Raw genomic sequence first — 68,851 nt, 5'->3', positions numbered from 1 at the left:
CATAGGTACACTGAACTGACACCGACATTTTAGCCGCGCTCTGCATTAGATGGTTTTACGGGTGGGCTGGCCATTCAGTCTCAATATCAGTGAGATCTGGGGATCTACGCAACTCTGAACTAACGCGACCTGACCAGCAGAATATCCTGCACCACCGGATTTTTAGTAAATGAAAATAAAAATCGCAGTGGACGGGCAAATTTTGGCGCTGGATATTTAAAAAGATACAAAATAAACCGGTGATCTCTGGGGGGGGGGGGGATTGTGCATATATCACATAAATTTGATTTCAGCCAATAAATGAGAAATTTCCAAAAATGTAGAGTAAGCTAAAGTTTTTGTCGCCAGTTATGTACAATATAGGCTCGTCATTCTTGAGGTCGTTCACAGAGGCCAGTCTTCTCGACACAACAGGTAGATTTTCCTCCTACATTTTTTCTGTGGTGGCAGAAAACTAACAGAAAAGGTCTACCACAAGGTGGCGCCCCTGGCTTTTCTGTTTCATGCATCCGTCTGTATTCGAGTTTGCTGAGAGAATTATATGTATGAATTGTATTAAATATTACTGCCCAATTTTTTCCCCTTGCTACACTGTCCCGTGCTATGACTTTGTTTCCCCTGAATTTTGCGAGTTTGTCAACCGTTGTGGCCACTAAAACTTTGTTTTTATGCCATAATTATAAATCTTATAAATGTTGCATTACTTAATTTTAGAATAAGAGAGTTATTCAATAATATTTCAGGTTCATTGCAAAATACATGCATGTATATCCTACAATTCATATGAAAAATGTATTTCAGTTACATGTTAGCTATTTATGAAATATTGTTAAAACTTCAAAACATACATGTTAAATGGGTAAAAGAATATCCACATTATTAGGTGACCATTTTTCACATTCACTGTCAGTCAGTGTTGATATTAGGTTTGAGGGGGAAATTTAATAATATAACTCTTAATAACTTTATGACATTATTCTTTAAAATATGTTAATTGAGCATCTGTCATCTTTAAAGCCTCAATCATTCCTATCCAGTCTGACATGACTGATCGGATAGCCAATGAAATATTAATAGGTATGCAGACACAATATACATACCCAGTTGAATACCATTGAAGATCTGACATTCATCTGCAGAGCTAAAAGAATAGCTGAATATTTTGACAAACAAAAACAACATTTTCCTCTCCATCATTCGTAACCTACAAATGCATTCTAAGAACACATTCAGCTATTTATTATTGGCCAGCATTATTTTTTAATCAAATTATCAGATATGATCTATTATGTTGATCAATATTTCTTACAGTTACTTTTTGTTTGTCTTAAATGCCATCAAGTACCAAAATGAACATATTTTAAGTTCTACATTGAAAAAAGCTTGACTTTGTTTTATGCACTTTGTTTTTATGTAGTATATTTGTGACACACCTTTTTTTCGCAATGGTGAAAAAAGTATGATTAAACAGGGCACTATTGCAGCCTTACATTGGTTCACAACCTTATTCTTACTGTATTTACTGTTAGCACCCTGAACCCAGAGTGCATTAGGACAAGGAGTACCATTCAAAGTTTACTTTAAAATATTCTGTTCGATAGCATGGCTGGTGCTGCAATTTCTGCTTTGTAATAACAGTCAAATAGCATTTTCATTTAAAAAAATCTATTTGTAAACAAATTTCAGCAAGGCAAATTTCAAAAAAGCACTGAACAGAAAGTGATATTTTTTGAACAGTTTCCAAGTCAACTATTAGTCCTCACTGTGGAATTGGGAAAATGGCTGCGGTTGCTTTTAAAACAAGAGGCAGCAGGTTCCACTAATGTTGAAGTATCTGATGTACTTTTCATATTGTAAACAATCAAACTGTACATACAAGCAATTTAAATGAGAATAAACTATGAATTTTAAACATTACCATGAATAGCGGGCCGTTTGTAAATTAAAATAAAGAAATACTCAGTTTAGCCTATAAAAAGGTTAACAGGAGCTTTGCTTCAGTTAAATGGATGTGTAATACTGAATTATATTATAATAATATTGTGAACAGTAAATGCATGGTAAAATATCATGACATACCATATAACAAAATATAATATAATAAATATATAATAAACAATAATTATATAATTCCTCCATGTAGTCCACCAGAGCACAGTTGTCACTGCCTTTACTGGAACCAAATGCATATCATATAATTACTGTACGCCTGTGACATTAAGCAGAACCGTGATGTAGACTAATGGCTGGTGTTTGGTAAAAGAGCTACAGTATGATGACTGGAACAGAGGGAAGGACTGAGATACTGGAAAGGAGCAGCCACCGGCCGGACCTGGCACGGGGAGGCTTTCCGAGCGTAGACTACACACACGGCCCTGGCAGTTATTAATTTAATCAATATCATAAAAGCATATGCGCTCGCTATAATCACTGCCCACTGAAACATTCATCAGCGCGAGCACCAGTAAAGCTGATATTGACCTCTGAGTATGGACTCCTGCGGTATCGGGGAGTACATTACAGCGGGTTTGCTTCCACGGGCCTTTTTAATCTGTGCTGCTTCACGTCTAGATCATCTGTGCACTCCTGACTATGACCTCACAACTTATTGCTACGAAGGCTAAGCGCTGATCCCAATGCCACATGCTACTGTCTACCATAAAGTCTGCTGTGAATACTGCCCGCGAAAGCATGGACTCCTACTTTATGGACATTCATAAAGTAGGCAGATACAAACATCACCCTAACACATAAAGACATTGAATTAAACACGCAAAAAAACATTGCCTTGAGACCATCTCTACATCCTCTGAAACAAATTGTATTCCAGTGCATGTTGATCATAGCATGTCATAAACTGTGCATTGCATTCGGAAGGCTCGATGCAGATAGCTCAATAATAAGCAACCTTATTGCTATATACTCCTAAGGAAGCAGAGCATTTTGCTACAAGTGCATGCGGATATGGGGAGGTTATGGGGGAAAAGAAGATGAATGAATAGATAGGAATATACTCAGACATGCCATTCAGTCTGCTTAGTCTCTAATGGACCATCATATTATGGCCACTTGTGTTGTGAATTACAATAAGTGTGCTTTTGGTCAAGTGCAATAATGGAAATTGTTCAGATGGTATATATATATAAATTACCTTAAATCTTCATAACGTGTTTGTAGACCTTTTGCTTGTTCATTGTTAGCACACCTATATCACACACTTAAAATGGCGTACACTCAAAACATTATAAACTGTTCAAAGGCACCAGTACATGGTGTTCTGATTGCACTTTGAATATGCTCTATTACATTTTACGACCCAAGTCCATGATGAGCTTTTTCACCTGCTGCTCAGAAAGAAGGGTCTGCAGCATCGCTAAGATCCCGTAAACGGAATGTCAGCCAGAATTTAAATCATGGGGCCGGTCAAACTAATTCTGGACCTGGACACTTTTCTCTAGTGATTCTGGAAAGTTCTTAAACAAGTCGAATGTCAGCTGAAAGGTCACAATGAAAGGTTAGGTGAATCCTTTGTTTTCAGATTTGAATAATTCGGTTTTTTTTAGCACCTCTACGCCACAGGTGTACAGCATTATGACTTCACAGAAAGGTGTGGTTGCTCTGATTGCAATGAAGTGTCAAATAATAAAAAGCTAATTAGATGTTGCATTTACTAGAGATCCTATTAATGTAGAAAAGTCTGTTGAATAAATAAATAGCATATAACCAACGTCAGCATCAAACGGTCACAGATGAAAGAAAATCTCTCTGATATTAATAATTGATAGTGCTGCCATTGAAGCAAACAATGTTTGTTCCTGAAAAACAGGCAGGGTGGTCTATAAGATCCATAGGCAACCAATTAATTTCCTGCTAATACGTACAGAAATACATCATAGCTGCAATCCCACAGTAAAATCATAAAAAAGAGAGAAAGCGATAGAGAGAGAGAGAGAGTGAAAGAGAGAGACAGAAGCACAAGGAGTCATAATCTGCAGTTAATTATTTACATAGGGTATATAATATGGCATAAATATGGCAGTATGTGTGTATGTTGTTTTCCTTTATGTTGTATATGTGTAGAATATGTGTATATTATGTAACAGGATGTAGAGCTTTATTTTCATTACTGTTGTTGTTATCGGAAACATTTCCTTTGGTGCCAATAAAGCACCTTGAAGTTGAAATAGAAAAAAAATGAAAATAGAAAGAGCATGCGAGAGAGAGAGAGGGAGAGCGTGAGTGAGAGAGAGACAGAGAAAGAGAGAAAGAGAGAGAGAGGAAGAGAGAGAGAGATTGATTTAAGAATTTAAGAGTGTCAATCATAAACATCTAAAACCGATGACTTACAATCCCAGTTTCCACAACCGAGAATCATTTCATCATAACAGCAACATAATGTGAGCTGCAATAAATAAAATAAAAAATAAATAAACACAACATCTTTGTACTCTGGTAAGAATCATGCTGTGACCCTAGACGACCAGGTGGGCTTCTCTGAAGACACATCGGCAACCACCCGGCCCGGTCGATTCTGACTCAAAAACACAGGAGAGGAGAATCCACCCCTTTTTCACCCAAGACGCTACACAGCGACTTGCACAAGCCCTTGTGATCTCTCGTCTGGACCACTGTAATGCCTTACTGGCTGGCTAACCGAGCTGTGTTCTCAGGTCACTGCAGCCGAAATTCACACACGGCATGGCACTTTTGAACACCCTGCCCTAGCTTCTGGTGTGGAGCGGGCATTCAGTTCATCCTGGCACATCTCTCACACTGGCACATGTCAAGCTGCAAACATTACCGCCCCTCCCAGCCTTCAGATAATGATCACAGCCTCCACTCAAACGGCCAGACCACGCGGCTCAGTGTGCTTCCGCCAGTGGGCCGGCCCATCCCTCCTCAGGGCCCCGGCTCCTCCCCGCCCCTCATTCCCTAATGCTGGAATGAGCTTCCCCAATCCGTGAGTAAGGCCAGTTCTCAGGTTGTCTTCTGCAAAGGTATCACCTTCCCCAATCAGTGAGTAAGGCACATTCACTGGTTGCCTTCTGCAAAGGTATCACCTTCCCCAATCAGTGAGTAAGGAATGTCCACTGGTTACATTCTGCAAACGTATCACCTTCCCCAATCAGTGAGTAAGGAATGTCCACTGGTTGCCTTCTGCAAATGTATCACCTTCCCCAATCCGTAAGTAAGGCATCTTCACTGGTTACATTCCGCAAAAATATCACCTTCTCCTATCACTGAGTAAGGCTGCAAACGTCTCAAAACTCACCTTTTCAAATTACACCTCAAAGTTTATACAAACAAAAACCATTTTAAAAATGAGCATAAACTTAGGCTGGAAGCCCCTGCTAAATGACTAAACTGCAAACCACAATGAGCACAGTGTCTTAAAAGTTTGATTCATTTTTACTAATCACAACACATATTTTCACTCTATGCACCCCAATTGATAGACATGCCAGCCAAAGGGAGAAAAAAAAACATTTCTTAGCTCTATTATGTTTATGTATTTGTGTTTGAAAAAATGTTTGATTCATCCAGGCAAGGCAGATTCCAGTGTAGGGGAAGAGCCCATAATCTAATAAAATTGATGTACACAGGAAATCACTGCGCTGTTAAAACCAGAAAAAAACGAACCAAATTCTCCAATCAGGGACATTAAATGTGACAGAGTAGCTGTTTGTCTCATTATTATTATTATATTATTCCTTTACATTAATGAATGCTGTGCCATAATGCTGGAAAAAATGCATCCTCTAATATCACTTTACAAAGAAATTAAATTACCTTAAATGCACCGTGTGCAGATTATTTGGTTGTGAATAAGTGGATATCACTCAGGCTATTCTATGCCATTAAAAATATTTTAAATAGATATAGCAGTTAAGCTACGGCTGACACTATTCAAGATCATTGGACCCTTTACCGTTCTGACCTGTAATAACACTATTGGGCAGTGTGGGGCAAATGTGTAGTCTCAGTGCTGTTACATGACAAATGTTCGATGCAAAAAATGTTTTGTGATGACCAGACTTCAATGAGTCGGTTGCCTATTTCAAAAGGGATTCTGACTTTCAAAATCATTTTAATTATCACATTGCTAATGCATTTATATTTTTAAAGGATTCTTTATTTAGAATATTATACTTTGAGTCGCTAAAGAATGGTTATAGGTAATCACCTTGGTAACATGCACAGTTATTGTGATAGTGTGTCAATAATTATTCTTATTTCTGCTGTAATAAAAACAGGCCAGTGTGTTTAGGCCTACATCTAGTCAGTTCCACTTAAATACAGTCAGCTACTGTTAATGTCAGCAACAGATATCTTCTGGCTGGACGTGAGGATCAATTCACTAATTCCCTCTACATGAAACAGACTCAAGACAACAGCACTCCACCAAAACTTACTAATCAACCAAATTATAACACCAGCACAATGACAATACACGTTGGGATGCACACACAAGCAAACACACACACACACACACACACACACACACACACACACAGACGCATACACACATTATGAATAAGATATAGTTATACATGAAATACACCGAGTACACACTCAGACTACAAATGAAAACAAAGCAAACTGGCATGCTGGGTAAAAATAAATAAAATAGTGTGGCAGCCTATCTAACCACAGTGGAAAAAAAAACAAATACAGAAAAACCCTAGCATGACAGAGACAGACTGACCGTCACCAGAACTGGCTGATCAGAGAGGGCAGGGTCAATTTCAGGAGTGTGCGACTGAGCTGAACTTTTCCCACAACATGACAAATATCCCTACACAAGAAAAAACACATTTTCTAAAATCACTTCCTTAATCCCCATTCACCATAGATTTACTGGGAAAACCTCCCATTCGCCTTTGGGAGGTGAAGCGCGGTGTCATACAGTGGGTTTACATGATGTTTGAAAAAGTCGATCTATTGTTTTAGTCCGGCTAAAACTGGACTTTCAAAAATCATGTAAACACCTTAGTCCGACTGAAATCGTACAAAGTCAATTTTTTCAAAGTCGGACACTAACATACCTAGATAATGCGGTTGGGGGTCGATTTACTACGGCATATATATGCTTCAATAGGCCAAAAATTGGCCTAGGCGTTCTGCGCATGTTTCGTAATTTACATAGCAACTATACGCTCACTGTGGCCAAGCGGAATCGATAGCATTTCAGAAAATATATAACTTCAAAAGATTTAATTCAATCTTCTACTGGGACTTTTGCTGTTTATTGAGGGTGTGACAGAAAATTTCGGTGCTGCTGACCATAATCGAATGCTTTTCACATTTACCATTCGATTGAGCAAGTACCATTCAAAGTACATTTTTATGGGTTAGTACTGTCCGATTGTGCTTGACCTTGTATGGCGATCAATAAAGGCTAACAGCACAGTACCACTTAATTATTGTCACTTCTATCACCATTGTAATGAATTAAAAAAAGGCGACAAACGACCTTTTCTGTGAGAAATGCATTGTCGAGCTCACGTGCATACACTGCTGGCGACATTCTAAAGCTTCATTTTGCCCTCCCTAGTATCATGGCAAAAAAAACACATTTCTGGATGGACAAGGAGACCAACTTCATGCTATCGCAACTAAAGGAGTTAAATATCCTAAAATACATGGATGGAAGAAAAACGCGGAATGGCGAACTATCCAAAAAAGTTGCAACAAAATTGGAGGAAGCAGGATTTATAAGAAGCCTTCGTCAGACACACCTCGGTCAATAAATCGATTCTTTCCAAGTCATGTATATTGGGACAACGACAATAATCCAATTAAATCTCATCTTTGGCCAAATCAAGCTATTAATATAGATCGATTTCAACTGTGCATGTAAATGCACTGACAGTGGCAGCAATGTGCCCTGGGACAGGGATATATTTTTGTATATTTTGTGTCAGTACTGTACATTATCCGTCAAATTTGCTTTGGAAATATCTACTGGTTTGTAGGTTCAAATCAGTTTTGCATTTTGAATTGGATGGAAATTGAGAGGGAAGCCACAACTACATGCGAGAGAGGAAGGGAGAGAGAGAGAGGGGGAGGGTGAGAAAGTCAGAGGGAAGGAGAGTACCATTTAGTACTTAGTACCGTTTAACCGGCATTAATTCTCCTTTCAGAAGATGGAGCATTTATCGCTGAGTGCTCGTTTGATTTGAGGGTGTACATGAGAAATGGACACTCTAAGTGAAGCTGTGCTGGCTCTGTGGTGGTGATAATGCTTATTGCGGCCCAGCTGAAACAAGAGCGGAAGAGTCATAAAAAGGGGTAACTGGAAAGGAGACACACTCTGTGCCTAATGCTTTTGCAATTATGTTGGGACGGTCCCTGGGGACGGGAGCCCGGACAATTAGCCATGTTCCCTCACCGAAGGAATTGTGCTGTTTGCAATGGCCATGAGGCATGTTTAACGGACAACGGACAGCAGAAGATTCCCAGGGCCTCCCGCACTCTCTAAGATTAGCATAATATGCATAGCATGCACAGATACCTGAACTGATTCAATTTCCCAAACAACAGTAGAATATTACATCACATTTTATCATTTATTTCAGTCACTGGATTTTTTGGGGGTCCCAAGCACCGAAAGTGCAAGGATGCAGATTTAAAATTTTAAACGGGCAGGAGACACGCAACGTGCGGTGTCGTGAAGCGGCTGTCAGAAGACACGTCTGGGCCTGGAGAACAAATTTGTCTCAAGGCCCTCTAACTTGGGCCACGACGGGTTTTCCGCAATTTTCAATTTTCTCAAAAACCTACTTTTGCAAGCTGGTTATTTTTTATTCCGTTCTCTTTAGTACACACTGCAGTAGTTGTGTTTGGTTATGTGAAAATAAAGTTGTTGTTTTTTTTGAAGAGAGAATAAATAAGAACGGGTTTTAATGCTTCAACGAAGACAATTCGATTTTATAAAGTCCTCCCCTTGAAGACAACACTGGGTGAGAATATCAAAAATCGTGGCACTGATGGATGCTGCATTGGTTTTCCTGCATCTCATCCATAATCACTGCAACGGCTTGTGCATATTTTATGTCAGCAAGTAGGTTTGACACATTCTTGGTACGTTTCATTAATTCATTAGTTCACTGATAATTTCATGTGCGCTGTATTTCCCACTAGCAATGAATAAATTCAGATCTGGATTTGAGCAATACCCTCAGCTGGCTAAAATTGCTATCATGGTCAGCCCGTGACCCCTTTCTGATAGCCCCTGCTGAACGTGGAACTGAAGGCCCCACAACACCTCTGTCATGTTCTCCCATCTCTGCGCATGATCAGAGGCTTCTTGCTTCAAGAGCATTGTGTGTACTGGAGTCTGGTGGAGTTAAGCCATGTACTTCTGTTGACACTCCTTATGAAAACTTGGACTGTTCGTGTCTATCCAGGATGACAGGCTATTTCTTCCAGTAGTTAAACCCAGTTTTAATGATGTTGATTAGTGTTCATGTCAATATTCATGGGGATTAATTATCGAAAGCCTTTGCCTTCTTTGGCATTATTGGAACCGTCTACATAGCTATCTCTAACATGAAGAATTCCACAGCATGTGTGTAGTCTATACTGTAGGTTTGCTATGTGCTTCGGAGCTCGCGTACGATTGGTTATTGGCCCACCCACTTCTTCAGTGCCCACCCATATACTGATTAGTGGCTATGCCGCTAGGTTACAGACAACATCACTGTAAAATGTGTGAACAAAGTATAAACCCAGTCACTCGTGTGATTGTATTTCAGTGGTAGTCAAATGAACAACCAAAATCAGATGGTAGACAGGTTAACAGTGGAGGTAAATATCCAGGAGACCAAAGTGCCTCCCTGTGAAAAGCCAACCGTTCTGAAAGACTCTCAGGCTTGTTGCAAAGACAGCTTGTGTGTTGAGATTGTTCAAGTGTCTCAATTAATTGAAAAGCCTTTTGCAGCTTGTTGTCAGGGCTCACAAAAGGATAGGACCCAGGCGCAGAGACCAACGTGGAGGCGAAGGAAATTAAAATAAATCTTCATGGAAGCTTTTCATCAGCCAAAAAGCAAAATAACAAACAAGGCAATGGAAGTAAGATGCCAGTAACTAGACATGGGGGAACTAGTGGCTAGGATAACCATGCAGGAGAACATGAAGAACAAGCCCCAAACTGCACAAAACCAGGAACTTAAATACACAGTGAAACACATGCAGACAATTACTGAGGATGAGCAGACGTTCAGAATGTGAGAAAACAATAATCCAATTACAACAGCAATTACCCGGCACAAGACGTGAGACGCAGGAAATGCACAGAACGCGAGTGGGAACTAAATCCCGGATGCTTGCGTCGACCGGCAATCGGGAAGTGGAGCTGTGACACTTGTGAACAAAATTACAAACTGTGTAAAGACACAGCACCGTGAAAAAGTATTTTCCCCTTCCCTATTTCCTCTATTACTGCATATTTCTTACACTGAATGGTTTCAGATCTTTAGACAAAATGTAATATTGGACAAAGGGAACCGGAGTAAAACACAAAACTCATTTTGAATTATTACTTCATTTATTTATTGAAACATTATCAAAACACCCGTATCACCCATGTGAAAAAGCAGTTGACCCCTTAATTTTAATAGCTGGCTGTGCTACCTTTAGCAGCAATAACTGAAACCAAATGCTTCCAATAATTTAATATCAGTATTTCACATTGCTGTGGTGGAGTTTTAGCCGCACTCTTCTCTGCAGAATTGCTGTAATTCAGACAAATTGGTAGGTTTTCGAGCATGAACTGCTCGTTTCAGGTACTTCCAAAACATCTCTGTTGGGTTCAAGTCAGGACTTTGACTAGGACGCTAGCAATTCAGACATGGACTTTCTTAGGTGTTTTGGATCATTGTCTTGCTGCATAACCCAATTCCACTTCAGCTTCAGCCCATGGACAAATGACCGGACATTCTCCTTAAGAATTTTGTGGTACAGAGCAGAATTCCTGGCTCCTTCAATAAGGGCAATTCGATGAAGTCCCAAGACAGAAAAGCATCCCCACACCATCACACTACCACCACCATGTTTGATTGTTGGTATGATGTTCTTAATGTGAAATGATGTATTTGCTTTACACCAGACATAATGGGACCCATGTTGTCCAAGAATTCCTCTTTTGACTCATCTGTCCATAGAACATATCCTAAAAGGCTTGGGGATCATCCAGATGCTTTTTTGCAAATGTGATGAGCATTGATGTTTCTCTTTGTTAGCAGTGGTTCCTGCCTTGCTACTGTCCCATGAATCCCATTTTTGCCCTGTCTCTTTCTTTTTGTAGTCATGAACACTGACCCTAGCTGAGGCTAGAGAGGTCTGTTGTTCTTTGGATGTTCTTCTGGGATCTTTTGTGACTTCCTGGATGAGTTTTTGCTGTGCCTTTGGAGAAATCTTTGCAGGCCGGCCACTCCTGGCAAGATTATCCACTGTTCCAAGTGTACCTCATGTGGAGATAATGGCTTTCACAGTGGCTGGGTGGAGGCCCAGAGCTAGAATTTTCTTTGACCATGGCATAGTGTGCTTGTAGAACCTTTGTGGTGACAACTTCACTCTGTTGGTAAGGTTCAATATGAGTGAGGTCTAGATTCAACAAGACTGGCTGCAGTCAAGCCTGGCTGAGTTCAATCAGCTAAATTTAACAATAAATTCAATTTGGTTAATTGGTTGATTAAGTTATTAAGGAGGGAATTACTTTTTCACTTGATTGATGTTGGTGTTTGATAACTTTCTTAATTAAATAAAATAAATACTGGTCTAAAGAAATATGTTTTGTGTGTACTCAGTTTCTCTTTGTCTAATATTATATTTTGTCTAAAGATCTGAAACCATTCAGTGTAACAAATATGCAATAATAGTGGAAATCATAAAAGTGGCAAGTGCATTTTCATGTCACTGTCCAAGCATACGTAGATAAAACAAAAGGAAGATAATTGGTGAACATTAGGCATGGGAGCGGTCCAAGTCAACAACTGCCTTGTGACATTCTGCATCAAATGAAATGATGTAGCATACACCACCATATTGTAAACAGATTGCTTTCTTTCCATCAAGCAGAGCTTCTACCAAACTTTACGCAGAATCACTGAGCCCATAGGGATGATCAGAAATGCAGTACTTCATCATCTACCGGGTCAAACATTTGGCTGAAATCAAGAAGCTAATTTGCCCTCATCAGTGGATGCAATTCAGTGATTAGACAGCTTTCAGCTCTTGTTGCAGTTAAATGTTCTTGGCACTGTTCATTCCGCGGGATTGTCATCAAATCAATTTTTCTCCGCGTATTCCCAGATGTAGTCATTTATGTTGCCTTCCAATACCAAACTAAATGATGACAGTCGACTGACTCCAGACAGTAAGTGCTCGTTGCGGTCTTCAGGGATTGTATACATTGTGTTTGTTTTTGTTAATTGCCCCGGGCTAAGTAATTACTAATATGTCTTTAAGGGGATGCAATACAAGGTGACACTGGGTGAATGATTGTCTTGTCAGGTTATTCTCAGGTTCCCTGGAGAATAAAAATATGAAATAAATAAAATATAATATATCATTATTTTCTAATAACATTTTATTATTTCTTGATGATCTTAATTAAACTTTAAACTTAATTTTCTGGCATTACGTTTACTAAGTTGGTCCAGCCAATAAGCTCCAAAAACTTGATCAGTAATAAAGAGAAGTATAGCGACTCCTTTGGAAGAAGCTGCATTTACAGAAAAGACAAAAAACAAAGACGTAGACTTTGAGTTCAGCCAATAATTCCACATGCAAATTTCATCTGCAGCAAAATTGAGAACCTGTATAATTTCAAAGCTAAGTGGCATGCCCACACCCCAATTTTTCATGATGTCTCCATGGAAACAGGAGGGAGGGAAGGAAACTATGAGAGGGATGAGTGGGAGGAGAGAGGGAGCGGCATCCTGCAAGCACATCCGTCATGAAGGATAACGACACTGATGTCACGAAGACAACTGGCGATTTTGTGTTTGTTTTGCCTGTGCCTTTTCTCTGTACTTTTTCCAGTGACTCTAACATCAACCCAAAAGAAAATCTGACCAAAATATAAAAACATACAGTGCACACACACACACACACACACACACGCGCACACACACACACACACACAAAAACAGTAACTTACATAATTTATTCTAATTTGCAGTTTGAAAAAAAATACAATGTATCGGCAGGGCCTTTCCCGAGGGTGCGCTAGGACAGGGATCACAGCACATTTAGGAAGTGCTCATAAGGAAATGCTTTCACTCAGTAGCCATCACCACTCTGCAGCAGTTACCACAAATGGAACGTGCCAGAACATTTAATTGCTCTCATTACGCAATCAATTATTCAGCAAGTCAAATCCGCTATACGGCATACAGGGTAATAATATGAACAAAGATAGAAATACAGTAATATTAACAAAGATAGACATACTTGGGGGGGAGGGGGGGGGGTAGCACACACATGTATGGTATATATCATGGAAGCTCCCATAACAAAATTAAATTTAAAAAAGGAAAGAAAATACATAGCCTAGGACGAAGGACAGATTGCAACAACCAATCACAGTAGACAAGTGCAGAAGTCAAGTTAATTTAGAACGGACCATGGTACTGTCCCTACCTGTAGTTAAAAATAATAGGCTGGTGTATATAGCCAACTCTCAAACCTCAATAACAAAAAATATGTGGTTCACACTTAAATATTCCTTTTTTGATTTTTGTCTGCTTTCTTATTTTAGAACAGGGTAAAAAATGAAGCCTTCTTCGGTGTGCTTCAAAAAGGAAAAAGGAAGTGCATGCCACATATTTTCGTCATTGGAGTTCTCAGGACCTCCTGGTGCTACCTTCCCCAAACATTAAATCAGATGCATTTTATGTCTATATAGTCTTTCTCTATTCCCATGCATTTGGCCATGGCTATGGTATGGTCGGCAAAGTGCATGTCTGTTGGAGACCGAGGGTCATTTCCACAGATGGCATGTTTATATTCAGAAGTATGAATTTTCAGAGCCCTTCTAGTCCGGCAGACATACGAAAGATCACGAAGATATCTTAGCACATAGACGACATGAAATGTAGGAAAGATAAGTCTTCAGCGCCTTTGTATTATTTAACCAGATGGGTAGAAGAAGTAGTCCACACTTGACATACTAAAACTATGCACACAGGACTGCTGCCTGACTTATCATGCCTTGCTGGATTAGAACATGCATATGTATCAAGCTAACTAACATTTCTCCACTTGTGCCCTCTCTTATGGGTAACCTGACAAGATTGTAAAAACAAAACCTGTAGCAGACATCAACAGTCAGCCATTTGTAACATTTACATATTTCAATGTAATGTACTTGAATACAAAGACATTATTTTGGTTTTAACAATTTTATTGAATATTACCCATTACCCATTATGCAAATCTATGCTATTTAAATAGTGTCGACCAATACAGAAATAATAGCAACACTGAACATACATCATGGCAAACAAAACTTCAAATGTGGTCAATGGTGTTTTAATAATTACAGAAAATACATATGAAGGACATATTAGACAATCCCCATGGTACAACAAACTGGTATTCTTTTTTGGTTGGGGGCGTGGGGGTGCGGGTTAAAAATCCTGCATGCAATACACCTATCCTGTACAATCGTAAAAATGTTACGTATTGAATACTTACACATGTAAATTAAATGTTGTGTTAGTGTGTGTATGGTAGTTGTGTGTATGTGTACTGTTATGTGTGTGTACGTGCGTGATGTGTGTGTGTGTACGTGTGATGTGGTTTGTGTGTGTGTGTGTGTGTGTGTGTACGTGTGTGCGTGTGGGTTTATGTGTGTGTGTGTGTGTGTGTGACACGTGTGTGCGTGTGGGTTTGTGTGTGTGCGTGTGCGTGCGTGTGTGTGTACACGTGTGTGTGTACGTGTGTGCGTGTGGGTTTATGTTTGTGTGTGTGTGTGTGTGTGTGTACGTGTGTGCATGTGGGTTTATGTGTGTGTGTGTGTGTGTGTGTACGTGTGGGTTTATGTGTGTGTGTGTGTGTGTGTGTACGTGTGTGCGTGTGGGTTTATGTGTGTGTGTGTGTGTGCGTGTGGGTTTATGTGTGTGTGTGTGTGTGTGTGTGTGTGTGTCTGTGTGTACGTGTGTACGTGTGGGTTTATGTGTGTGTGTGTGTGTGTGTGTGTACGTGTGTACGTGTGTGTGTGTGAAATTAGCAATCCTCATTTGCTGTTGTGCATCACACAACATTTAGAAAATAAAAGAACTGAAAAATATATTTGATTAGGTCCTCGACAAATATGAAAATGAAAAATACAGGAAGGCATCAAGGAATATCAAATATCAACTGAATAGGATGAACTGAATCATACCTCCACTATCTGTGTATTTATATTAGAATGAAGTTAACGGTCAACTGGCCACAGTTTGAAACAAAACATTGGCTTCCAGGCCTCACCCTGATCTTTAATGGAAATTACCCACTGAAAAAACTGCAGTGGATCCTCAGACACCAATGTGCCTGTGATCCCACATTTACAGTATTGCCCTTACAAAAATAAAAATAAAAAATAAAATTAGCATACTGAATTTCAATATGAATAAAGAACTCAACAGAAATATAACCACTAAACATCTTGCAGGTTCGGCAGGATGCTTTGTTCATCACGTTCACAAAGAAGACAAGAACTTTGCCTTCAAGAAAACAAATTCTGTTGAAGAAGGGGTGTAATAAGAAGAAAATAAAGACTTCCCAGTGATGCAATAAAGTTACTAAATTTGTGAAAAAAAAAAAAAAAATTAATTATATATTAATTATATATATATATATAACAATAATTTAAAAAAATTAAAAGCATTGGGTAACTGACACATTATAACTCGGTGGATCTAAAGGAATGAGGGTGGAGGCAAAAGATACATGCATCAGCGAAAGGCCCCACGAGATGCACATGATAAACAATATTACCATTTTTGATACACTACAAGAGCTGATACATATTTGACACAGCAATACTATGTCAAGGATGTTTGCTTTATCAGACATACCCCAGAGTGAAAACAACATTTTTAGGTTTAATCTTTATGAGTAAATTCAATCAAATGCTCTCTCTCTCTCTCTCTATATATATATATATATATATACACACACACACACACACACAAACTCACTCAAATGCATGTATATATATATATATAAATAAAGATAGAAAGAGAATGTGTTTTGTATGGAGAAACTGCTGGTTGCTCTGAAACAATCATGTGTGTATGATTGTGTGATTGTGTGTAACCTGTACAGATACTGATGATAAATGGGCTAGCACCTCAAATGCTGAGCGCTACTCTGAAATACTCAAGAGGATAAAGCAAACTCCCCCATATGACAGTTTGGTCCTTTTGGTCCTTCATGCAAGACTATGGGTGTGCATGCTTCCATGCAAAAAAACAACAAAAAACAAAAAACAAAAACAAAATAAATCTTTGAAGAAAAAGTCTTAGAAGTTTACAAAACACATTTTCAATGTTTTGTTGGTGCAATCATAGAAATTCCGGTAACAATAACCTTTAAAGAACTTACTAGAAACCCATGCCATGTATTCTCTCAAGGTTCGGTGGAAGCTCAGAAACTAGCCACTTCTCATACAGGACTCTTCTAAGATCCATTCTAGATAGATAGCACATTAATGGCAGCTAGCACAATTCCTATATCTCTTCGGAAAATGGCAATTTATCCAACGTTAATATCCGATGTAAATAGAATGAGCTACCTTGCACGGATGGTTTGCAACAGTTATGGTGTACAACTGAGGTTGACGTGGTGGGGTTTCACCCAGAACTGAATGTCTGCACATTTCAGAACTGGCTGGCTACTAGAAGCAGTATATGACCTCTGACCCTTCATCCCCCCATTTAACAGAAAAAACCTTGTCTGTCATAATATACATACAATGATTTATGACCTTAAAATAATTGTAAAATGTTCTGTAACCAAGGTAATAATTATTATAGCCATTGCAATGCAAGACAATAACAGTATTCTTACAGATGAACTAGCTGTAAAAGGAGTAACAGTATTCTTTCGCGTTTCCGATTTCATTAAAACCTAAGAAAACGTTTCGGTGTCTGATGGCACAGCCTTAGTAGGCATAGGCCTTAAATTTAGACACAAGTAAGTACTATCAGCCTGGCATAGATATGCAGATCAACAGTCAACGTCGCACAAACACGCCACCCTGGAAGGCTGCTAACAATTAACCACAAACCGTGAATGAAAACCCAGATCTTCTCACTCAGTCATCCTCCATGCTCTCATCCTCCCATACGTCTTTGCCCTTGTCCTCTTTCTCCGTGTTGTCTTCCTCCTCGTAGCTGCCTTTGTCCAGGTTGATGACGCTGTCGTACGACGGGGGACAGACGGTGGGCGCGGCCGCCGCGGCGGGGCGCCTGAAGCGGTGGCGCCTGTAGGCCCTCTGTATGACCGAGGCGGACAGCTCCTCCTGCTTGCGGCGGAGGGTGGTGGTGATGGGCTCGTAGGACACCTTGGAGGGGTTGGACGCCATGAAGCGCTCCTCCATCTGTCCGCGGAGGGCGTCCATCTCGCCGTCCTCCCCGAGGACGCGCTTGGTGAAGGCGAACAGGATGTCCAGGCAGTGGATGCGATCGCCGCTGACCATGGGCAGGTCCATGGCCATCAGCTGAACCGTGTTGGGTTTGGGTATGCGCAGCGGGGACGCCAGGGAGTCCGAGAAATCCGACAGCTTGTCGTACCCGATGAACTGAGAGGCCTGCGGGTCGAACCTCTCCCACACCTCGTAGAACATCTCGAAGTCGTCCTCGCTCAGCGGCTCGGCGCTCTCCTCCGTGGCTACACTGAAGTTCTCCAGGATGACGGCGATGTACATGTTGACCACGATCAGAAAGCTTATAATGATGTAGCTCACAAAGAAGGCGATCCCCACGGTGGCGTTTCCGCAGTTCCCCTTGTATTTGCTCCCGGCGTGTACAAATTTACTGTCGCAATCGGGCTCGCGCTTGTTGAGAATGGGGGCCAACAAACCGTCCCAACCTGCCGAAGTAGTAATCTGGAACAGGCAGAGGATGCTGTTACCAAATGTTTCAAAGTTGAACATGTCATCAATTCCATCCTCCTTCTTCACGTAGGCAAAGTTAGACATGCCAAAAATGGCGTAGATAAACATGACTAAAAAAAGCAATAGACCGATATTGAACAGAGCAGGAAGTGACATCATCAAGGCAAACAAAAGTGTCCGGATTCCCTTGGCGCCCTTTATGAGACGTAGGACGCGTCCGATTCTGGCTAGTCGAATGACTCTGAATAAAGTCGGTGAGAAAAAATACTGTTCAATCACTTCTGAAAGAAACATGCCTGAAAAGAAATTAAGGTAATTAGACACTTGGTAATGCGATTTTATATTTCCATGTATTACACATTTATTTTAAAAATGAACAACATTTGTCTCATCATTTCAGCTGATAAATAAAAATGGAAAAAATGCAGTGCGTGTTGAAATACATGCCCCATGCCCCTGGTTTCTTACCGATTATTGACACAATGACCACAACAAAGTCAAATACATTCCAACCAATGGTGAAGAAATACTGGCGAAGAGAAAACATCTTCAGCACACACTCTGTCGTGAAAAGGACGATGAAAACTACATTAATCTTGTAAAGAACGTTCTTCATCTCCTTAGTCTGCTCGTCTACTTCGACCATCATGGTGATCATGTTGAGTATTATAAGAGCCATAATACAAATGTCGAAGGCTTGCTTTGTAATGAGGTCAAAGACAAATCCTTGTAACTTGTTCTGGAAGGGAGATAAAAAACCATAAACAAACACACCATGACTAATGGAGATTAAAATTCGAACTATAAAAAGACATTTTTAATCACTTTAATGATTTAACTGGCCATTATGAATACGATCTTGTCATGTTAATCGACATGACATATGACAGGATTACATACTGCAGGCCTTGGGATAGGCTTTTGAGGTTTTTTTGATCCAAGCTTCTTCATCGCATTGTAATATTTCTTCTGCTCCTCGGTCATAAAGATATCCTGACCTCCAAAGTAAAGAAGGGGAACAAAATAGATATAAACAAGGGTTTACTATAACTACTTTGATTTTGATACTGCAGTGCTGAATGGACTGTGAGAATGAGGTTCAATAAGGAGTGAATTTCAGTGCTGTCACAAACACACACACAGAAAAGGACTCCTTCCAAACTGTCATGGAGGTTGAACTGTGGACCCTGTCTAGTGTATCCCAATACATCAATTTAAAATTTGGCTGATATGAAATTATTTCAATTCCCCTGTTTGGATGAAGACAATTGCCTTCCCATGAACAACGCACAGAAAAAATTTCAAAACAATCATCCATTAATATCCACTGATATTTCTACTGAAGGAGAGGGGTGGTTTCTTCCTCATAGGAACACAGTCCATTTCCAGCTGATTCAGTGTGGCAGTGCTGGAGAATATCATACTATTTACATTATCCTTACAGAGACTGGCCTGAAACAGCCTCAACACTGGAGCTGGAAGACCATCCTTATGCTAAGCTACGTACGTTCAGTTTGCACCACTGATCTGCAAAAATCTAGTGCTCAAAACGTCATTACAAATCATCAGTATGCCACAAACGTTTGGCATTTTGTACAAACATTCCTCTGTTCCTACTAGAGCTGAGAGTGCTGTTGCAGTGAGAGTACTGTTTTTGTAACCAGGAAGTCATGGTTCCAAGTCTGGCCAAGGGCTATGTATTGCAATGTAAATGTTTTCCCAAGCAATGGCACAAACACCCCAGATTTCTTCATTTCCAACAAGCAAAATCAAATACTTATCTTTCTCTTCTGTTGATTGAAGTTGTCAATGATAACACCGATAAAAAGATTTAGAGTAAAGAAGGCTCCAAATATGATGAATACGACAAAGTAGATGTACATGTTCCGGCTAACTTCGTACTGAGGTTGTTCATGGCGCTAAAATGCATCAAGAAAATACAAGCAATTACATGATGTGCAAGCATAAACACATTTTAAAACATAATAATAAAACTAGAATTTTCCCTTAAAGAGCCACACTTCACTCATCACATTATAAAGACCTGATCTCACAGACAGACAGTTTTCCATCTCTGTTGGTGATTTTGTGTCACCCTCTGTGCAAATTAATTGAGGGGTCCCTCAAGGGTCAATTCTGGGGCCAATATTATTTTCCATTTGTACGTTTCTTCTTGGCCATATCATATGAAATCAGACTGAAAGTGCATTGCACGTCTGCAATGCTTACCTTACGGGAGTCCACAGCTGAATACATGATTGGCATCCAGCCTTTGAAAGTTGCCTAGAAGCAGAGGAGAGAAATATTAATTTGTTGTTCTCCCCAACGTGTGCATCGCTTGCCTTTGGAGGTTTCTCTAGATATTTTACATTCATTAAGCAGGATAAATCAAACAAAAAAAACGTGCTTAAGTGAATGAAATAATCTCAATTGTAGTTAGCAAGCGAGGAATGATCACTAATGACTGACACTTAAGTTTGCTTGGAACCATGGTGGGTTTTCCATGGTGTGGATTAGTTCCTCTCCAGAATCCACTTCAGATTGTTGCATAATTGATTAGAATCACTGCAAATCGCTAGTCTTTGTTAAGTGAACATAAATAATGAACTAGCGCATGCTATCATGCTTATATCACGGTAACATTTTGTTTCCTAGATCTTTTTCAGTGTGGAATCAATGGGTATAAAGATTTGCCAGTTCAAACTGATGCACCGATCCAAATGTATAAAATGCAGCTGCATTTATTCCAAAATCCCACACGGTCCAAATTAAACGGGAAACTGGTAAAAAATTGATATGGCTGTCGAAAAAAGCGAAATATCTGTCAAAACAACATGAACCCTGCTCTCTTTAGTGTGGCACTGTGTTCCGTTGTGTCATTCTTTAGTGCGAATAGTGTTATACCTTGTTTATAAAAAATAATGTCATTAAATGACCCCGCTAGCAACAAGAGGGAGAGTGTAAACAAACACCACGTTTAGCGCATAATGTAATAACGTTTTGTGTGTAATGCACAGCACAGGTGGCCAATCCTGGTCCCGGATAGCCATTCGGTTGAATATCGTTTCGCTTGTAATGTAATCAATTGTTACATTATACGCAAAAAGTTATTGCATTATGCGCTCAACGTTTTCATTACATTATACGCAGATTTGTTATATAATGAGTTTTTGTAGCATTTTTAATCTCATTTGTTACGTTCCCCGACTCTATCTGCGGGGTGTCTATCGCGCGGTTCTCTCCCCCCGTCTTGTCTGTTCTGTATGTAGGCAGGTGGAGGCTGGGGAACCGTTAGCACGATTTGGATGCACCCGGGCCCGGTGTGCCCCGGTGCGGAAGCTTCAACCGGTCTGTCCCACCCGGCACGGCATTCCTTTTCTTTTCTTTTTTTTTTTGTGCATTCGTTTTGTTATGTACCTTACATCGCTTCTGCTCACATTCACACTCACTTTCCTGATTTACTGACATACACACCTCACAGTTTGCATTATGTACTTATCTGTTGCTTATTTCTTTAATAATATCTCCTTGATATTTGAACCCTTTGTTGCCGAGGTCTCCCTTTTTGTTCCAATCACTGAACCAGGTTATAACACGTCATACGCAGTTATTGCATTACGAGCTGCTACAAATGCACGTTGCAACTTCTACAGTTAGGAAAAACATTGGCTTTTAAAATTCTTTTTAGCTTTGACTTAACTGTAAGATGAACATTTTCACTTTGATTTCATGATCTAGAATTTTAAAATAATTCTACAGACAACATAGGCCAACCATGTTAAATTGAACACATGAAACTGAATTGTATCATGTCTCAACTGAACTGAACCAGAGTTGCATCAGATTGAATTGTTGAATGTAAATGGTAAATGGACTGCATTATATAGCGCTTTTATCCAAAGCGCTTTACAATTGATGCCTCTCAATCACCAGAGCAGTTAGGGGTTAGGTGTCTTGCTCAGGGACACTTCGACATGCCCAGGGTGGGAATCGAACCGGCAACCCTCCGACTGCCAGACAACCGCTCTTACCTCCTGAGCTATGTCGTCCTATGTGTAAGTGTATCTTTCCTGCATCATGTCGTAGACCATGTATCGAGATGTGGCTCCAATCTTCTGAGATGCAGAGATTCACACCTCTAATGGATCTGCACATGTTTCTCATGTTTACATGGGTATTCTTATGTGGTACATTTATATGAGCTTGCATTGAGAAGTGGCACAGTCTGCTGTTATTTTGAAATGCAATCCTCAGCTGGTTCTTGCTGAAAGCTCTGACAATAATTCAAAGCCTAGTTCACCCAGTTGTGAAGTCAAAATGTAGGTGGAGGAAGACAAGCACTTTACTCTAAGATGGTTTGCAGCTTACATTATTTAAATGATCTATTTGCCCCATGTTTCTACACACAAATCTTCCCCAGAGGAGAGCCATAAGACTGTACTCTCACCACGGTGCTCAAATAAAATAACTGGCAATAGGGTGCCTATGCGCATGCGATGCTTGACCACCTAATAAAAATCCAAATCATGTTTGGAGGAACTTTCTCAGAAATTCAAGAAAACTATCCCTTTGCTATATTCTAAGAAAGAACGATCAATGGCAAAAATTTATGTGAGCGCATGTCAGTTACTGGAAACCACTGACCACACTGATACATTTTTCTTCTGATAGCTCCATTTAGTAAAATCCAAATTGCTTGCTAGGCTATTACGGAACATCAACCAAAGGATATTACGCATCAATTTAAAAGCAGTTAGTTTGAATCAATTATACAGTGAATTCCATAATGTTTGGGACAAAGACTTTCTTTATTTGGCTCTGTACTCAACAATTTTGGATTCGTAATAAATGCACATGTGCTTAAAATACATTTTAAATTCCCAGCTTTTATTAAAGGGTATTTCTTTAATATTACTGCACTTTTTAAGCATAGTCCCCCCATTTCAGGTCACCATAATGTTTGAGAAAAATGGCTTTGCAGGTTTCTGGTTAGTTAGGCTTGTTAAATTGATTCCTTAGTGCGGGTATAAGAGAGCTTTCAGTATCTGTTATTGGTGTTTGTAAACATGAGGACCAGAGCTGTGCTAATGCAAGTCAAGGAAGCCATTTTGAGGCAGAGACATAAGAAAAACAGAGACATAGGCCAAACATTAGGTTTGTCAAAATCAACTGTTTGGAACATCATTATGAAAGAAAAGAGCGCGGGTGAGCTTAGCAATCACAAAGGGCCCGATAGGCTAAGGAAGTTGATGACTGAACAATTCTCACCATACCAAATTGTATAAAATACCCTTTAATAAAAGCTGAAACTATGCACTTTAACCACATGTGAATTGTTTGATTACAATTCTGAAATTGCGAAGGGCCAAATCAAGAAAAAATGCCTTTGTTTCAAACATTATGGTGCTCATTGTTAATGCAGAAACTTGAACTGCTGTGAAAGACAACTTTCAGCAAAATGATCTACACATCCACAGAAACTGAATTTCAAAGAGAACAGTCTCAGAACTAGACCCACGTGGAATTAAAATTGAATCTGGACTGCGAAAATGTTGGAAATACATGAGAAACATCAAGGCTGTTAAACTCTGAACTACAATCTCCAGTACGCAGTGTGAATAGGTTAGAGGCCATGACTCACCACTTGCAATAAAGCCAGGTATCCTGCTCCAACATTGTCAAAGTTGATCTTATCATTCCTCCATCGAGCATCAGCTTTCATCTTTATCAGTGTTTCACACTGAGTCTTGTTGCTCACTGCTGTTATTGGGAAGTCTTCGCCTGTGGTGGTGTTGATACAGTGGTAGTACTTCCCAGCTAAGAGGTTGACACCCATGATGCTGAATATTAGCCAGAATATGAGGCACACCAGGAGCACGTTCATGATGGAGGGAATTGCTCCAACAAGAGCGTTGACAACAACCTGCGTGAAAATATACAACAACACACACATCTGGTAATGAAAGGAACTCTGTCATGCTAAAATTGTTTCTTTCAACATTTTCATTGGTTATGATATATTGTAGTAGTCAAATTCAGGAAACACGGCAATGTCATTGTACTGTAATGTGTTGTATAATTCACAATATTCCCTCAATATTATAACACGGACATTCATCATTTATTATCTTAATACATCATGTATAGGGGTATTATTGTCTCAAACTGATCCAAAAAAATAAATGTAGCAGATCTACAAACAAATGCAGCAGATACACAAATAAAGGCAACTGATCCACAAATAAATGTAGTGGATCCACATATAAATTCAGTGGATCTGCAAATAAATGTAACTGATCCATGAATAAATGTGACTGATCCACAAATAAATGTAGCTGATTCATAAATAAAAGCAGCTTGTTCACATTTGCGCATTGCCTGAGGCTTGCATTTATTTGTGGATTTTTGAGACAATCCTCGCGTCACAATAAGCAAAAAAAAAATCCACAAATGCGTTTTTTTTTCTCAGTCTAGTCCAGCCAATCAGATTTTAAGATCACCTAATTAGCTAATGCAGAGGGGCTTGTAGTGTCCCAGGGGTGACCTTTAAACATTTAAGATGTCCTTCCACTAATTCCCACATTGTTAAAACAGTATCATATCTGAACAAAGAGAGATTCCAGCTTTAGATTTACATAATTATCCGTTGGATATTGAAAGCGAAATTCCCCACTGAAAATTTGAACAGATTTATTGTGTCGCCACCACAACTGCTCTGCCCCATATAAAATTTGTCGGCAAAGTTATCGCGTTACTTTCACATCATATTGGACATTTACATGACCATTCAATGAAATTTGGAGTGCACAATTGACGGGCATGCTTAACGTAAAAAGGAGATTGGCCAAATTTCACATCAATCAAGTGTACCTGTCTGTTAGGCAGAAGCCGTAGAGAGGAGGGATGAAAATGGGAAGATTTATCATTTTAACTGGTGCATTGTTAAACATTATGTGGATCGTGATCGACATATTGTGCACCCCTGCTTTTAGGAAACAGACCCTGAGGAAGTGACATTGGGCTCAGGGTCTTAATTATGTTGAACTAGCTGCAGCACACAGATGCAATGCAGAGCCAGGACAAACTGTAGGCCTTCTGCAACGTCTGTAAGCTCGAAGGTCACCCCTGGGAAACTGCAAGCCCCTCTGCATTAGCTAATGCAAGTCATCAGCCGGGGTACACACAGTGAGAATGGGTTTGAGTAGCAATTCTGTTACTCTTAGTCTATCCCCAGTGTAAACAAACAGCAGAAGTGGGCCAGGGAGACACAGAAGTGCATTTGAATGGAAACTGTATGCATATATAAAAGGGTATTTTTTGAAACCATTCAGCTTGGGGGCTATGCGAAATTTATAAAGCCTTTATTTGCCTTCATATTCATGACAAAAGGGATCATGGCACTGCTGCAACAAGTGCTATCACCTCTTATATAAAATGGATCGTTCTGGTCACCAAAGCTGATTGGTTAATCTTTGTAGCTATGGTGATATTTCTTATATAGCATGGCTAAGTAGAATAGGTGTCATGCATTATTTCAATATCTTCTCAAAGACGTTGAAAATTTGTAAGCAGTCAACCGGTATTTTAAAAAAAAGGCTTAAAACACACCCCATCAATCCTCCCAGACCTGCTATTGAAAGTTCGTCTCAGGTTTCACCTGTGAGTGAGGCTACGTTCAGACCGCAATCCTTAATGCTCAATTAAGATTTATTTCCCTCAGATTCGATTTCCTAGACTTAATATTCATATTAATTTGCAAAAACAGCACAACAGAGCTGCCAGTACAGAAATATGATGCCCTTAACCTGTCATAAGGAGAGTAAACATCACTTTGCTGGTGGACCATTGGTTGGGCAGGGAATGCCCTTTAGTACAACTCAAGGCTTTGATGGAGAGCATACGCGTGTGGACTCAAAAATTCTTATTTGTGTATTGACAGTGACATGCGAGTCACATTGATACACAAAAAATGTATTACCACATACAGATATGGGAAAAATCTGAACGAAAAGGTTGTGACTCCACATGGTTCACGTTGTTCTGAATTAAATCCATTTTAGCTGTAGTATGATATTCTAACATTCCCTGAGTGACACTAGCTCAGTTCAAAAAAAATAAATATGGATGCTTAGTGACAGCATTGGCTTGCGAATGGATACATCTTGTTTCTTATTTTAAATGGTCTTGTCTGAGTCGATAAGGATATCTACGGATGGACCTGTATTATAAAAGTGATGTGGAACAAGAAGCCATTTTATATTGGAATATTGGCTGTGCATGTCGGTACTCCACTTTATGTCGCACCGAACAAATCCCTCTAGCCATACTGCTATTGATCCTGACAGATCCTGCATAACACATAATATCTAAACGTTTATGAAAGCTTATGCATTCTTATGTCCTATGACCTCCCTACGACAAGCGTACACATATGAAGGCTCCATACACGCTGTGTAACCCCCACCTAATGTAATTTACATCACATTACAGGCACTTAGCAGACGCTCTTATCCAGAGCGACTTACGTTGTATCCAATTATACAGCTGGATATATACTGAAGCAATGCAGGTTAAGTACCTTTCTCAAGGGTACAACGGCAGTGGCCTAGCAGGGAATCGAACCTGCGACCTTTAGGTTACAAGACCAACTCCTTAGCCATTATGCTACGCTGTGCAGAGAGAGAGGGCGGGGGTGGTGTGTACGGGCAAAGACGCGCGGCGCAGTAACGGAGACGCCCGCGGCGACCCTTACCCTCATCCCCTCAAACCGCGACAGCGCCCTCAGCGGCCTGAGAGCCCGCAGGGTCCTCAGAGACTTTATGGGGCCCAGCTCCGCGCAGTCCATGGCATTGGCTACCAGGCTTACCAGGGAGACCTGAGAGGAAGAAGCACAAGCTAAACACACACACACCAGAAACAGATGATCTGAGTTTAGCGACGGTGAGCCTGGGCGGTAGGTTGGCCACCGCCTATCACAGACGTGGGTTTTTATTATTATTTTTTTAATAAAATTTTTTGCCAGGCACAGGTGACTGTCTTTGTTGCTATGCCTAGAACCGGCTGAACCTACAACAGTGGAATTTCAGCGGTGAAAATAAAATGGTCTGCTTTTGAAATTGAACAGGATTATAGGTCTCGCAAAATACAATACAAATAATCTAAAAAATAAAAAAATAAATAGAACGTAATGAGCTGTAATCTTTCAAGTGTCCATTACATTCAAGTGTGCACTCGAGAAATAATATATCGTAAATTAAACGTGATTCCATACGTAAGACGTGACATCAGTCACAAACGTGCTGTAAAAGATTAAAATGTCATACATTTAAAATGGAACTAAAGGTACGCACGTCAACAATCAGGAAGTCCAGCCAACACCAGGCGTTGGTGAAGTATTTCACAAATCCATAGGCGACCCATTTCAGCAGCATCTCCAGGATGAAGATGAAGGTGAAAACCTTGTCTGCGTACTCCAGGATGCTCTTAAGAGCTTTCCTCTGCTCAATGTAGATGTCTTCAAATGCCTGTTAAAACCCACAGGTATATTTCCATGACTGGAATACTGCAATTAAATTAGTGAACAAAATAGCTTAGCTGTTGAATTTTTACAATGATAAAAACAGGCATACAACATGAAACAGTCCAATGGTAATAGGCCTCAGGATGTATATAGCATCAAATCTGTATTATAAATAGAGTAAGCGTTCTCAAATTGTTTCTCGGCACCCCCAACGGTATATTGGTCTTCATTCCAGCTAACTGTTTTTCCAAAAACAGTTTGGTTTTGATTTAAAAATGTCCACACTTCCAACATTTAGGACCGTGTGGATTTCACCTATCAGTTTATAAAATGCATCAGTTAAAGAAATAACCTCTTCTAAAGTGAGCCACTTTCCACTTAACACATTGCAGAAAATAAAAGCTATACTTTGAAAGTGTCCTTCTCTAGTCATCAGGTTTGGTAAAGAACAATTAACAGCTTGTTACACTGCAGGAATTACAATTGCGGGGTGGTGGAAAACCAGCATGCACGGGGGGGCCCTCGGACTGAGGTTTAGAATCTCCGGACCAATGCAACAAAGTGTAAAACCAATCCATAGCTGATCTGAAAGGGACACATGGAACCATTCTGGCACAAACCCAGTCCCTTAACAGCAACACCATTCCACTCACCAGTGCTCCACTGCTCAGAAGTATCATGAAGATGATGAAGCTCTCAAACCAGTTGTGCTCCACAATCTTGAAGCACGTCCTCCTCAAGGTCCACCACATCTTCCCCCTCCCTTCGTTGATGTTCACTTGACAACACTGGCACCTGCGCACACAGCCTGAAATCAAACCGATCATTATTTTCCTGATACGGGCATATTCTACAGGAAATGCCTGCGCAACAATTTCTGAACGCCTGAAAAGCTTGACTCTCCCTTATGTTAGGAAATAGTTGGCATTAGCAATCTACCACATGACAACGTATTCCAATTTATGAAGTACCACCTTTGGATAGAAAACTGCGGAAAGTGGATGTCACTTAAATTGGAAGCGGTGAAAATGAGAGAGAATGCCTAAATGTTCAAGCCTAATGCATATTAGCACTGAAATTGTTGTGCTTCCAAAGTACCAACCTTGACATAGTAGAGTATTTTACAAACAACATTGACCCAGATGTTCTAAATGATTAACCATTATATACGACCAACAGCCGGTGAAACACTATGGTAAGCTCTAACTGCAGCTCTAGCTCTAATCAGATGCTCGCGCTGTGGGAGCAGCCAGCTCTGTCAAATCTCTACCACCCAATATCTGTTTCATCTTCTGACATCATTGCAAACAGTAACAATAAACATTATTGAGCGATGGCTAGCTCGCTAGCAGGTCACTGTTGGCAAGTTAGCCAAACAAGCTAGCTACTACTAGTCTCCCTCAGGCATGTTCCCTCCCTTATGTTATGTTTGTGCTAGATATGGGTGCATTCAAAACCAAAGTGGAAAGCAAAACTACGGAACATTTTGTTGCTAACCCCCGCTGGTTTTTATTTCTGGTATCAAACATTTTTGCACACATGCAACCTTGTCCTGAAAAATTACAGTTCTTTATCGTTTACATGTGTGAATGAGAACCTCAGTCGGCTCTCTGGAAGAGCTGCTCCAGTTTGCGGGCTCATGACCTACTAACATGAACGGAATCGATCCATTTTGATTTCAGTGAGAACACAGCCGTGACACTAACGGATCGAGCACACAAAATCAAATTTTCTAAGACAGCTATATTGTTTCTTAATACCGCAAAAAATAATCCATCCCATCCAACCGTAAGCTCTTTTGGAGATTAGATTAGTTTGGCTGGAAACCTGTATGGTAATGTTCCGTGTTACACATGGGAAAGCATATCAGTGTACCCGACCTGGCAGATTTGCATGGGATCTCTCTGTCACCAGTTCTAGCCAATGCTTGACATCGCAACATCTGCCAGGGGACATTGAAGCAAGCATTTTGTAATCTCGCAACCTTCTGACAACACAGTTCAACTTAAACTCCTTCTGGCACGCTTAACTAATAAATCTGTGCAATGTAAAAAAAAAAAAAAAAAAAAAAAAATTTAAATGTGGTGAATGCATTGGCCAATTTTGGGAAGAAAAAATATCAGCACCATCTGCACATCTATCCGCTGGAGCCTATCCCAGCGTGCATTGGGTGAAAGGAATGCAGTCTATCACACCATTCACTCACACACTCATACCTATGGGCAATTTCGTTTTTTGTATTGAGGTGACAGTTACTACCAACTGCACCACGACGTTGTGTAGTCAGCTGGATGCTTTACCCTCAGTTAAGCAGGCCTCCGGTTCCTCCGCCTCCGTCAGCGCCATGTCCACGGATTCCCCTCCGTCACCCGGGAGCCTGATGTCCACGGTGCTGCCCTCCAGCGAGCTGAGCTGGGAGTCTTTCTGCGAGGAGAGACACATCGCAATGCTCTTACCCATGATGCACCGTGCCCTTTCATCACCTCTGACCCTCATTTTCTACGAGGCGGGTCGTTTTTCTGAAGCTAGTTCCCCTTGGGCACACACGGATGGCTACAGCGAGTTTTTCTCATACATCTACGATTGATGTTACATGACACGGGTGTCAGCTCTAGTCCTGAAGGACCTTGAGGGTCTGCAGATTTTTTGGGTGTTCTCTGTACACAAGTGTGTCATTTAAGTCATTGATTGGCTAAGGGATCCACACGCCTTGTTCTCAAGGCCTTGATTGGTGAAAACAAAAAACCACAGACACTGCGGGATTCAGTTTGACACCCCTGCCATATCATACTACATCAATCAAAAGAAACAAGAGTGTTTCAGGATATGTGCACTTTAAGTTAAATCATATCTAAATTTGTTCCAAAATAGTGATTCAGTAATGTCAGGATGGGGGTGGGGGGGGGAATACTATGACATGCGTAGTTGAGAGTGTGCTTTTGGACAAACCTCTGATCGAAAGAACAGGTGTGCTCTGGTATTTTCATGTCTATTGAAATCATGCCTGCAGATACTGCAGCCTACATGTCTACTTTTTCATTAAAAATTCCCCCGGTCCCATTTTTCTTGCTGACATCAAAACACAAATGAATGCACTAACAGTCATTTTATAGGGAGGAACAACCCACATTAGCGTGACAGTAAAACTCAGAACCGAGCACTTAGTCCATGATGGCAATTTGCAGGCCGCATTGATACACAGTATAGTTTTGATCTCAAATGATTTCCAAATGTCCTACAAACACAAAATCAATTAGATTATAACCTTGAAGTAAGGTGATTACATTGATAATGGTGATTACTACCTGGGAGTGATTTGTGATAAGAATGTTTTCTTCCCAACAGTTCGTCTCCAGTTTTTTTAATTTAAATTTATTAATGTATTTATTTTGAACAGTTCCTACCAACGTAATTTCCACGGAAAGCAGTACATAATTGTAGGCCAATTATCAGCAATTGCCACTAAATGTAGCCCATGTATTAATAATATATTATTAATTCATAACCACCCATTGAGCAGGAGAGGAAACTGTCAATTGCTTACTCGGATCATAGGCAAAGGATGAAGGCCATAAACATTGAAGCAACACAGTTTTTTTTCCTGTATGGTTGGCCAGAGAAAATATGGGCCTACTGTGTATTATGCAGCCTTAGATGCTATCCTAGAAAGTGCTTCTTCATTGGCTTCCATGGGGGTCAGTTAATGCACAATAGGGAATGATGTAAGCATAATAGGTTCGCATTGACACTGAGATAAAATGCTCCCGAATGTTTTTTTAAAAATGTGATGTCCAAATGATCACTGTGGCAACAAATTATTTTATATTATTATCGGCTATTCAGTTCCAGAAGCAATTTCAAATTGTGTGGTAAATACATTTGAAATACATGAAAATCCACATAACAAGCTTAAATAATATATTGCAATGATAATATAAAATTTTTTAAATAATTTTCGTATGCTTATTTTTATATGTAATAGTATGTTGTACATTATTTCAAACAATGTGAATTCCTATAATAATACAAAATTTCCTTCAGGAAACGTCGCATCTGTCTGCCATCTAAGTAATCCGCTTTCATCATTCCGTTATGGGTAACATTTTGAAGACTGAATACTGTGTATTCTCAAATGGATTTTTCCCAGATTAAAGCAAAATCCATTTCTCTGTTTCAATCAAATTTGTTACCCCTCAGGTGGCTGCTATATTGCTATATTTTGGACTATGAAGTCCAATAAACAATCAGCAAAAGAAATAAATGAATTGGGGGAAAACACGGCACTGAAGATTCATAAAAAGGTCTATATTACAAACGGTGATGTGAAACTGAAAAAATTATAATAGTGGAAAATATAAAATGCACATAGTGCAGAAAGTAGAAAATGATAATGGAACACAAATGTAAGCAAGCAACACATTGAAAAGTTTTCCTTTTCAATAAATGATGTACGTTATCCTGATGGCTAGTTTTTCAAGTAAAATAATCTTACAAGTCTCCTCACTGACAACCTTGAGAGCTTCAGAGAAAAAGCTGAAACAGCAATCAAATGGGGTTAAGAGAGGCAACCAATCACATTGCATTCAATCCTAGCCGCTATCATTTTCAACAAAACCATCTTTATAAAGAATAAGATATTTGCAACAACATTCGCACACACCTGAAAAATGAAAATCTGTTTATTTATAATGAGAAATATTTGTTATTTGTCACTTTTTAGAGATAGTCACAAGCCAGTACGACATTTATCATGGCACATCATTCCCATTAAGTTAATATGTAGAGTGCAAAAAGTGCGACTAGCTACCATTTTGAATCCAAGCTCCACGCTCATTATTCAGCCTGTGTGTGTACTTTATTTTATATTGCTTTGCAAGTGAAGTTGGCCTACATTGATTATAGCATTTTTATAGTTTTATTATTAGTGGTCCAAACAGCAAGTTATATCAGCATATGGACAAAGCTGACGAGTCTATGAATATTAAAAAATTCATAAGACTAATTTTATCTATTTATTTATCATTGAATGGCTACTCGTATCGTTCAATGAGTTCAGTAAGCACAAAAACTTGCCTGTGTGATGTGTTCAGCCAAACACTACGTCAGTGGCTACAGGAGTTTAGGAGTTTAAATACCATCTTAGCCATTAAATATTATGTTTACACGCCTGCTAAAACTAAAAAATCTCAGGTACAAAATGCTGTAGCTTAGAAATGTTACAATGCCAAATGCTTCAGTTAGCTAAAACATACCAAAACCCCTTTTGGGATATCGAATCATCAGGGCACTTTCAAAAACATTTCCGCAATAAACATGCTGACTTACTTCTTTGCTGTCCTCCACATCCGAGAATTCGCTGCTGGAGTCGTCTATGTACTCGGACTCGCCGACGGCTATGGGGACGCTGATGGTGAGGTTGAGGTTGGTGACGAAGACGTCGTCAACGATGTACTTCCCAATGCTGCCGCCCATGAGTCCAGGGTATCCATTGTCCTCCTTAAGGCAGTTGGGGTCCTTCGTGAACTGAACTATCGTAGTGTGGTTGCCGATGCAGTTCTCCTTACTGCCGTTGAGCTCCTCCGGGGGCTTGAGCTCATCTGCGGTGGTCTTCTCCGACCTTCCGCACAACCTCAGGAAGAAGCGTCTCACCGAGGCCTTCATGTTGCTGATCCCGAGATGGATCCGCCCCACTGCGATCTGCAGGTTGTTCATCTCGCTATCGTCTTCTGTGGCCGCCAGGTTGTCCGCACTGAATGAACTGAGCAGCAAGGCCAGGAACAGATTCAGAACCTGTGCCGGATGGAAAGAGCAGAACACAGTATAACTAGAATCTCAACAAAATAAACAGAGAAACCTGTGGATTCTTAATAATTTGATTTGCGTCAAAGTAAATGTAAACCAAATCATTTCTGATATTTATTGATGGATACCATAAAGTGACCCTATGGCATAATGCAAACTCCTGACTGTAGCATTTTGTCTGCAACCAGCTACAACTACATTTATTTAGCAACACATAACATTAGCTTAGGTGGCTAAAAATCAATGTTGACACTGTTCCCCAGTGGCTGGCTGCTTTGTTTGAGACTCAGCATGGATATACACAGTTAGCGTACTTTGGTAGAGAGGCGTTTTCGAAGAAACCATACACAACAAAGTCTGTGAATGTCTGTGAGTGACTGTGTCATTAAATTTGGAAAGAGACATTGCTTTGTTTAGTTATTTAAATATAATTTTTATGCGCTCAAACATTGGCCCCGTTGAGGTCTGTTGCATCAGAGAGAGCTGCAGTAGATATCTAGAAAACTTGTAAAATCTCAGCAAAATTATCTGGACAGATTGAAAACACTCTGGGTAAGTGGAAATACAGTTTATGTCACTGAACCAATAGGAGAGATGTGCAGTTAATTGTATTTGTGGAATAAAAATAATATAATTATAAACCATTAAACCCCACATAAAATCCAGACTTTTTGTAAGAACCCTGTCTTAAAAGAACACTGTCACGGGGCTACACCGTGCCCTGTAGAGTAAGATGCACGCACCTTCATACACACCGGCATTGGCATTCATTTCTACTTACAATATCATGCCGGCATAAGGAAGTGTTTGCTAATTGCTTCTGTGTATAGGGTAAATGACTACGCACAAACCACTATTAGTTGTCAATCCCTGCAGGCTATTGTTCGGTCGGGAGGTCTACCGGTTTTAAAAGTGCTAAATCATCATTCGCAAGCGATCTAGCAGTGCACAATGCATATTTATTCATTTTGTGATTGTCACCTGTTTAAAACAAATGAGGGAGAGAACATTCCGGGGGAATGTACCAAGTGCGGCAGAGTGCAGGGGTGTTTTGTAATTATTTGGGGATAGACTTATTTAAGTGCCCATAATAAGGTAATTTTAGGTGATTTTAAATAACTTACTGTCTTGGTAAATGAATTTGTAATATATGGTGTATTGCAGCCCAGGTAAAATTGTTTGTAGTTTGATAATTGATAAATTATTTTTGGTTTGTCTCAGCAGGAGGAGCTACAGCCTATATAAGCTGGGGATAGAGCTCCTGGAGGAGGGATGTGTGTTTTGCCTGTCAACGGTCTCTGCTAGGGCCCAGTTTAAATGGGCATAGCCAACAGCTGCAGTTTTTTTTTTTTTTTTTTTTTTGTTAGTTAGATTGTTTGTTCCATTTCCCTTTAACATTTTGAGATGGTTTTTTTCTCGTTTTATATTGCTTTTTTTTCACCCTTCATTTTTGGCATTTTCTGCACTGTACATTTGGACCACTGCTGTAAATAAACACCTGGTGACTGCTAACAACTGCCTCTAAGCCTCGTTCTGTATCCTCAAAGCTTGGTCATCCTAACAAACATTATATTCAAAATTATATAAAATACAGGCATGGTTCAAACCTTGAAATAAAGAGGATCCTATGTAAACATACAGCACATATTGGTACTGATAAACCAAAAATCCTATATGTACATCTGATACTGGACAAAACCAGATTTATTTTTCCAATCGTACCCTTGAATGTATACAACACCAGGAAAAAAGGTTTGGAGTGGATTGAACAAAGCAGTAATATTTGACACGTGTTTTCCCAAAGGTGGTCCCAAATCTCCCAAAAGCCTCTTCAAATGACACCAAACCTCTCCAAATTAGAATACTGAGCATATCTTTTTTGGCTGGGCCATATTGCAGTTCTACATGCCAATTCCATTGAGGGAGGTTCCCTCTAGAACCCCAAAAAACAAATATTCTTAATTTACCCATTCTCTATTTTTGACTAAGCCCTGTATTTCAGTCAAATGCTGTCCTTTTGAGGAGCTTCTACGTACAACATGTATTAATAATGGTTAGTTAAACTAAATTCACTTCAAAACAATCAAACCACCTGGTTTTACCTTGCTGTGTGCTCAGACCTGCAATAAAGTGTGCGGTAAACTTCCACTCATGCGAAAACGCAAAGTGAAAGTAAGTCGGTAGCAGTAGAATAGCTATTCCATAATTTAAGCTAGAAGGAAGGCGTAAGCTACGTTCGAAAGGTCTGTAAATGAGCTTGAAGAACTCGACACTGTATGATTACTGTAACATTTACTGCGTTTTCAAGCAGGGGCATGATGGGTAGATCTTAGAGAGGGTAGTCGTAGCTTGCTTTTAAGTCATTTACTTAGCACTGGAATATCTAATTGAGATCATTTTTTTGCTGTTTGTAAGGTAAGAAGTTGCTCATTTTCAAATGGTCATGATAATGCTTTCAGTTCAGTGGAAATAATGCATAATGAATAATGACTTTTGCTAGCCTGTATACAAAGGGCAGATTACTTATGGATCAGAGGGGGATTTTAGCGATATCAGTACCATCACCGTAGTATTAGCAGTGGATTACTTCTACAGGCATGCCTTTTCACACTCAGATACTTAAACTGTTGGTGTTTCTGGGGGGATTCTTACACCAGACTACAGTAAAACTGCACTGACTGACAAATGGCAAAAACATAAAAGTATAAACTGAATTTAAGTAATGTGTAAAGTGAGTAAAGTGATGAAAACATACCACCAGGTTTCCAATGACCATGACCATCATAAATACGATGATGCACTTGGTCGGGCCAGCCACCCTCATGCACTCCCACATGTTCTCGATCCACTCCCCGCACAGCACCCGGAAAACCACCAGGAACGAGTGGAAGAAGTCTGACATGTGCCAGCGTGGCATCTGGCAATCACGTCTGTCGTCACAGTGAAGGGACCTGTAGTTCTTCCCAAAAAGCTGCATGCCCACCACGGCAAAGATGAAGATGATGATGGCCAGCACCAGAGTCAGGTTGCCCAGGGCGCCCACCGAATTGCCGATAATCTTGATCAGCATGTTGAGCGTTGGCCAGGACTTGGCTAATTTGAACACCCTCAGCTGCAAATATGTAAAACATTAGCATTTGGTGCTCAAGGCAAGCTTAGCTTTTCCACACCAGAAATGAATGTGAAATATGAAAACGCCAACTGTAGGCACTCTTACCAATCTGAATGATCTGAGAACGGAAAGACTAGACTCCTTTTCTGACATACAAAGTTCCATTAAGCTCAGGGCGACAATCACCCCATCAAAAATATTCCATCCTTCTTGAAAGTAATAATAGGGATCCAGAGCGATCATTTTAAAACACATCTCAGCAGTGAAGATTCCTGTGAATACCTATATATAGAAAAACTATGTCAAAGATAAGAAACTGTGCTTTTTTTTACCATTTTCTCCCCAATTTAATCGTTATACCAATTCCCCGTGTGTATCACAGTCCTGGTCGATGCGCTATCCCCTGTCGGTCTGGGAAGGGTGTAGACTACCACATGCCTCCTCCGCTTCTTTTCACCTGACAGCGAGGAGTTTCACTGGGAGAGCATAACGCGTGCGGAAGGTTCACGCTATCTCCCCCAGATCCCCTCCCTGCTGAATAGGCGCCCCGACCAACCAGTAGGAGTCGCTAATGCAATGATCAGCACTCATACCCTCACCGGCTTCCCACCCGTGAACTCTGCCAATTATGTTCGTAAGCCGGAAGTACCGCTGCCGGGGGTCTCTGCGGTGGTAGGTGAGTGCTTATACCTCTACACTACCCAGACGTAGAGGTATAAACAGTATATTTGACTGTGCTTTGCGTCAAATCTGGTCAGCATACTAAGTTAAATCACCACAAATCACTGCAACCCAGTAAAGCAAACATTAGCTAAAGTTCATTAACAAATTTTGAACTTTTTTTCCATTTGCCACACAATCTTGTTTAGTACTGTTAAAATGGAACAAACATTTTCCTTGTTGAACACAAATTACAATTCCCAAACAACAACAGCGCTTACCAAATTCCCCACATTGAGAACGCGGCTAAAGTGATAGTCCATGGGGTCATGTTCCATGGCCATGAACAGTGTGTTCAAGACAATGCAAATGGTAATGGCCAGGTCCACAAAGGGATCCATCACAATCCTTCTGACCGCATTCTTGATCCTCATCCACAACGGGGAACAGGTCCAGATAAGAAAGGTATTCGCAAACTTGAACCAGCAAGGTGGGCATTTCTGCCTTGATTCCTCAAGTTCTGGAACAGTTAAAATAGGACAAGAGTTAACAGCATTTTCAGTGCTAACATGAACTCACCAATCAAATAATATTCGAGCCGGGGATCGGTATTCTTCTGACTTCACCTCTTGTGTGTTTCTGTGTCTTTGACTTAATTTGGGTCGTAGTTGTTGCACCTTAAAATTTTTGTTGTGTAACTAACACCCAGTTAACCCCACCCACTGAAAGCCTGGCATTTTAGCGAAGGAAGAAAGCAAGCCAATTTTGGCACAGGCTTTTATACATTTAAAAATATTTCTCAGCCGTTTGTGAATGCAAAACAGTATTGAAACTACACATCAGCAAAGAATTCACAGATTTAAGCTTCCTGGACCTTTAAAGGTAACCGAGCGCTATTGCTGCCATGTACGAGTGTTTTAATGGAAGAATGGAACTCAGCCATTAAACTGATACCATTCAGTACATACAACCACAGACTCAAACCTATTTATCCAGTTAGTGAAGTTCAGATGCATACATCTTCTACAGTCCATATGCCTATATTGCATTGTGCATATCAAGTCAGAATACAAGCCTGAATACAGGATGTAAATTTAAAGGGTTTCAGTAGCTTTTGAGACCAGCCAACGATTCTACTTCATTTGCTTTCCTTTAGTTTGTTACTCAACAGGAGAAAATTTGGTACCTTCCATGGTGTTCGTTATAATACTCGCGACACTCATAGCTCGCTGTCTTGCGTTTGGGTTCTCTAAGAAGTCCATGGATGGTTGATAAGAGCCTGATCTTTTCCTGAACTCCATTTCAGTCCCCTGGAGAACAAATATTAATAATAATAATAATAATAATAATAATAATAATATAATAATACAAATAATAATAATAATAATAACTCAATTTATATATCACATTTCACCTCAAAAAACATAGACCAAAGTGCAACTGCGACAATTAAACAACAAACATAGATGCACGTGCACATGCGCACACAATATAAAGATGTAATACGTGACACAGACGGCCAGTTTAGTGAAAAACTGATAAACTGAAAAGTCAATGCATATTTGACTAATATTTTACTAATATTATCGTCAGTGTTCTGTTACAAAATAATTGAATTAATTGTTATTTTGAAACAACTGCACTAGCACATTTAGGGTTCTCTAAAACTCCAAATGACCTAAAATGTGAGGTGAGGTTAATCCTAGCAAGTAATTATAATAACTAGGTATTAGGGTTATGAACTCCCACATCACAAATTCGGGGAGATCTCTAGGGAGGGGCCTTTTCGGGCCAGAAGGTAGAATGGGCAAAATTAATACCTACTTATCCTTGAAATGAACAACATAAAGCTAGTCAAAGCACAATGCTCTTGACACCACAGTAACTACCGTTTGAATCAACAATGCTATTTGGCAGTTCGTGGTAGACTGGTGTAGTTCACTGGTTCAATTTGGATATCAGACTGAGGGCACTTAACAATATTTGCTTTAATATCTGAGCAAGATTTTTAACATTTTGCAAGATTGAAAATTGAGAAAATTGAGGCTCTGGTCATTTTTTTGTGGGTATTTTATATTTAGTAGGTTGATCTATGTACCTCCGAGTAACCAGTTTAAACGAACTTGTGTCTTTTCTCAAAATTACTTGAGATTTTCTTTAAATAATGAGATAAAAAAACATTTAATGTTTACCGTTAACACTTATGATTTCATTTTCTTCCTATATGGATTGTTTGAACTCGGTATCAACGCTTACGGCACTAAATTGATGCTATAAAAGAGTTATATTACAGTAGAGGAGAGGAACCACGAAAACCAAGAACACTTAAAAAGCATACAGCAAGAACTTCAGGTACGGCACTGGAAGACAGCACGACACCGGCCAATCAGAGCACGGACACCGGCGGCGGTAACTGCTCTTTCCTTACATTGTCACTGGTACTGGGCTTATTTACTATCACCTCAGGCAGAAGCAGGCCGACGGGCGTCGTGGGCAGGGAGCACCGGCCCGCCAGGGTCACGACCCCGTTGCGGTCGACGGCGGAGTGCATCACGCCGTTGGCGGGCAGGCGAGGGCGCGAGGCGGCGCTGCTCTGGCTGGCGGTGCTGCCGCGTCGCCCCGCCCCGCGCGGCACCAGCAGCGAGCCGCGGCGGCTCGCGGAGTCCTCGAACACGCTGTGCTCGTCGTCGGCGAAGTCGTTCTCGGAGCCCGCGTCCGTCGCTCGGCCCCGGAGGCTGAAGAGGCTGGACCGGCTGGTCCGACGCTGAGAGAACAGGGACTCCCGGATACTGAGGACTGACTGGCAGAGGAACACACCCTTCAGTCATGAGTCTGGCACCACCAACAGCTACTGGCACAGCTGCACATACTGTATTGGGATTATTATTATTATTATTATTATTATTATTTACCTGATATAATGACAGATGTACCTCAGATCTACAAAATCTATAATAATAATAATAATAATAATAATAATATTTCCAAATTAGGTGCTTTTCATGTTTTAGAAGGATTATTTACCCTCTTCAGACACATTATTCTAGAAACAGCATGCAATGAAAAATAAAATCCCCATGTTTATATAGTGCTATATTGAGTTATATTATATAGTCAAACAATTCCATAAAGATGGAGTTTTGGAGTCAAGTTTTATTTTATAAAATGAAAGACTGAAGTTGATGAAGTAGGTTCCTAATTAGATTGTTTAATTAAAAAAAATTTTTTTCTTATACCTTTAATATCTTCTTTAAACCCTTACACAGTGCGGGTTTGGTGTGTTACCATTTGCTTTGTCGTTGAATTCTGCATTATCTTCCAGATGGTTAATTTTAGTGGTCAGGTGTCCATACTTGCACAATTTAGGAGCCTTTTAATTTACCGCTTGTAAGCAACTGTTTGCAATATAGCACAATAAGCACAATATGAACTTGGGAATTTTATTCTTCATGGCATGCATAGCATAATGTGGTTTAAGAGGGTAAGTAACCGCTTTAATAATAATAATAATATTAATATGGTGATGAAAACCACATGATCACATTGCAGTGATTATCGAGACCATCCATGAACATAAGGAATTTTCAGACACTTGCAAAGATGAGGAGGCTTCCGACGACAATGATAAAGATAATATCCAATGAATGTCCAATATGGATGTGTCTCTGCACTTTCACAGATTCACACAATAAAAGAGAGCAGGAAAGACACTTATCTCACGCTCAATAATCAAAATGGCCGGTCCCAGAAGGCTTCCGGACAGCGCTAATCCAGCGCAAGCCCGCGGGCGCGCTCCAAAGTGACCAGAATTCCAAAATGTTCGGACACAAGCACAGACATTCATCACAGCTATGCTTTCACCTGGTAGGGGGAGGAGCTCCTCTTCCCATAAGAGAGCCTGTTGCGGTCTATGGAATTGCCCCTCCTGATGCTGTCGTCCGAATCGGACTTGCGGAACTTCTCGTCGTCCCTCTTCTCCTCCTCCCCGTCTCTTTCCTTCCTCTTCTTGCGCCTGTTTCGCCTCTCCTTGGCACTCTTGGAGCTGAACTGCGATGCCTCGGAGGACGATTCGGGGAAGCCCGCTTTCCCGCCGTACTGCCGACACTCGACCGCCGGCGGGGCCAACAGCGAGTTCTGCCAGCCAATCAGCACGCGAGCGCAGTTAACAGGGTGACCCGCGTTCAAACGCACGCCCCGCGCGCAAAACAGAACAAATAGAAAGAGCACCGTTTACACTACAGAACAAAACCAGACAAGGACGTATTTTGTGAAGATGGAGGACTGCGCAAAAAGCTGCTTATTCAGAAAAGCACAACTTTTTCCACTACTAAGTACTTGGATGGAAGGGGCTTGTCTCTCCTTACTTCTGCTGAGGTTTCAGTCTTAAGCCACTCTCACATGACGAGCTGTCAAACCATTCAATTCCCTTGGAGGAGGAGTGTTAATGCCCGACTTGGCAGCAATGCTAAGCCTGGCGTAGCGCACAACTCAGAATAATGCCAAGTTGCGATCATTTGATTGTTGACCTTGTTTGAAGCTTTACCTTTCGTAGCTCATCAAATCACATCACTGCTTTATATGAGGCAGGCAGGTGTAGACATGGAAGAACATTTTGGGATAAACCCAGTATTTTCAGTTTCGCAAAGCAAGTTCACAATTTAGCCTTATACCTCAAACAACCTACTACTTTTGCCGCTTGTTACAGTTTTCTGAACCAATGGTTTTTCTGGATGGATGATGTCATTTGAACAGCTGGCAGCACACCGGTCTTCTCATGTGTAGTCACCTCTGTTAAATGCAGCGTTTGGTGCTTGTCATGTAAAAGTGGCTTTTGGGTGATTATCGGCAGTACATACAGTATGTTTACTCTTTCCCCTTCAGGAATGCTCTCGGTCCTCCGACATGACAACACGATATCCTTTTTACTTGCACAACCCACACCATCCCCTGCACAGACAGGGCACGGCCATTTCTCAAATATACCACATTTTATATTCAATCCTCAAATGAAATTGTACAGAAATGCATGAATCAGTAACAGGGCGTGCAGATTTAAAAAAAAATGTTTTTTTTGAAAATCCCAAGATGAGTACCTGTGCATCTTCTTGCTGTTTCTTCAGCTGGTCCATCATGGCCTGGAACTCCTGCTCTTTCAACTCGGCCTCCATCATGGTAGCCAGGTTCTGTTCATCGTAGGCCATGGCCACCACGGCTAGGATCAGGTTTACCAGGTAGAAGGAGCCCAGGAAGATCACCAGAACAAAGAAAATCATGTAGGATTTCCCAGAAGCTCGGAGTGTCTGTAAGAAGATAGCGTAATGCTGGTTTATGGAACTACGCTCAAACTACACCCAACTCTGTTGGCACAACCTGCTTCATCATAACCAGGAACTCAATCGGAACTACATCCATTCATCCAGTTACTGACAGAATTGGGGAGCAACAAGCACCTTGATCTACAAAATCTTCTTAAATATTTCCATTTTTCTATTTAAGGTGTTTAAATCAACTGTTGGAAACACATTTTATTGCTTACATTAACTACAGATTAAATGGTTTATAAAGCTGTAAATGGAACGGTTGTGATGTTAATACAGTCCAGTGAGAGGCGGTGCAATTGATCTAAACTAAGCACTATTCTATTCACACTGAAGTGTTTCTGCTATATCACTAAGTTGTGTCAATGTGGACTTACAGTGCTTCCTTGATTATAAATGTATTTTTTCAAATGCAGCCTTAATCCAAAACAGGTTTATTCAGAGAGCTGACGGACAGTATCTGTAAACATTTTATTTGTAATAAATCATTTTGTAATATTAAGTACGGTGGATGGCTGCTGTTGAAAATCTGTGTTGGACAATTGAGAAAATATATGAAATGGTATACTAGGTAGCTAACCAAAGTTGAAGTTACGCTACAACAAAGTGTAAGGTAAAGAAAACACAAACACAAAGATATGAAATCCACAGAAGACAAAGCAATTCCAGTTAATAGCTGTTTCTTCTGCTCTACAGAAATGGTGGACCTTGTATAAGTGAACATCTCCAGTGGCAACACAAAACAAACATCAGCCTAAAGCAGCACAGACAGACCAGCTGATAGAGATTCTCCCAGTAATCTTGCGTCATCAGCCTGAACAGAGACAGGAAGGCCCAGCCGAAGTTATCGAAACTTGTGTATCCGTAGTTGGGGTTGACGCCCACTTTGCGGCATTCGTAGTTCTCCGGGCACGTCCTACAACACATCAAAGGCACAACCTACTTCATCATAACCAGGAACTCAATCGGAACTACATCCATTCATGTGCTTTTGAACTATTTTTTATTGTGCACATTATGGAAGCAATTTCACCGTGCATGAAAGTGACAGTTTGCTTTTAGGCTTACCCAGCATCGCTGCCTTTTCCGCACAGAAGAGGATCTTTAGCATTTGGTAGCACATAAAAATGGGCTGGACAAGAAAAGAAAAAATGGGCCAGACAATCAACCGAGGACAGCAAATATTTAAAGACAAGGCTCAAGTATTTCATTCATGCATATATCTGAATCAATAAAACACTCAACGTTAGATGACAAAACAAGGCCAAAAACAACCAAGTTTTGCAAAACATTTAAAAAGAAAATAAAAAGAACAGTAGGTACATACAGTATATACATATATAGTATTTAATGTGGCATATATTGAATATGAGAATTATTTGCTTAACAGACACAACAAGAACACTTGGGAGTATTTTCCTCATACTCTTTTCTAACACCTCTCCTATGGTCTTGCTACCGAGGTACTTAAATGCACCAGACACACAGTAAGAGTCGCCTGAGCCTTTCCATCATTTGTGAGACACCCAGACCGGGGTCAAATATGTTTTGGATTCAAATACTTTTCTACGCTTTACTGATCTTGTCTGGTGTATTGGAACCAATGAAATACTCTCAAAAAGTGCACACCCTTCCTTCTGGTCATATTGGCAGGCTCGGTTACACCAGGTAAGATCAACAGAGCACAGAAAAGTATTTGAATCCAAAACAAATACGTATTTGACCCAGGTCTGGAGACACCCATTCCTCTGTGGACTCATGTTCAGCCTCTCCTCTATAAAATGGCATTTTACTGACGATACAAGTACTGCTCCACTTGGGCAAGAGGCAGAAAAGCTCGTCTGAGAATATCATTAATGCTGAACTTGCCGTTTCGGGCTCTTCTGACATCACATGATCGGCTGAAATCAAGGCTAATACTCCTTTCACTCATGTTTCTGTCCTTCCACATTAGAGGACTATACAACTCAGAGAGCTTGAAATCATAAAAAGTCATAAACAACCTTCAAATGTCCTCGACAAAAAGAGCTGCTTACCGGTATTGTTGTAGAAGATTAGCTTCTCATCGTAAGACATATTTACAGGTGCTTCCTTTACACACTTGTGTCTTAAATGACCCATAAACAGTTGCAATCCTATTAGTGCAAAAACACTTAGACAGAAAACAGTGAGGATCATTACATCTGCAAGCTTCTTCACTGACTGAATCAGGGCGCCAACAATGGTCTTCAGGCCTGCAAGAAATACCAGAATTTTATTTTGATAAACATCTTGCTGTGTGTGCATAATGAAAAGAATCTATATAACGTTTCAGTGAAAATATAAGAGGAGATGCTCTTTGACAACGAACAAGAGACAAGACTAGATCTGTGTGCCTATGAAAATACATTGTGAATGTGCAATACTTTAAAACGCTAGCGTTTAATTGTGAAAGAGAATCTCTTCAGACAACAGTTTTTCCATTGGATTGTATTAAGGGATCATGGTGACAGGTAAAAGATCAATGAACATACACATTTTATTAAGAGAAGATAATTTATGAGCCATAACATGTGGATCATCCAGTCAGTCACTTGTTTATAGATACATAAACAAATACAGAATATTTTAAATGTCTCCAGTCCACCTTAATTTCTTTCCGATTCAGTTTAAATCCAGTGTCCTCAAAGATCCTTTTTCAAATATCTTTTCCCTCTCTCTCTCTCTGTCTGTCTCTCCTCTCTTCTCACTCTCTCTCTTGCTCTCTCTCTTTCCCTCTCTTGGTTTTTTGTTTCAGGGTGAGCAAGGGGTGCTTCCTCTCCCTGGGGTTGTGGCAGGGTTGAAGCGCCACAACAAGAAAATGAAAATGCAAATGTGAAGATCGCTTTCAGTTTTCTTTTTTTTTTGCGAGATATTCCACACGCAAGGAAACTAAACTGCATAAGCAACAAAACGTAAGCCCGAACAGCCTTTACCTGTTATTAGCAATTCGTTAGGAAAAAATAAAAATAAATCAATAAAGATTCAATAACAGACAGTTATTCTTCAGAGTAGAGAAGGAAAGAGAGTGTGTCAGCTGCCCCAACAAACCCAGGGTTGCATGATAGGCAATGGGCAATGGCCAATTTAACGGGACTGTTTAAAGCATGCCGATTGGCTGCCTTCTCACGTTAATTTGCCTATAGAGGTAAGCCCTGCCACACAGGGCTTCGCAGAGCACGCATTCCCGTTGTTGATATACGAAAGTCGCTTTGGACACTCATGCTTGGGATCTGCATTAGTGCCGTCCAACCGTATTTGCATCCTCATAATAGGGTCCACTGGGTTTTTTTTGGGTACTTCTGCGTCTAAATAAGAAAGTGTCACAGCCACTTGTTTAATTCCCAGAGAAGAAAATATTTCATTTAGTCAAATGAGGAGCCTTTATGTTCGTTGACTGATTAAATGTTTTATTAATTGTAAAAAAAAAAGTTTTTCAAAAACTGAAATTTCACGCAAACAGTGAAATTTCAGCTTTCGGTGGCTGTGACTCAATTCCCATACGTGTAGCATGCACATTTTCCAGAGAGGTCACATTTAGGCACGACAGACCATCGACAGTCAACACGAGCGGAGTGACGGAGGCAGCAACGGGAGAAGGAGATCACAAGCACAACCACACAGGCAGGGATTTGCAATGTCTCATGCAAAGAAATCTCCTCAGATTCCAAAAGCTGCTCTAAAAGTCAAATAAATAAACAATAAAAAAAACTAAACGACGTCTGAAAGCGTGGAGTCCGCTCCGCCTCGGCGAAACGGTCCGCGATTCCAGCCGCCGCAGGCTGCCTTGCGGAAAATCAGGCCAAGTGCGCGAGCGGGAGTGGCCCTCGACTTGGACGCGAGTGAAAACCAGCCTTTAGCCCTTAGCGGTTAGCCTTTAGCCTGGCCCTCACCTGGGATGACAGATATAGCTTTCAAGGCTCGGAGAACCCTGAACGTTCTCAGTGCCGAGACATTGCCCAGGTCCACAAACGTTGTCACATATCTGCAATGGGGAGGTCACACATACACAGAGGCCATGACAGAACACCAAAGTGCAACTCGTGAAGGACAACGTCACACACGGACTGGCTGACGGCTAAACGTGGGCAACTCCTTACCTGGGATTACTGAAATAGTTTTCAAAGCTCTCAGTACTCTGAAAGTGCGAAGAGCTGACACATTGCCTAGGTCTACAAACTCTGTTACATACCTGCAGGGTTAAATGCACAGTTACAACATGTCTGCACGCTCAGGAAACGCACACCCGTGCACGCATGCACACACGCGCACACGAACGCATGCACGTACGCACACACGCCAAACCCACAGACGCCCACAGACGCGCACACACGCAACCAAGCCCTGCAGTATACCTCTATATAAAAGCTCGTCTACACTGCAAGCGCTGTCTGTCAGCAATGAGCACCTGAAGCAATACCAGTGCAGGAGATGGTTTGCACCGCAAGCAGCCGAATGTAGCACGAACCAGCGCACGGACCTGCTGCAGCTTCGTTTCGCATCTGTTCTGTGCTTTCGGCTTTCTGTGTGTTCTGGCTCACTGCAGTAAGTGTTCATGCGCATAATCATTAAATATTAGAAAAATATTCGGAAACTGAGATGAGCGCAAGAACTCCAGTGAACATTTTTATGGAGAAAAGTCAGTGAAATGACATTGTGGCCCTAAGATGAAAACCCGGCTACATGCGGTTGTAAAATGAAAGTTTTCTAACTGAAAAAGACAGAGCCAGGCTATATCCGAGTAAAACCGGTGCTACAGTGGGGTTAATGTAGTCCTGTTTATGTCAAACCATTTCTTAACCTAGATTTCCACCCCTCTAGATGTTTGGATTCCAGCTTTTGCTCACCAGGAAGTGGACATTAACCTGAAAATAAAATAACTTTTTTTCTGCAAAATAAAGCATATTTTAATCCATTTCTCCACACATTGAAAGATGATTGAATGAAATGAGAGTGCCAGTGTTAACAGTGTTCTCCAGTTCATGACCCGCCAAATGAATGCTGTGAATTATGGATAATAGTAAACACAGAATGAATTTAGAGCTGCCGCCCTCCAAATTGTAACTATACCTTTACTTGCACAAGTATTAATAGTAGTATAAGTAGTAGTAGTGGCAGTTGTAGCAGCTGCAGCAGAGCAACTCTATGTATACTGTTCAGCAGCAGTAATGTACATTACATTACAGGCAATTAGCAGACGCTCTTATCCAGAGCAACTTACAACTTTTACACAGCATTTACATTGCATCCATTTATACAGCTGGATATATACTGAAGCAATGCAGGTTAAGTACCTTGCTCAAGGGTACAACGGCAGCGTCCTACCCGGGAATCGAACCTGTGACCTTTAGGTTACAAGACCAGTTCCTTACCCACTACAATACACTGGCGCCCACAATGTAGGAGGGATACCACTGATAAATATAGCATTTGCATAACTATCAGTGTAATCATCATCAGCATTGTCATTACTCGTATTAATGAAAGGTGATGAGTAAAAGACTATACTTACGCCATGACAATGACACTAAAATCCAACCAGTTCCAGGGGTCCCGTAGGAAGGTAAATTTCCCTATGCAGAAGCCCCTTGCAAGCATTTTTATGACCGATTCAAAAGTGTAAATTCCAGTGAATGTGTACCTGTTTAAAACAAGTCATAGAAAATGGAAGTCATTTTGTAACAAAAAAAATTGTGCAGGACTTTAAACTACAAATGAACCATGCCAGAATCCACTGTAAACAAACAACATGAATACAGATGGCGACTTACTCTACATTTTTTCCCCAGGGTGGAAGATCACTCCAGGTCATAAACGCACAATTGGTCAAGATGGTGCACATAATTAAAACGTTGAACAATGTTGCGGGAATCGTCAAGGAAACCAAGCAGATCAGAGCCATATGTAAGCGCTTCTGACTCAAAACACGCAGCACGAGAATCAGAGGTCAAGACCTCGCTGATCAGTCAGCAGTACCACACGAATACACATTAATCACAATTGTACAACCGTTTTTGTTGACACAAAGACTGAGGAAGTTGACTCAGCACTCTCACAACATAATAACACTCATCACACTTTGTTTTTTTTGTTTTTTTTACCGCAAAAGGATATGAATGCACCAAAATCTTAATTGATATTTTCCTGAGAAGATTGAAGGGGCTAAGGATGAAGAAGGCAGACGTGGCGTTAAAGCGGAAGATGGTCTTCCCTCGGTTCAGCACTATGAAGGTCTGGAAGAGGGAGATAGGAGGGAGAGGGGGGTGAATAACAGATTGGTGAGTGAAACGGAAGCCCCAGAGCCAGAGAGAGAGAGCCAACGACTCCACGGGCGGGAGGAGTCCTGGAACCCTGGAAACCGTAACTGTGCAAACCTGCTCCAGCGCACTGAACTCGAAATCCTGAGAGGTGCATACAAATATAACTCCTCAGACATTTTCCACAGATGTTAAGGGGGCTGCTGAAATAGAATAATGAAAAACTAAGGAAGATTTACAAAGCACGGCCCAGTCAGATGGACCTCCATTTTCTGTCACCTGATATAGAATGCATTTCGATAGAAAGCGACAACATAGCTTTACAACCTGTTGACTCTGCAGAGGACGCTAAGTCAAAACTAACATGCTTTGTTTTGTATGAGTGCTCCAGTGTCTACTTTGGGTAGTTTCTCTGAAGAGCCCGGGTGAATATTTTTGTTATAGTTTTACAACCATTTACGTGAACGGTTCCTGCTATGCCATAAACATATGAAGTCATACAGGTGAAACTCTTCATTTTTTTTTTATCCTGGAGGTAGTAAAGCTCTTTTACTGCCTACTACAGGAAGATTTTTAATTGGCCCTGTTCAACACCTTGTTTCGTACATGCAACATGGTCTCCAAAGGACATACGTGTGAACCAACATGGAAATGTCCATTTTCCAATTGAGGTGCTCATGTTCAATGGTCTGTCAATCAGAAGTGAACTCAATATCCATTACAGAACGGACGCTGCGCTAGGCGTTCAGCTCTCATACCTCACGTTCAAAGGAAATTCTGCCATTTTCCTTTCGTATTCATTTGAAAAAAAAAAAAGTGCACATCTTTATCTTGTGCCATAATGAACACTTCAAATGTGATTCCACAGGGTCTTTAAAAAGGGTGCTTGCCAGTTCTTTATTGTCCTCTGTTTACTGTAGCTATAAACCTACCGCTATTACAACACAAACAGCACTTAGGAAGGCTGAAGTGCTGAATAAATAAACACTCAGGGTATCACAGTGGGGCAAGGCAACAGCAAGGAGTGCGCTGCAAAAGACCATGGCACACTTTCGAAAAAGCAGAAACCCTGAAGGTAGAGCTCTTGGCACGGACCAAGATGACTCACTCACTTTCTGATTGCCGTAGAAAGGGTCCAGCTCCTCCAGCGGGGTGGAGACCATGCCCGGAGGCATGTCCCCGTAGATGAACGGCAGGGACTTCCCCGCCTCCAGGTTGCAGTTGGGCGTGGAGGCGTCATGTGCGTCCTCGTCGGCGTCCTCGCTCCGCTTCTTGCCCTTGGGCCTCTTGGCCTTCTCGCAGGCGATCCGCTCCTCGATGGCCTTGAGAGACTCGCGGGTGAATGGGCGGATGCACTCCGGCCCCGGCGGTATGACTAAGTGCGCCATCTTCTCATCCTGCACCTTCACACGGAACCGTTAGCCTCCTGCGCGGGAAAGGGCTGCAGATGAAAGCAAGGAGAGGGAGAGACAGGTTAGGAAACAGAGCACAAGGTCAAATGAGGCTTAAATACTGTATCTGGGAGAGAGCAGCTTGACAGCACAAGAAATGTTAGCTAGCTAGCAGCTACAGCGAATACAAAGGTAACTAGTGTCAGTTATGGCTTGTAATGAACTAATGGCTTTCCCATATTAACTATGAGTGTGTATGTGTGTGTGTGTGTGTGTGGGCATGTCATACCCCTTATACCTATTAAGTGAATCTATCAACATTTGAACTCATAAAAGTTGCATCCTTTTTTTTTACCACTTTGTAATGGCATCATCAAAATGGCTGCATCGTTGCCTTCTTCAGGGTGCACTAACATGCAAACACCAACTCAAAAAAAGCCTTATATGTAATTGCTTTTTTGCCGTCACAACGCCGCAGGAGAAACAACAACAGCCGAATGTTAGAAGAGATAAATAATCTACATCTTTTAACACGATTTCCTCGAAATACATCAGTCAACACAGAAATGTCAACAGGCTGTAACTGTTGTCACTGTCTTTCCTAGACTGGATTGCTCCAAGATTGCTAGTCATTGTTACATATGCAACCATAATCCATTGTTGGATTCTCTTTGAAACATGGTAAATGGACTGCATTTATATAGCGCTTTTATCCAAAGCGCTTTACAATTGATGCCTCTCATTCGCCAGAGCAGTTAGGGGTTAGGGGTTAGGTGTCTTGCTCAAGGACACTTCGACATGCCCAGGGCGGGGTTTGAACCGGCAACCCTCCGACTGCCAGACAATCGGTCTTACCTCCTGAGCTATGTCGCCCCTAAACATAAGTCATTTGTGTTTCTGTAAAAGCAGTATAGATGAGAAGTATGCCATGTTTTCTTAAAACTGAAATGATGTTCAAGTTCCTGAGTCTGCACAAATTCTCAAAAAAGAGGCTACAATGGAAATACATAATCTGATCGACATTGAAAGCCATCGATATTACAAGGTGGAAAATGCTGGAACATCCACAAATAAACAGGAAGTTTTGCATACAGTATGCTGTAACTGGCACACTCACACACGCACACACATGCACACACACGCATGCACACGCACACACACACGCACGCACACACATGCATGCACATGCACACAAAACAAAAAACTACTGAGAGGCCATAACCAATGTAGAGCTTCAGAACATCCAATGGCAAACAGCTACCCAGTGCTTGAGTGCATTTCTAGGCATTACCCAGAGGGAATTCTTGGCTTCCACTGAATAAACACATCAATAGGGTTGTCAACAATTTAGTTTCCACCCAGTTTGTCTTGTTTTTTTTTTTCTCTCTTCCGTTTCCTGGTGAAATATAAAACCCTCACTGTCTCGTTTTCCATCAAATCCATAAATCTGATGAAAGGTTTCTGTACCATTTTCCAAACGGAATTGCACATTTCCTACAAAAGTATCTCGAATTATTACTGCTTCATGTTCATTATCTGAGGGAAAAGCTAATCCTTTCAATCACAGAACTTCAAAATTTGCACACAATCAACAGGGTGAAGCCATTTGATTGGACATCAAGTCCACCAATAAAAAAAGTGTGTTGACTCTTTTTCACAATGAGGGGAGACACTTGGTACATGGTAATTCATGTTCAACTGGGGAAACAAGCTGTTCAATTTTAACTAAATAATAAATAAATACCTGCTAGCAAAAATTAACTATTCACAGATGGAGATAGTAAAAGTTTTAAATAACTTTTTGGGGGTGGTTTGATTTAAATATGATTTAAACAGTGGTTTGATTTAAATATGTATCCTTTAATTTTGGTTTGCTTGAAAGCAGGCAACCACATATATGACAGGTAAAAGCTTGGAAAGGACACACATTAACTCATTAGTTTTTCTCCTTCTATTTTAGAGAAAACATTCTTCACCTCTTCTTCTGCTATCAGTATGAGTCAACAAATGAGCCAGAAGTCTAACACAATGGTGCAGCCTATTCAGATCTGCACAACTTCTCAGAACATCTAACGTGAAACCGTTCAGGAGTCGAAGGAATGAAACAATGACGCAGTGTTTTGAAGACAGCGGCGGGCCTTCGAAATGTCGAGTCCATTTCAGGCTGCAAGAAACCTTTCAAAGCATTCACAGCCTCTCCGAAGGCTGTGAGTCCTTCCATAAATTCTTTCATGACCACTCTAAACGTCTCACATGGTGCTTGCCCGAGATTCTGGGTTGATGTACATTACCAGCAGGGGGAGCCCTTGAGACCCACATTAACAGCAGTCAGTTGAGGATTGAAAGGACTGAAATGCTTGTGAAATTGTATCTGACTTTGGGCACTTTGCACCACAGAGATTGACAGCAAAATAAAGCAATGTCTTCAACACCCAGGCTTGTCACCGCCACAGATCTTTTCCTTAAAATTGCCCCCTGTGCCAACTGGTCCATATCTTGGGACAGCTCAATGCCAAAACAATGCTTCTTTCCACGGTGAAGATGGACAGTACAGTGGAGATCTCTCCAAGTCTGGACATTATCATATGGTGTACTTTTAAAGAGTACACTTGGACTCTGACCATAATGCAGAACTGTAGATGACACAATCCTGAGAGCAAAAAATCTGAAAGGCACCCAGAAGGTCAGAACACAAGAATCAGGCTCAAAATCAGCGCTGGAAATAACACAAATGTCTGTCAGCACTTCTAATGGGTACACATAAAGGGAACCCTCTGTTCTGCTTGGAAATTATGAGGGAGCCAATTACTTTAAATACCATTTAAAACTGATCAAATATTTATGAAAGGCAACCGCCTGCAGAAGATCACATGACGCTAACACAGTCCCATAGGTTCTCAATTATATTTCACCACAGATTTTGATAAACATGCTCTTTTCCCATACACATGGGATCGTGAACCCTTATGTCGAACCTAAGATATAGAAACCATCAACCTATGGGCCTCCACTCCCATACAGAAACGTATGCTGTATCAAATGCTTTGCAAAAGAGACCAAATATTGCTTTTCATTATGCTCATACACTATGTTTCAGAAAAAATGATAAATAATTACATGCATCACGGTCCTCAATAGCCTTGTTACGAAGGCCATTATAAAGGGTAAAATGCGTTTGTAAGATGCTGGGATTTCAAGATCCATGTAGAAATTACAGCCTTTTTTACATACTGTAGTCCCTCCATTTTAGGAGAGTAAATGTAATTGGACAAATGAATATAACCTGAAATAAATTATACAATATAATCATCATATTTAGTCATTGGTTGCAAATATTCTGCATTTGATGAGTGCCTGAGGCCTGTGACCCACAGACATCACCGGACCCTGGGCATCTTCCCTGGTGATGCTCTGCCAGGCCTGTACTGCAGCCATCTTCAGTTCCTGTAGTGTTGTGCCTTCATTCTTGTCTTTAGCAAGTGAAACATACGTTGAGCTGGATTCAGGACGAGTGACTGACTGAAAGAACATCCAGTAAAGCCAGTAAAGAACATTCCAACTCTTGTTCCTTAAAAACTCCTTTGCTTGAGCAGTATGTTTGGGGTCACTGTCCTGCAGCAAGGTGAAACACCAACCTATGAGTTTTGAAGAATTTGGATGGAATATTTGGATATCCTGTTCCCATCCGCACAGTCACATCATCAATGAAGACAAGTCAGCCACTACCTCCACCGTGTTTCACAGATGGGGGGGGGGCCTTTGGATCATGAGCAGCTCCTTTCTTTCTTCACATTTTCTTCTTTCCATCACTTAACTACAGGTTAATACTCATCTAATCTATCCATAAGACATTGTGTCAAAAATGTAGTTTTTTACAATGTACTTTTAAGCAAACTCTAATCTGGCCGTTCTGTTCTTGAGGCTTACTGGTGCTTTGTGAACCGTTTGAGGTTATTCTGGTGTAGTCTTCTCTTTATGGTAGCACTACACACATCTATGCCTACATCCTGGAGAGTGTTCTTGATCGGTTCGACAGTTTAAAAGGGGTTTTTCTTCACAACAAAAAGTATTCTTCAGCCATCCACTAAAAGGGCCTTCTACGGTCTACCAGGTTGTTATGTGCTCCTAGTTATTGTTGCTGAGATGTGGTAGTAATTTATCTTCTTTTCTCCAGTAGGAGTCGCTCTTTCTCTGCAGGCTGCAGCGGTGCACGCACAGGCGTGTGCACTGGGCGGTTCTGGGTGCACATTTGCTATCGCTGAACTCACCATCGTGTTCTTAGTGCCTAACAATTTATCAAACGGTTGATTTTGACACACCCATTTGTTTTGGCTGTCTGATCAATTTTTTATTTTATTTTTCAGCCTCACAATGGCCTGCATTACTGGCATGGACACTTGGGCTATTTGGTCCTCATATTGAGAGGCAACAGCACTAGATTCAAAAAGCAAATTACACTCGTAGAAACAACTTCAGACCTTTTCTTAACTTTCATGTGCATGAACTCATGATTCAAAGACACAAGGGTGGCCAAGAAAAGGTTGAGTAGCCACGTGAATTAATTTTGCTCCCCTAAAATGGAGATATTATGTACAAACTGGCTCTAATTCCTGCAGGGATCACCCAATATGAATGTATAGCATGAAATTAAAGTTGACAATCTGCACATTTAAGGGCACATTTATACAGTTTGGTTTCACCACGTAGAAATTACAGTGCGTTTTAAACATAGTCCTCCAGACACCTTTCAGACTCCATAATGTTTAGGAATAAATGGCTTCACAGGTGTTTCTGATTAGTCAGGTGTATTCAGTTAGTGCAGGTATAAGAGTGTTTTCAGTATATACTCTTGATTCTAGGCTTTTCATTGCCTTTGGAGTCTGTTATTGGCATCTGTGAACATAAGGACCAGCATTGCCAATGAAAGTCAAGGAAGCCATTATGAGGCTGAGATCTAAGGAAAAACTGTCAGAGACTGGCTTACCAAATCAGATGGTGAGAACACAAAATCACAAAAACCCTGGTAAGACAAGGAAGACCTCTACAGTTGATGAACGAAGAATTCACACCATAATCAAGAAAAACCCCCAAACAGCTGTCCAACAGATCAGAAACACTCTTCAGGAGGCAGACATGGATGTGTCAGTGACTACTGCCCACAGAAGACTTCACAAACATAACTCCACAGGTTACACTGCAAGATGCAAACCACCTCATTTACCTAATTTCTTCAAAATAATTTATGACAATTGGACGTTTGTCAGCAAAATAATTATTTCGGTTGGAAAGCGATATCGGAATTCAGTGGATCCAGTGCTATTTAAGAGAAAAAATGTGTGCGTACGAAGACCTTTTTAAAAGATTCAAACGCCAGTTCGAATCAGACTGTGACACGGACGGTGATGTGACACCCCAGAGAGAGGTGAAGCGGAAGTCCTGTTGACCGGCATTTCCAGTACACTCCCACACACTGCTGCGCCAGCGCAGTACATCATAGACGGCAACAGTGACAATTTAATATAAGCAAATGAAGCATTGAATTGTTTTGCAACCACAAAATTACAAGGCTCCACATCATCAGCAAATGTTGCATTATGAGCAAACGGTTATTTGTGTACCAAATACAACAACAATGATGACTTTATCAGCAGACCAGCCTCTTGGGACGTACCAAAACAATCTTGCACACGGGGGTTTCTCTCATCGCGCTTGACTTCGGGTGCAGGTTGTCCTTGATAGGCTACCGACCACAGAGTTTCTGTGAATCGTGAGTGCCATTTTCAAATTGCAGTTAAATTGGTTTTTAAATTTTGTGGGTTGGGATGACAGATCACTACTGACACCCCTGCCGGTGGCATGAGAACTGACCAATTGTGGAAATTTTGTTGATATGAAAAGGGAAGCATTATGGAGACAGAGTTTTAGACTATCTGAGCAATCTAAAAACACAAGACGCTGCATTTTAATAATTGAAAGTCCCTCAGTACATAGACACACATTTAACCCCTGAAACACATACTTTGAACCCAGACTGAAATGCTAAGTAGTTTGCTTATATTTAGCTTTCACCCCTCTGTTCAATAGGGAGGAGTATACAGGAAGTATCATTTCTGAAACTTCCGCTTCACCTGCCTATTGAGAAATTACCCTTTGATGCGGAAATCCACATATGGATAAAGGTTTTGCTCTGTGTCACGTCAGACTTCTGAGGCCTATTGAGCATGTGTTCCACATGCTGAAGAGAAATCTGAAGGCAACCAGCCCCCAAAACAAGCAGGAGCCGAAGATAGCTGCAATACAGGCCTGGAGCATCACCAGAGAAGATACTCAGCACCTGGTGATGTCCATAGGTCACAGACTTCAAGCGGTCTTTGCATGTAAAGAAAATGTTACAAAGTACCAAACATGGCTAATTTAATTTGCATAACATTAATATGTCTCAAACATTGTGGTGCCCTGAAAATAAATAAAAGCTGAGAATGTGCACTTTAACCATATGTGAATTGTTTGATTACAAATCTGCAATTGTGGTGAACAGAGCCAAATCAAGAAAAAATACTCCTTTGTCTCAAACATTATGGAGCTCACTGTATATATATATATATATATATATATATATTAGGATTCTTTATGTTGGTATATTATGGTACAGTCATATAAGATGAACTACATGTGCTAGAAAGTTCCAGGCCCTCCCAGCAGTCTGCTGGGTGAATGAGTAGGGACTGGTTCTTTCCCATTACCTCTTAAAAAATGCTCATAAAAGAGAGGAAGGCAATAACGGGGAGCAATCACTCGATCACAGTGAAGTCCGCAGGGATGCGCACAGTGCTAATCAGATTCCCCTCAGCATAATGGGTCGTAACCACAATCCTGAAAAATACATACAAAAATAAATTAAGCCTATTCGACTTCTGGTAATCATTTTATTGTTTGGATAGGCCAGACAAACAAATCATAATTACATTATGATTATTGTAATATTGGATTATGGCCGGCGGTCAAACGTATCTGGTTATGTCATTTATTGGCCATCATCCATCAATTAAAGACTGGGAATTACTTTAAAAAACAATGTTTATTTGACAATTTACAGTAACCTTTAATAGTAGGCTACTATAAATCAGCACTGCAAAAATCTAAACTTGGGTCAAATTCGCCCCTTTGAGATGCAAATCAAGAATTATAAACTGTAGGATTATGAATGAAATTATTAAATAAACGCCAGTCTCAACAGGTTAAACATACAGTATATCTAGTATTACAAAACCATGCAAACACTAAAATATCAAAAAGATTACAATCGTAATTACATTTTTAATTTTACGTATCCTACCTGGAAGGGCATCCTACATAAGTGCGATGGAAATGGCCGATTACCTACTGAATAGGCTATGCGTCTACATATGACCTATAGCTGGAAACTTCTCGGTATGAAAACCACTCAGCATGTGAAATCACAATCTTTTCCTTGTCCTTCGCAGATTTAAAACTGGCAAGGGGGCACTGCAGCTTTCGATATGCAGGAAAGAGACCCATTCAAAAGAGACGGCTCGCCACTCTTATTGACAGAAAACAACTCCACCCTGCTCAATGAGTCTGACAGGATCAAAAGATCCCCATCGTTTTCCATTTAACTGTGAAAAAATATCCATGCAGCCTTCCTATCTACAGAGGAGGGCAAACATTCGCATACTTTCAAGTGTCGACGTTATTTTCCTAAAAAAGGTTGTAATGTCCAATGTATGCGAATTGACAAGCGGGATAGTTTCCCCGACTCCTATTATGACAACCAATACTAGTACCACAAAGAGAAAACTAGGGACACGGTGCCAAAACATTTGAAATGATTCAACTCTCTTATCAAACCTGAATCGTGATTTGATCTATGCTTATGTGCAGCCTTGGCAACTGTTGAGTGAAACTCCGAGTGAAAATTTTGAGAAATTATACAGGAACCAATTTTAACCGGATCTAAGTCAATTTGATAAAAGCTACAGTAGGCAAGTTTTCCATTTGACAGTGGTAGTATGTGCTCCCGTTTCAGAATAAAAAAGAGCACCCCTAGCACTGACCTATACACATATCACATAAAAAGAAAGAAAATGACAGTTGGATATATGTGTAGTTACTTCCATTTAAAAAACGACCAATAAAGCTGTATGTCGTTTTTTAAATAAAATAATTTAAAATAACACTTTAACGGCATGATCCTACAGTGCGCACCTCACGATTAGAAACTGGATTTGCAGGCAAAACAATATACTAATTTTCAAAATTACAGAACTGTATACAGTACAACAATCAATAAAAATGTCATTAAACTTGTTTTCATTTTTGGCTTGGGTTGTGTATGTAAAAGCATTCGCAACCTACTACGCAAGGAAACCGACCTCGAGAAGGGAATCATTCGTAATAACCTCATAACCTCAAAATAACCTCTGAATCACAAGTTTTATCACAATTTCGAGATTCACCAGTAATTTTAGAAGAAACAGCGCATCTCTAATTGTAAAATATTTTTCATAACCTTCATGCATTCCCCACCCGCCCAAGCATCTCTGTACTCACCATTATCATACAAGGAACGTGGGTATGTTTTGGACGCTGGTTCGATCCTTTGTTTTCTGATGATTGCGTCAAAACTTTGGATATAATAACCAAGGATAACTTTCCACAGAATGTTAATAGTATGTTCCAGGGTGTGGTGCATATGATCATTCATACGAGAGTACTACTCCATTGCTGCCAGTCTACGCTTTTAACACTCCGAGCAGCGCTTCCGGCCACTCATTACTTGGTAGGAATGACGCCAGCTTTTCCGAGAGCTCCATACCCTTTCATGTGAGCTGTCCAAGAAAAACTCTGTGGTAAAAAATGTACCGCGAGTAGAAAATAAGCTGCTGACAAAGATGTTGCGGAAGGTGAATTACTTCTGTGGTACACGTTTCTATTGGCAAGTACTTTTAAGGACGTATATACTTCGTTTGCTCTGAAGTCCACTTTCTACCTCGAGGCTGATCCTGATCAGCGTCTGCATGATGGGCTGCAGTGTCGATATCGTACAAAGTTGTTAACGTCATCCATTATAATATAGTGAAATGCACGTGACTGACAGTTAAACGTGACGGATGAAAAGTTTACTTAAAGCAATATTCACAAACAGCAGTGCCCTAATATTAAGTTGTGTGTCAAAATATATTCACTATTAAAACCTAAATGAAATCAGTTTACAAAAATGGAAAGAACGAGTGTGCAGAAAATAATTGTAACAATACTGAAACAAATAATCAATTTAGCCCCTTTCCGTTTCTTAAAAAATACTGTTTTTTCGCATCAAAAAACGTAATAGACAAATACCACACGCACAATGATTGGAAAATGATGGCCAAAGTTTCTCACCTACCCAAAGAAAACAGCAAACAGAGAAGGGATGCCATCTAGTGTCAATACATAACCAATACAGGGAAGTTCCAACATCGCATTATGTACTGTCCAAATACATTTAATCCTAAACAACAACAACAACAACAACAAAAAAAACACCCTTATTTTTGCAGTATTGATGCAAAATTGTACTGGACACTACATACCCAGATCCAGAGGATCTCTGACTACTTTAAATATATTATAAACTCCTCGATGGTGTATTGTTCATACAAAAAGCCCTGCGTTGTCTCATTCCCATGGCTTCCTACCCAAGCACGCTGATGACGCTGACAGTAAACTTGTCACGGTACGGGTAGAGGGGACCCAAACGCAGAGGGAAAAAAAAAACACGAACTCAAAAGGGAAAATTAACAAAGATTTTACTAACAAAAAGGGCAAACAACCAGGGAACAGACAAGGGCACGAAGGCCAAAACAAACTCAAAAAATATCGAAATAAAACAGAAAACAAGTCGAACTCACAAACACGGGCAGGGCAGAACACGGACAGGGCAGAACACGGGAAGGCAGAGCACAAGGAACGGTCAAACAAAACACAGGCAGGTAGATATGTTGAAACAAACAGATGTCGGGAACAAACACAAACAATATCTAATGAAACAACAGGAACTCAAAAACACAGGCAGGACAGAGTACAAGTAAGTGGAACAAACACAAACAGGTCACAAACACAGGCAGGTACAAAGGGTCTAAAACATACGCAAGTTGGGAACAAACACAAGCAGGCAGGTACATGTACGTCAGGTAACAAACACTCAGTCAGGCACAAAATACAAGCAGGTACAAACGGTTTGCAACATCGGAAACAAACACAAACAGGTCACAAACACAGGCAGGTACAAAGGGTCTAAAACATACGCAAGTTGGGAACAAACACAAGCAGGCAGGTACATGTACGTCAGGTAACAAACACTCAGTCAGGCACAAAATACAAGCAGGTACAAACGGTTTGCAACATCGGAAACAAACACAAGGAACCAGCACCCGAGTCAAGGGAACAGAGAACTTAAATAGACAGGGGTAACAAGACACAGGTGAACTCAAAAAACAATCAAACCAGAAGGAGGGGATAAGACACAGGTGGGAACAATGATGGGATAACGAGACAATGAAACAATCATACAATTAACAGGAGGGGAGCAGGACACAAAACAGAAGTGCCGCCATCTGGCGGCCCAACAGGGGAAACACAGACAGGAACACAGGACCATGACAGTACCCCCCCCCCAAGGGACGGCTCCTGACGTCCCAGGAGGCCGACCCGGGGAGGGAGTCAACAGAGGGTGGGGGCTAGAGACAGGACTCAGACAGGAACAGGGACTGGGCACAGAACTGGGGCAGGAACAGGACTGGACTGGACAGGACAAGACTCAGGGCTGGACTGGACAGGACAGGAACAAGACAAGAACAAGACTCGGGGCTGGAGGGGAACTCGGGGCTGGACGCAGGACTCGGGACTGGACTCGGACGAGGGAACAGGACTCGGGACTGGACTCGGACGGGGGAACAGGACTCGGACGGGGGAAACAGGACTCGGACGGGGGAACAGGACTCGGGACTGGGCAGGACCCGGGCAACACGGGGAGACTCAGGGCTGGGCAGGACCCGGGCGACACGGGGAGACTCAGGGCTGGGCAGGACTCGGGCGACACGGGGAGACTCAGGGCTGGGCAGGACTCGGGGAAACTCAGGGCCCGCACATCGGGCGACACGGGGAAACTCAGGGCCCGCACATCGGGCGACACGGGGGAGACTCAGGGCCCGCACATCGGGCGACACGGGGGAGACTCAGGGCCCGCACATCGGGCGACACGGGGGAGACTCAGGGCCCGCACATCGGGCGACACGGGGGAGACTCAGGGCCCGCACATCGGGCGACACGGGGAAATTCAGGGCCCGCACTCCGGGCGACACGGGGAAATTCAGGGCCCGCACTCCGGGCGACACGGGGAAATTCAGGGCCCGCACTCGGGCGACACGGGGACTCAGGAAACCAGGGGGGACTCAGGAAACCAGGGGGGACTTGGACAGGGGCAAGGCAGACATACAGGACAGGACTGAGACGGGGCACGACAACACTGGACTGGGTTGGACAAGACTGAGGGGGAAACAGACTGCCAGATACTGGCACAATCGGGAGACCTACAAGGACAGACACAGGGACAAGCAGGCGGGGAGGCACACAGCGACACCGACAGACACACAAAGGGACAGGCAGACAGGGAAGGCGAGGGGGGAGCCCAACAACTGACATAGGGACTGACACACAGGCAAACAAGACAAAACACACGCGGACTGGCACACTGACAGACAGGCAGACAGGCGGGCAAACACGTTGGCCGATGGGCTGACGGCTTGGGGGGCAGACAAACAGGCCAACAAACTGGCTGACACACATACGGGTAGACCAACAGACAAACAGGCGGGCAGACAATTAGACAGGGGGGCCGGGGAACACACGGACACACGGTTGGGAGGACGAACACCAAAGGGAGAATGGACACCAGGGGGAGCGACGAGACCGGGGGAGGGACGACCACTGGGGGGAGGACGGACTCCGGGGAAGAGACGATCACTGGGGGAAGGACCGACACCGGGGGAGAGACGACCACTGGGGGGAGCGACGAGACCGGGGGAGGGACGACCACTGGGGGGAGGACAGACTCCGGGGAAGAGGCGACCACTGGGGGAAGCGACGACACCGGGGGAGGGGCGACCACTGGGGGAAGCGACGACACCGGGGGAGAGACGATCACTGGGGGAAGGGCGAACACTAGGGGGAGCGAGAACACTAGGGGAAGCACGAACGCCAGGGGAAGCACGAACGCCAGGGGGCAAGGTGTGGACACTAGGGGGAGCGAGAACACTAGGGAAAGAACGGACACTGGGGGGCGTGAGAACACTAGGGGAAGCACAAACGCTAGGGGGAGCGTGAACACCAGGGGGAGCGTGAACACCAGGGGGAGCGCGAGCGCCAGGGGAAGCACGAACGCCAGGGGGCAAGGTGTGAACACTAGGGGGAGCGAGAACACTAGGGGAAGAACGGACACTGGGGGGCGTGAGAACACTAGGGGGAGCGAGAACACTAGGGGAAGAACGGACACTGGGGGGCGTGAGAACACTAGGGGAAGCACAAACGCTAGGGGAGTAAGAACGCCAGGGGGAGCACGAACGCCAGGGGGAGCACGAACGCCAGGGGGAGCACGAACGCCAGGGGGAGCACGAACGCCAGGGGGAGCACGAACGCCAGGGGGAGCACGAACGCCAGGGGGCAAGGCAGGTGGCTTAGCCTGCGGGGCGGCCAGAGCAGTCTGCGGCGGCCCCTGCGGGACAACAGATGGGACCGTTGTCCTCTCCGGGGATCTGGACGGCTCCGGAGGCCCCCCCGGGACTCGAGGCGGCTGCGGAGGCCCCCCTGGGGCTTGAGGCGGCTCCGGAGGCCCCCCCGGGGCTCGAGGCACAAGTAAAGCCCGAAACTTGGGTGTAGCAGGCAGCCTCCACGGAAGGGTCAGAGCAGGCGGGGCCTCCGGGGCTGGAGGCTGCTCTGGGGGCCTCTCCGGGGCTGGAGGCGGCTCTGGGGGCCTCTCCGGGGCTGGAGGCGGCTCTGGGGGCCTCTCCGGGGCTGGAGGCGGCTCGGAGGCCTCCCGGGGCTCGGAGGCACTCAGGAGCCCTCTCGGGTGAGCGGCTCGGGCCTCCGCGACCCGCCCGGGCGAGGCGGATCTGGGACCCGGCGGCACGGGGCTCCGGGCAGGCGCGATTGGGGCCCGGGCTCGGCGGGGGCCTCGGGGCTGAGGCTCTGGGGCCTCTCCGGGGCTGAGGCGGCTCTGGGGGCCCTCTCCGGGCTGGGCAGGCGGCCTGAGGGCCCTCCGGGCTGGGAGGCAGGCTCGTGGGAGGCCGCTCCGGGGCTGAGGCGGCAGGGGGCCTCTCCGGGGACTGGAGGCGGCCTGGGGCCGCTCCGGGCTTTGAGGCAGGCGCTGAGGCGCTCTCCGGGACTCGAGGCACGGAGCATCCGGTCGAGGCCGATCTGGGAGCTTGCAGGCAGAGCAGGCCCCCGGTGAAGGACCGCTCCTGGGGTGGACTTGAGCAGAGCAGGCACGCTGATTGAAGCAGGCCGCCGTCCGGGACTTGGGGCAGAGCAGGCCGTGAAGGCGTCCGACTTCCGGCTACTCGGGATGGCAGAGCAGGCCGTGAAGGGTCCACTACCGTGCGCTCGGCGGGCAGAGCAAGGGCCGTTGAAGCGTACCCCTCCGGACTGGGGCAGAGAGGCGTGAAGGTCCTCGCTCTCGGGGCAGAGCAGGCCGTGAAGGCCCCTCCGGCCCTCGGGGCAGGGCAGGCCGTGAAGGTCCCTCCGGCACTCGGGGCAGAGCAGGCCGTGATCCGCACTGGGGGCCAGCCTGACTCGGCAGAGCTATGGCGGATGGTGGAGCAGGCGACAGGAACACAGACCACAGCTGTAGGGAACCCGGCTGGGCAGCCGGACGGGACCGGCGGGACCCCCGCGGGCTGGACCCCGGAAAAATGGCAAGCCGAGACCCCTCAAAAGGGTCAGGATCCGCCTGCTGATCAGCTGGAGGTCCGGCCGACCGGGAGGCAGCCCGACCACGGCGCCTCCGCGACCGCCCGCCCCGGGCACTGGGAGGCTCAAGCTCCCACCACCCCGATGGCATGTTAAACAATAAAAATTAAAAAAAAATCAATAAATAAAAAATAAAAAATAAAAAAAAAACTCTGCTGGGTCCCACACTGGCTGGTTCCTTCTGTCACGGTACGGGTAGAGGGGACCCAAACGCAGAGGGAAAAAAAAACACGAACTCAAAAGGGAAAATTAACAAAGATTTTACTAACAAAAAGGGCAAACAACCAGGGAACAGACAAGGGCACGAAGGCCAAAACAAACTCAAAAAATATCGAAATAAAACAGAAAACAAGTCGAACTCACAAACACGGGCAGGGCAGAACACGGACAGGGCAGAACACGGGAAGGCAGAGCACAAGGAAAGGTCAAACAAAACACAGGCAGGTAGATATGGTGAAACAAACAGATGTCGGGAACAAACACAAACAATATCTAATGAAACAACAGGAACTCAAAAACACAGGCAGGACAGAGTACAAGTAAGTGGAACAAACACAAACAGGTCACAAACACAGGCAGGTACAAAGGGTCTAAAACATACGCAAGTTGGGAACAAACACAAGCAGGCAGGTACATGTACGTCAGGTAACAAACACTCAGTCAGGCACAAAATACAAGCAGGTACAAACGGTTTGCAACATCGGAAACAAACACAAACAGGTCACAAACACAGGCAGGTACAAAGGGTCTAAAACATACGCAAGTTGGGAACAAACACAAGCAGGCAGGTACATGTACGTCAGGAGACAAACACACAGTCAGGCACAAAATACAAGCAGGTACAAACGGTTTGCAACGTCGGAAACAAACACAAGGAACCAGCACCCGAGTCAAGGGAACAGAGAACTTAAATAGACAGGGGTAACAAGACACAGGTGAACTCAAAAAACAATCAAACCAGAAGGAGGGGATAAGACACAGGTGGGAACAATGATGGGATAACGAGACAATGAAACAATCATACAATTAACAGGAGGGGAGCAGGACACAAAACAGAAGTGCCGCCATCTGGCGGCCCAACAGGGGAAACACAGACAGGAACACAGGACCATGACAAAACTAGTGTTACCTGGTGGTTACCACGGGAAACAGCGTAGCTCCACACAAAGATAATTTAGTCAGCAACTGAATGTTCTGCATTACAAGACTTAATTTGGGAATATTTACAGGCTATAAAACGTATTCCAAATTTTTTATCTGAAGGCATAGCAAAGCAACAGTTTACCAGCTGTGCTGCATTTAGCAGAAGATACGTATTTTGCCACAAAGAGTAAGTCTTGTATATATTTGAGTTTCACAGAGGAAGCATTTGTTTGACCACTGTTTAGATATCGCAACTGTCAAAAGTTTGGACCTTTGTATTCAGAACCCTCTAGCATCATCATAATCCTTTTCTACAAGGCTTTCTTTACATGTAGTTTGATTCAATGCTTCTACAATAATAGAACTCCACTCCATCGATCAATGAAGTTACCTCTAACCCTGTCCAGTCTCTATTTTTTCAAAATAATTCCATTTAGCTATGTTTTAGAAACGATTATTACTGATAGGCTAGCACGTTTATGTGAAAAAAGGGGGACCACTCAAGAATTATCAGAGTAGTTTTAGGAAGGGAAATCTTCCATGGATAATGTAATAGCACTAGATTATGAGATAAGGAGGGCATCTGTGAGTAAACAGGTACGTGTAGCTGTATTCTAGGACATAGAGAAGAAATATGATATGTTGTGGAGGGAAAGCTTGCTCAGAAGCCTCAGACACGAGGAATACGAGACTATGAAAACTAATATTTAATTTGATTTAGGAATTCTGGCAGACAGAATAATTCGAGTAAGGGTCAGGTCAGTGTTCTCAGATACTGCTTCTATTGAAAATGGCACACCCCAGGGAAGTGTAGTATCCAGTGTTGCTCCATATATGAATGAATTATATTTTAGAGATGCAAAACTGGGCCTGGGGGAAGGGTTATATGCAGATGATGAGGCAAAATGGAAGAAGGACAGGAGTGTAGAACATGTCAACTCCAGAAGGCATTAGATGCATTTGAGAAATAAGTAAGCAAGTGAGGCTTTAGAATCTCAACAGCAAAGACAATATATGCAGTGTCTATTAAGAAAGGCAGAACATTGGTTGCTTAATGGTCTCCCGTTCCCAGAGAATCCAATACCTTCAGAAAATTTTGCAAACAGCCGTTCTGCGTTGGGATGCTGTGGATGATTGTCGGTGTCCTGACTGATCAGCTTTCTCTGTGAGCTGGGTCAAGGATGATGGGGTTTGTAGTGTCAGGCTCTTACTGGTCACTATGACAAAGTCTACCACCCACACAAATGAGCTTTGTGATGAAATCATACTCTGAAGCTGAGGTACTGCTCTGTTTACTGCCAAGTGCTTGAGATCCTCTGGAAAACATTCCGCTTGTGCTCACCTAAGGTGGTCTTTTGCTGAATGACCGCTTTGTGGATCAGCCACCCCACAAGGGCATAGTGTAGTCCATTTCTCTGAAATGGCTAAGCTGGTTGGGATCTGGTAATGGGGGGGGGGGGGGGGGGGGGGGGGGGTCTTCCGGTGTGATGGCCAGACCACAGAAGAGTAGGCTTTCTCACCTCATGTCAATCATCGCAGACTTCTATGTCAGGTTTAGCAGCTGGCCAGTGGTCAGGTGATTGCCGCACTTAGGGGCTACTCTGGATCTAGCGATCAGAAATGCTCCCGGGACGTGCCCCTGGGGGGGTTCTCTGTGTGCAGATATGCCTCTCACCCATAAGTGCTTTCGGGTGAATCACACAATATGTGTACATCTCTGATGGTGTTTGGGAGGTCCGCCTCATAGCTCGTGTTGCAGCCGGGAAAGTAAACCAGGGGTGAGTGTTTCATTTCTTCTTTCCAGGCGTTCCATGCTTCCTGCAGGCCACCAGGGAAGCAAGTGGTCATTCCGTTGCTGACCTGGGTCAAATATGTATTTGCTTTGGATTGAAATACTTTTCTGTGCTCTGTTGATCTTGCCTGGTGTAACTGAGCCTGCCAGAATGACCAGAAGGCAGGGTTTGCACTTTTTGAGAGTATCTCATTGGTTCCAATACACCAGACAAGATCAGTAAAGCGTAGAAAAGTATTTGAATCCACAAAAAATATGTATTTGACCCAGGTCTGTTGAATTTGGTTTTCACCAGTGCCTTAGCCCTTGTCGTGTAAGGCACAATATTGAGTATCCCAAAGGCTTATCATCTTGTAGTGCATACGGCTGTGCAGCTCGATTTCCGCTGTGGAGAATGACCTTTGTGTTTTGTGACTGCAGCCAGCTCACCGATCCAAGCAGAAGCCATCGCTAGCAGAACTCATGAAGCAGCATCTTCTCCTACCAGATTCTTGCTGAGGTCGTGCAGGACTTCCAAGTCCTACAGGTTGCTTTAAGCTGTTGCTTTAAGCTGTTGCTGCAGTTATGATAGCCTGCCCATGTTGGCGCTTACAGTGGTGCCCAGCCATCAAGGGCTCTGAAACTTGTGGTGAATGGTGAATATTACATTTTTTTAAATTGTGGTACTAAACAAAGATCAACAGCATAGAAACAAAAAACTGTGGTAATTTCAAACTAAAAGTGTCGTCTTTTTTCTCATCCTCTGGTTCGCAAAAGCAACGCTTGCCAATCTGAAACAGCATAAGCAACAGCAGGATGAAGAGGCCAACTGGAGGGTGTCTCAGCCCGATGCCTCCTGCTCCAGGCCAGTCTGGGAATATCCACCCAGCAGAACTGTTCCCGGGAACCGTCTATTATAGCTTTTAGCACTGCCATATAAATGCCATAATGTTTAGCAGTATTACATTGTAACTTGGCGCACACATGCATGGTACATATTTTTCTCCCCACCTGTATCAAGTGCAATAAAATCAATACTATGCAATAAAAATCAGCTTGACAGTGTGCAGTAACTCTGAAGATGGCTCCCTCTGCTGTAATAATATGGTCACTGCAGAGGGGTCATGAAACTATGGTGTATTTGTCTCAAATACATCTATCCTTGCAGGCTGTCCAGAAGAGACTACTCAAGCTAAAAGGCAATAAAGCTAAAGGAGATGGCGGTATATTATATATTTTTCCGTCTCATACAGCTCAGATAAGTTACACTGATTTAATTGTTTTTGGATGGTCATGGATGTTGAGGTAACCCAGTTCAGCTGCTCTACCTCATGCTGACAGGTATGTCAGGCTCACAGCCTCATTTTATGAGATTTCTAAGTAGAAAGGTAGGAAATAAAAAATGTCTGTAAATCAATATTTAACTTTATAAATAAATATTTTCATAATACGAGCCCTGGCTAACATTTTTTGTGGCACTGAGGGAGTGAACAACATAAATACTGATGTTGTGAATTTTCATAATGTTTACGTCCAAATTCTGTATTTTAGTAAATCTCACTTGCTTTTGTTTCCATTACTTTGTTTCTGTAAATAACTATTGACAGAAACATCTCAAACTATTGCAGAATAATCAATATGTTATAACGCAATCTGTCTCTGTACAGCCGCCTTATCTAAATATTTCACTGAATTGCTTAGCAGTTGTTTATTTCATTTTTT

The 68,851-nt window shown here is 42.1% G+C and overlaps 1 protein-coding gene across 2 annotated transcripts; it reads right to left on the bottom strand.

The window, feature by feature from the left end:
• Positions 1–14,792: 14,792 nt before the first annotated feature.
• On the bottom strand, positions 14,793–59,236 carry LOC135240788 (sodium channel protein type 2 subunit alpha-like). 2 transcript variants are annotated; one of them, XM_064310709.1, is made up of 27 exons: positions 58,762–59,236; positions 49,912–50,240; positions 48,657–48,775; positions 48,314–48,403; positions 48,055–48,183; positions 46,643–46,734; positions 44,561–44,758; positions 43,593–43,656; positions 43,299–43,440; positions 42,300–42,506; positions 41,068–41,340; positions 39,668–40,006; positions 38,393–38,516; positions 37,488–37,726; positions 36,652–36,828; positions 36,190–36,546; positions 32,958–33,422; positions 29,933–30,056; positions 28,286–28,440; positions 27,463–27,636; positions 26,865–26,987; positions 23,754–24,035; positions 20,342–20,395; positions 19,894–20,031; positions 19,013–19,117; positions 18,581–18,851; positions 14,793–18,408 (listed from the first exon to the last, which is right to left on the bottom strand). In XM_064310709.1, exons 2-27 carry the CDS (start codon positions 50,185–50,187, stop codon positions 17,312–17,314), a joined length of 5,814 nt encoding a protein of 1,937 aa, XP_064166779.1. In that variant the 5' UTR covers positions 50,188–50,240; positions 58,762–59,236; the 3' UTR covers positions 14,793–17,311. The 2 variants fall into 2 exon arrangements, with proteins under 2 accessions (XP_064166779.1, XP_064166777.1); XM_064310707.1 differs by lacking the exons at positions 46,643–46,734; positions 48,657–48,775; positions 49,912–50,240; positions 58,762–59,236 and adding an exon at positions 46,436–46,527 and having other exon boundaries at positions 48,314–48,398.
• Between the last annotated feature and the right edge of the window lie 9,615 nt (positions 59,237–68,851).

Source organism: Anguilla rostrata, chromosome 15 (genome assembly GCF_018555375.3).
Source record: "Anguilla rostrata isolate EN2019 chromosome 15, ASM1855537v3, whole genome shotgun sequence".
NCBI lineage: Eukaryota > Metazoa > Chordata > Actinopteri > Anguilliformes > Anguillidae > Anguilla > Anguilla rostrata.
This window is presented reverse-complemented; position numbering and strand designations above follow the sequence as displayed.

Coding starts and splice junctions, on each gene's coding strand:
- LOC135240788 (XM_064310709.1), bottom strand. CDS start 50,187: ATGGCGCACTTAGTCATACCGCCGGGGCCGGAGTGCATCCGCCCATTC. Junction 41,341..42,299: donor AACAGCAAGAAGATGCACAG/GTACTCATCTTG, acceptor ATTGGCTGGCAG/AACTCGCTGTTGGCCCCGCC. Junction 18,409..18,580: donor GGTCATTGTGTCAATAATCG/GTAAGAAACCAG, acceptor ATTTCTTTTCAG/GCATGTTTCTTTCAGAAGTG.